Genomic DNA, 72089 nt, shown 5'->3' with positions numbered 1-72089 from the left:
ACAGGTAGTAAACACCTTGTGCTAAAATTTCAAGTACGTATATTACGAATCTTGCGAATACACTTAATGGAAAAATGATCATTTCTGTCAAGTACCAAAAGCATTCAGAAATATGTCACCGTTATAAATATTAAAGAATCGAAGTAGAACGATATAAAATTCAGTGACATGAGTTTTTTTAAATACAGTAAATCCTTAATTTGACAACATTTCGACGATGTCGTTGATAATGTTGAATGGACTGATGAAGAAAAAAAGATAAACGTCTGTTTTCCTAAGTTCGCAGAAACTAGTCTTTTAAATAAAGCGAGCTATCGTAGAGTAAAATCAAACTTGTGTTACCAGACTTTCATTTTATACAATTTCGGTATTATACATTTCGCAATAAAACAAATAAAAATGATGAAAAGGTTTGTTAAACCTGCTCAAATTGGCAGAGAAAAATGGCCGAGCATCTCACAACGACGGTTGTACAAAGTCAGTGTTACGGCTGGTCAAGGGATGGACGAAGCTCGATTACCGGGAGTCGTATGCCAGCATCGTGCCGACCCTTGGCTTGGTTCTGAGAATTGGCAAACTACCCTACTTGGGCAGACTTACATGTATTCCCGAGGATGCGAGACGCCTCAAACTCACTCTGACCAGCGACCGCAATTTTTTTCCGCAACGTATGTTCTCCGTTTATCGGGGCACGTTTTGCTGTTGGTGGGAAAAAAATGTACGTAGGTAAACTCGGGGCACTTCGTGTCAAATCCAAGGATCGATTTTTCTCACTTCAAGTTTTTCCCCAAATTTTTTCGCGTAATTCAATCAGGCCGAAAGGATCGACCGGAAATTATTCCGAAGAATAACCATTCGCAAGCTATGCGTATAAAAACATTTCATACAATTCTATAATTCAGGATTCAAGCTACATCAATTTTCAGAACTTGGTGAACACGGCCGAGGTTTTCGTATCGTAATTACGAAATTGTTTTTCCAATCGATTTTACGCGAGACGGTGAACTCCTTGCAACGATATTACAAATGACAAATCCGAAATCGGTTGAATAATATTCGTTTGGAACGAGTGAAAATTGGCTGCGATACTTGCTCGCGGCAAATAGTTTTATTCAAATCGATGCGGTGGAAGAGAGCTTTGGTCACGGATACTTCACCTAATCCTTGTGACCGCGTCACCTGCCGCCAGATTATGCAATAAATTTACATAATCTTGAACCTGCGTAAACGAGGTCGTATACAATCGATTCAAGGTTCCAGGCTGAGACTGTTTACTCTGCAAACTGATTTCAAGCTTGCGACGAGGATCGAAGGTATTTTCTAGTGAGAAAAATTCCTATGATATTATTTCACCGTGAAGTTCCAAAGATTTCTGATGAAATTCGAAACTCGATCGTAGTTTTCTAGGAGAATTTTTCTTACAACTTCGTTGTTTTCCTTACATAGTTGTAAAATGTCTTGCTTTTTCGTGATCGTTTTTCGTAGTATACATAATATATCACAAATCTCCTGATTTAAATGATTTTCTATTACGCAACCATGTTACATGTTTTAACTTTAGGAAATCCTTATTGCACTAATCGCAACATGCTAGTTTTCGTGAGAGGCATTGAACTTGCCTTGGGTAAGTTTTTCTTCTGAGAGAGATGCGACATCTAGCGGTGGATGAAGAATAGAATTTCATACTTGCTCGTAGATATTTGTTATCTTATATGAGAACGTACCTAAAAATTGATATTTGTTTGGGAAACTCTAGGATAAATAATTTCTTTAACCTTACTGTTGGCTACAATTTTTTTCCCCAGAAATCCTACAAGAACTGACAACATTTTGTTCTCACTTTTGGAGTGGATAGATTTTTTTACTTTTGTCTCGGAAAACTGTCGATTATTATAATTTGTTTGTAAGAGCTTACACTCTTTTACAAATACTCACGGAGTTCCGTTTCAATTTTCTGGGATAGTATAGATTATCCAATTTGCTGTAGATAATGGTGGATGTTTGGAATTTTTTCCAATAATTGTTTTTTGGAAAAAACCTGTAAAAAAAAACAAAACAATGATTTCCAGTTTTCCGTGTTTTGGAAGAATATCATAGAAACCCTTTTCATCAGGGTTTTCATGAATTTTTACCGATTAAAACGGTGCATTAAAAAATGCTGCAACTATGATTAAAAAAACTCCGTGGACGCATTCGAGCAATAAGCAATGAAAAAACAATTTGTCTCCGTTTTTGAAATTCTTGGTTACAGGCACTTGCAGCCTTTTCTAAGTTTCCTCTTAAATTCCCGCCGGCACTCGTTCGCGGAGAAATTGTCGATTTCATGAAAGGATAATACAAGAGTAGAAAAAAGATTTGTTAAAAGGGTAATTCAGGGATATAACAGAATTTCTATTTTCTTCACCGTCGGTTCAACTCGGCAGGGAAGCGGCTCTTGGTATAAACGTTAATAAAAACCTTTTCAACTCGGATTGACATCCGGATGTCGCCTGCGGGTGGCGCTATACATCATCCCAGAACTCCTTTTATCCTTCCGAGCTTCGATAGAAAAAAGTTTAATATCGTGGCTCCGTTCAATCGGCTATGACTTTGTTATCCAGCCACGTTTCAATCCTTCTCACAGACACCGAAAATTCAAAATTCGAGCGCACAATCGGCGCGGAAATCGCTGTTATTAAAGAGGCGAGCGTACATTTAATTTCGTTTTTTCCTTGCGTTCTTTACATTAAATATGAAAACGGTCTCGGAAAACGGAATTATAAACCTGATCTCATCTCGACGTAATAATTTCATAACTAATTCGATCACGTCTTTTAGAATTACAAGATGTAGGTACACCGAATTTCATTATTCACAACAATTGCTTCGTTAATTGTCACACTGATTTTTAGGATTATAGAAATTGCGTAACTATCTCGACAGGATTTAGATTATGGTGGTATGTGTACTGGAAAAAATTCAATCTTCTGTGATAAAAGTGTTGATGCTAGGAATTTGTTCGAAATTTTACCGAAATCTACTTCTAAGAATTTATAAATCACACATATTTTGAAGCTTCGAAGCCTGAATAGTACGATTTTTTGCACATCTGAGCTCTGGATGTCGATGCGATTCCTTTCAACGTTAATCCCAGCGATTCATTAACAGCAGTACTGCATGCTTGCACTGGATGGGCTGAAAATTCAAATTTGAACGGGAGAATAAAATAGTTAAATAAAAATTAAAAATAGGCCAGTATTTAGAAAGTATTAAGTGTAAGACAGAGACGAATTACGAGAGGAGCTGAAATAAGATCCCCAATATCTAATCTAAAATCATTACTATTAAAATTAACGAGTTTTCATCCTGTTATAGAAAATAAATTTTTTAGAAACTGTTTTACTGCATGCAGTTAGGCTGGTACTATTTTCTATGAAATATCTAGTAGAGTCACACCGATATTCGTCGGGACAATAAATTCTAAACCAGCGATGAAGAGTTGGTCAAAGCAATGCGCGATCAATTTTCAAATAGTGAAAAATGGATTCTTTGAGTTTCAGAGTTTTTCTCCTTCCTACAGAAATTCGCTCAAACAAAATTTGGAGTATCATACTGTTTCCATTTACCGTCTTCACCAGCGAGAAGCGCGAGTGAGTTTCGCGCGAGAAACATACACACAAACTCTGATCCAATAAGCGTCAAGTTTGATTTGAGTTCCTTATACACATTCACTGGCAGTTTGCACAAAAACTTGGTGGATTCTTCGAGCGAGATTGCCGGAAGTTGCGGTTTAAGAGGGGATTTAATTACGGAGGAATCGGTGACACCGAAATCGATCGACGGGTTGACAGGCAGAGCTTTGTAGCTTGAAACCAAACGCGAAGAGTCAAGAAAAATTTCGTTCGTTACGGTAACGAAAATATTTTACAATAGCAAAATGAGTACCGTTTCAGTAACGAAGTATTGTGTATGTTGTTGGGATTACAAGAAATTTTTATTCCAAGCAACTATTCATTCCAATTATAGTTGGCAATACTACAGCTTATGGTTACTGCTATCGTAATTGGGTCGGATAAAGCTTTAACATCGACTTATTGTAAAAAATCGATTTTCAAATCGTACTCAGAGTTGAATTTTTCGGCTGTCGTAAATATTGAGAATAGTAAGGTTACAGTATGACTAACCATTGCAGAATTAGAAACTTCTTCCAGCGAACATTCGACACTTGTAATCTGTTTAATAAGAGAGACGAAAGCTTAAGCGATTTATAAACTGTACCGCTTTCTCTACCCACGCACAGAGTATTTAGTAGCCGAAATTTGATGCACTCTACTAATTCATTGTGAATTATACTTCGAGTCTCCAATGATACACTTTGGTCCATCTGAACTGGCGCAAAGTGGCCGAAAGAATTCCGTCTCTTTGACAACCGAGCTCCGCGTCTTGATGACGATCGTCTTTAATTACGACTGATTTCAGGCTGACTGCGTGACGTACGTAAGATTTGCTTTATCGTCAGGAAAAGCTCGCGTAGAAATATAGAGATATTAAAATTAATATCCAGTTTCAGGAGAACAAGGACGAAGCATGTGAACGAAAAGTTACGATGACACAATTTTGAGATATGAAAATGAACAAACGCTTGAATGTTTTTCATAATACATAATCAGACAAAAAAAGGACAAAGTGTCATCATTTCGAATGTTCCAATTGTATAGAATCTTTTCTCAAATTCTAGATATCTTAGCTTGCTGTTGGTCATTAAAATTTCATCAGATTTATTTCCATTAGATAATAGGATTTTTTTTCCTATTCTCCGTGTTCTCCGTCATTGGCAGAAGTTGGTTAACTTTTCTTCAGTCGTTAACGATTTCTGACGTCTAGCATCGCCAGTGTAAGTTCAAAACTCGGAACGCTTATAATTGTTGAAAGTTCCTGGATTAAATAGTCAAAACGGCCGACGCAAATCCGTCGCAATTACCCAGAATCATTGAGAATTCATTCAATCCGGAGCCTTGATCCTTTCGACCGATGAAATTCGCCTCAGCGATCAACCTGAATTCGGAGTCTCGGGTATTTCGACCCACACCCTTCTCCGAATCGAGTGGAAGGATCAATTTAAACACATCCCACTCGTCGGAGTTGAACCATCCCAATTTTCTTCCGCTTCAATTTATCTTCTAGTTATTCAGGTTCGAAAAAAACGGCTCGATATCCAGCGTCTCCGTCCTAATATGCTGGCGCATGCAATTCTGCAGAATATACGTTTCGCGGTGAATTGAGCTGCAAAAAATGTATTCTTTCACCCGGCTCCCGAAGCATTATCGCGAACGATGAGTTTCCACCCCGGAATCCGGACGATATAACTTTTCATATTAACATACACTATTCCAAGAGAGAATAATTTATATTCCTCCGAAGTCTTCGGTATCCTTCGGTGTTGCTTCAGGGTAACCAGAAGCCTTCGTCCGATTCCCTGATTCAAATTTAACGCAAACAGTCAATTCCAGCCCCAATTGCGGACGTTTTATCACCCGTGAATACGGATCGCACGATTCGAAATAGCTTCGCAGATTCTTCGGGCCCGAGATAATGCCCTGTGACAAGGAATTACGTGTATGGACAATCGGGAGGATTAGCTTAGCGACACCCGCGAACAAAATACAAGTTTATGCGTAACGCGAGGGACGCGGCGCGGTGACAGAAATTAACCAAATATCAAAATATATCTCAGAGCGAGAGCTTAGCCTTGTCGGCAAGAATTTATCTCAAGTAAATGCTAATTCGTTGGCTTATATTATAACAGAACCGAGTCGTCGCAGCTATACTCCGTTTATATCATTACGACGAAAATTGCGGAGTAACAGAAATATTTTTCCATCCTTAATTACCAAAGTTTGTAAGATAACTCACCGTCACGGTTGTATAATATTAAAGCGCTCTGTTTGACTTTTCTACGGGGTTTTTTTTTTTATGACGGCAGCTTTGCATTAGTTTGTTCCAAAGTCTAGATAAGCAGTGGAAGTACACGTATATTAATTATTGAAAAGCATACCGTCTACCTCGGCGCGATGAAACGAAAGCATATAAAACAAAAAAAAAAAAAAAATAAAATTAAAATTCTGCCAAGTTTTTTATCGAATGAAATATTTCTATCATAACGAATACCTAGGAATTTCAAATCCTCGTGTATTTTCTGTGTAAATAAAGAATCTTGGAGAAAAACAACTTTTGTATACGCTCTTGAAAATCTTCAAGTACTCTCACTTACCATTTTAAATTAGTATAAATTTTATAAAAATCAAAATTTTCGACGTACGTTTTTATCGTATGCTTAAATTTTACCACGACAGTTTAGTGCAGTTTACATCAATCTCTCAATTTGTAGATATTTACCTTTCATTATTATTTCAACAATGTGATTCCAGTTTAACAGCTAAACACAGCCAAACAGTGAGTTAATATTTTACTGTACCAAACATCCGATAATCCGTTGATTATTCGAGTAGTTGCAATAAATTTTACTTCTACACGTCATGTACGAATTTTCGGTTTATCTCTTCATTATTAATGCGACCACAGGCTTGAACAGATTGCAGAATAATTTCGAACTAGTTACAGTTAGATAATATTTGATTAATCTGTAGGTGTCCTCTAAACCAGCTGTCATATATTGTTTGCAGATTACCATTTTGCCTCTACTTAATTCGGCAAACATATTTGTTCAGCTTATCAACGTAGTTAATATCAGTCCATGTTGGATTTAATGTTATAGAAATTGTGTGATGCATTATTAATGTGATATCACGATATCTCGAAATTGAGAAAACTCAGTTTCGGTCCAATATATTATTATACGAAACATCAAATTTCAAAAGTTTCATACAAACGCGAATAAAGTACAAAACCAGGTGTACGTGAAAATGAGAAGTGTTTAACCAATTCATAACTCAGTGCGATCGATAAAACTTATTAATAATAATCGACGTTGGCACGTACATAAAAAAAAAAAAAAAAAAAAACATTGCCAAAATTCGCAAATGGATGAAACTTTGATCCAAATCTTTTGTAGTCTGAATAGTTTTGAGAAAGTCGAACAAATGCTTGCATGCATCATGATTGAAGCCTCACGATGTAAGCTCAAAAGCTACTCAAGTTTTATACTTTCATACTGAAAAAAAATGTCGACGTGAACTTTATTTCGCATGCTCTGTTATTAAGCACTTGACACTGGTAATATTGTAAAAAATTCCGGTAAGAATACGTTATCGGGATACGTGATGATTTTTTTTTTTTACTGGTTTTTCAACTTTTGGTAATACTGTAAAGTCAAAAACGCGATTTTCGCTAAAAAAAATTGGCAAATTTGTTAATGTAAAATAAAAAATAACAACAAATTAAAGAAAAAAAAAACTTGACAGCGTTACGTGGGTAAACTCATAAGCTAATAAAATCAATTTGATTTTTTGATTTCCGATGACCCGGTGATGGGTTACAACCGTCACCGCAAAACAACTTTTTTTTTGAAACGACTCTGGAGATTTTCTGCCAACTGCGTCGTTTTCAATATTTTTCACTGAAATTCTCAGAAAAAAAATGTTTCAAAAAGTGTCTTTTTTTCACCCAATTAACGTCCCCCCCCCCCCCCCATTAAGAGACTACAGACTGTAATCGTTACGATAAAATTCTCCAAAATGATTACCTCAACAATTTCTGTTTCTTTCCTCAAATTTGAACCCCAATACAAGCAGTTATTCAATGAAACCCTAACTGACAGTAAGCCTGTGGGGATCCCATACCACCAATCATGTAACCTAATTACCGTTGCCTGGTAGCTTGCAACCAGTTTCTCACAGCTTCTTGTCTCGCTGGTGCGTATTTTGAAACACCATAGGAAAGCCTAGCTTCCCTCGGACCGCAGCTGACAAGTTGCATCGATAAGTCGTCGAACAGTTGACCTAAGATGTAAATGCAACGGTTGCTGGGTCACCGCATGATCACCCTAGTCCACGATCGTACTGAGGTACATTGAATAGGTTGCGAAACTCTGGTGGTGGGGATGGGTCTCTTACGTTCTGTCGGTCATGCTTCGCAAGTTGTCCACCGGACGTGTGGCGCTTCTATCTTGCCAGACAGTGATCGTGCGCATGCGTGTGAGCCCATTGAGCATATGCTTTATTTCGCCATGTCAAGGCCAAAGCACATTAAATTCCAGAAGCCACAAGCAGAATGCAGAAGCCATAGCGCATGCGCTGTTACAAAAGTCCAGTGAACAATGGTGAACAGCTATGGTCTTCGCATTCTGCTTATGGCGTTTGGATTTTCAACCCTCACAAAAATCCGTAAGCATATCACGTGGCATAACACCAGACGAACGCTGAGCTGGTAGAAATTAAGCAACAAGTAATGATAGAAATTTCGCCAGGAATTGGATTAATATCAATACAAAAGTAAGTACTTTTGATACGTATGAATAAATGTATTATAGATAAAAACTATTCGCTAATATACGATTCGATTTAATCACAAGCATTTCTTTGATTGCTTCACTTTCACGCAAAATCAGTTTAACCTCAAAATACTGTATAATTACAAAAGTGAATTAATCAAATACGTGCTTATAATTGCATCGAATCGTACATCAGCAAATAGTTTTTATCTGCAACACATTGATTTATATCTAGCAAAAATACTTAGTTTTGTATTGATATTAATTCATCTCCTGGCGAACTTACTATGATCACTTGTTGCTTAATTGATACCGGTTCAGCGGTGGTCTGGTGTTATATTATGGATTTTTTTGTCGGTTGAAAATTCAGACGCCATAAACAGAATGCAGAAACCATAGCGCATGGGCACTGTTCACTAGACTTTTGCAACAGCGCATGCGCTATGGTTTCTGGATTCTGTTTATGGCTTTTAGAGTTTTATGTACTTCGGCCCTTACATTGCTCTTAACCATGGAGCTAGGAATAGAGTGGAGGAAGCATAAGGTAAGGATATGGCTGGGGAACGTGACGGCTTAAGACGTAAGAGGAACTCGGTTCAGCGCCATATTGGAAGTCTCACCCGTGATGCCACCTGGTTAGCAAAATACAGAAGTTACACCAATTGTATACAATTTGTACAAGTTTATCAGTGGTCTGCTAGGTTAGGGACATTAACAGTTACCGCCAGGTGGCACCACAAGTCAGACTTCCATGATGGCGCAGCCAATAAGAGAGCGTTATACCGCCTCATACCTCTTACGTGATATGCTCCCTCCATTTCATTTCCAGCTCCATGTTCTCAACCAAGATCGCAGCGCTGTACGGCTTGCGGCTGATTGAAGAAGCATAGCTGTGGATTGTAAGGATCCACCTATACCACCAGTTTTGCGTGATCCATGATATTTCCTGACCAGCTGTACCGATTCGATGATTTCAGAAGCGATAATATCGATGCTCCGGTCGAAGCTTCTCAAGGCTCGATGATGCCAAGTTGCGGTCAGCTTGGAGCAATAATTGGGAGACGAAACCCAAGCTGTTTTATTTTCTCGGTGTGCGGTCAAGGCGTCACTTTAACGGGGGCGTCACGTCGGCCAATTATCGTCTAATCTCTGGGCCAATACGTCTCGCGTCAGGCGTGTAATGGCGCCCTGGAGGTGAAGCAGTAGGCGATAATGAGGTTATCTTGGCCGTCAGCAAGCCAAGCTTATTCCCATAAACGGATGCTCGCCGAAGCGAACAACAAAGGCTTGGAGATGCGGTGTAATATGTGCACGGATTATACATCGTCTTATGTGACTTACGCTGGGTGCTTTGACTAGGTTTTGCGGATGGGAGTTGATTGTCGTGACTACACAGGAGCAACTGAAGGAGCGAGCTCTTAAGGATTTATGGGATACACAGTCTGAGCAAAAACTTTAAAGAGAAAACAACCGTTCAAAAAATCGCCAACGGAATTGAAATGAATGTGTCCATATTTGAATGGCACAAAGTAAGATATCAATATTTTGAGATAAGGTTTTATCATTGGAACGTTAAAAATGATTAAACTTTGGTGTTTAGAACAGATTCTAATGTCTGTGGGCGCATCTTGCTCACTACAGAGATCTTCAAAAATACCTGGAAGTTTTTTTTATATACAGTCATCTCCAGGCTAGATGAGCATAGATTTATGCAAGTACGGTGCAGCAGACCTTGGCCCAAAACATCAACATCGGATCAAAAATTTCCACAGTTTAATTTTTTCGAATATTCTAGTCATAAGACCTTGTGTCATCCAAATTTGCTCAGATTCATTTCAATCAAAACCTTTCTCTACCTTTACTTAGCTTTTGGTTCAGACTGTGGGTACCACTCGTTCTTGAGCGCCAGCGCAAGGATGAATCCCTTGAAGTATGTATAAGGTATCCGCGAGTTAGGAACGCTGCTTTTCTACGCAAGGTAGAAGACGTATGATCGCGTCTGTAGAAGTCAGAATGCGGGATGTAGAGGACAAGAACTGCGCTCAGCAGCTCTTGGAGAAAATCACTTTAAATTTGCTTTGTTCCGTATCCATTACCGACACTGTTGTCAGATCTTTTCTCCCGGGAAATTTGATTTACCGCTTTCGGTCATAGAGGAATACAAAATCAACGGTAGGTACAGCGCCACTTCGCATTGACGGGCTAGTTGTTCGTCGACTTTGAAAAGGAAGTGTTGTAGTATCACTCACAGTATTCTTTCCAACTTATTGAGAATTTGTTACCAGCGTGTTGTTGGGAAATCTTCTTCTCTCCATTTCAGCTCCGGGAATCACTTGCTTCTACGCCAAGACGACTGGTTAAAAAATCATTCGAACGCGATTCTGCCAAGTTTTATATACGTGAAGGAAATATAGGTACAGTGAAAATTGAGCAACGGTACCAAGCCAGATAATCGGTGTACTTGTTAAACTGATCGGTTTTGGTTCATGCGACGTAGCTTTTTCAACAGAATTATAATCATCTTAGATCACAAAAATTGTAAACTAATTTTTATGCAGACATATTTCTGTAACCTTGAAAAATTCTTGATTATGCTTGCGAAGTAAGAATCATGACACAGCGATCGAAATATGCTGAAGAAGTCAGTTCGACTATATAAGTTGTTTCACCAATCTTGAATGATAGAAATATTTTTGTAAAACTAATATTATAATAACAATCTTATGTACTTCTACAACTCGAAAAAAAAAATTCTTATGATAGATCTTTGTTAAGTGTAATGAGAAAAGAGTATTCAATAATTTGTTTTTCACTGGAAGTTCGGTTAACCTTCTTTACAATATCTTTCACCTGAGAATTTGTGTACAATATTGGTACTCTGTAGTACACAGTTCTGAGAATGGAAATATAACGGTGATGGTCGGTACAATCCAAAATTTTTTCCTCTTAGAACAAAACCAGTAGCGTTGGATTTCTTTCATCTTTTGCACGACTAAACCCTCGAGTTACGATCAGTCCCCAAGTAACAAGTATTTTTCTTGTACCTCGAACCCGTCTGCAATCGATCGATCGCGAACTGCATACAAAATCCTAGAATCAACCGATATGTCGTCACGGGCGAAATCTTCGACAGAGGCGGAAGTTTAGCGTTTGACCATCCTGCAACAGGATGTTGTGAAGTCAAGGTTCAATTCGATATCGAACCTTACCTTAGAGTAGAGCAGAGACGAATAGTGAGCGGACAGCTAAAGGCGTGGTTGAGGCGTGAAGACTTTCACGGTATTTCACCTCCCGACTTGACGCCTCCACCCGCGGCATCTTTCATGCCTCTTTTAATCACGTTAAGCCCAAAGTTTGAGGATGGTTTAAAGCTGGATACGCGAGCCTAATGGAGCGCCAGAAATTGTTCCCTGGTAACCAAGGAGCCGGGCGAGGTTCTGCCGAGATTGGATCAAACGGATCATCCCCAGGAGGCCGAAGTCCGCAAGTCCTCCGCGGCACCGCGAAGTCCGAGGTCGTTCTCTGCAGGATGAAACGCTTTCTCCTGCAAAATTTGTGGGAACGGCATAAGTGTTTCTCGAAAGTTCGCGGTTCTCCGCTGCTGATTGGTTGGCTCACGCCCTCGAGTCGCACCTTAGTCACCGTTGGGCACAGCTGTCGCGACAGTTTTCACCCTCGGGACCACTGAGTCTCTTAATTGTCAAAGGATCGGCACCGCCTCGGGTCGTTACAGCAACTGGATGGACGGGATGCCAAGCAGCAGAAGTGCTCACCAATTACCCACCCAGACGAGTGAAAAAGCTCCAAGAACTCCCAGAATTGATCCAAGACTTCGTTTCGTTTGCTTTGATGTCGCCATGTTTTGCTTCCTTTTTATTATGGTAATAGCTTTGGAACGAAAAAGGGTTGAGGTCAAAGTTGCGTACAGGCGGAGCTCAGAGGTGGTTCACATTTACAGAGGGTCGAATTTTCTTGTAGGTTCAAAAAATTTAAATTATTTTTGTTTTTTTTTCACCGGTCCACATTGCTCAAGGGTTCAAATTCCAACTGGTTCCAATAATTGACAAGTGTAAAAACTTCTAATTACCGAAGAGGTTAAATTAACATGTGGTGGGAAAATGTTGTTTCTCGAATTTCTATCTTCCATTTTATTTTATTACGGCTATTTATTTATTTGGTTCGTTACGACAAGTCTCATCAATTCATCTTAAGATAAATTGGTGATTTGTTTAAGATGTTTTCTTTTAAGTTTTGTACATTTTTGAAATCCTTAGCCGTTTAAATCCTGGTCTTTAGTTTTCTGGAAGACTTCTCCTTTCAGATAAACTAAGGTTGCCATAATCTCTCTGATGAACTTTTACAACAGAGGTGGAACGACTCAAATTGAATAACTAATTCAAATAAAATTTTCCAGTGCACTTGATGATACCAGCGATATGAAATTCGTAAATAACTTTATTTACACTATTCACAAAACGTCTCAATTTCTACGACATATTTTACCGAATGTCTTCTCCTTCGGTCTTACAACAATTCCGTGAAAAGATTGTTGTTTATCAAACTTGAAGCTATTTTATATTAATCAAACATTGACAAATAACTCTAAATTAACATAGAACTAATTTACAAACTATAAACCAATGAACAAGCCTCTCCTACACAACCAATGGCTTGAATTTCCGAACGGTCAGATCCCGAAAAGCTTACGTAGCTTACATTGGAATGGTAAAACTTCATTGTGGTTTAAATTGCCGCAGGTTCAAAATTCCGAATTGTCCCAATTTTCAAATGCTCGCCGCTATTCTTTTGTAACGAATTCATTACAGACAATAAAAATTTTTATTTTTTCAAATTTTGTTGAATTCTTTCAAATTGTATTGAGAATCGCCATAACCGTTGATTTGAGTTTTGAGTGATTGAAATTCCGAGGTACATGCGACGAAAATTCTCAAAATAAAATGTCGACGCGTCAAAGACGGATCAGGAGTCACGTTACACCTTGCAAGCTGTTGGCATCCCGCCTCGGCGAGGGCCTGTTTTGCAAGCAACAATTACCGAGCGGAGCACTTTGACCAATCAAGCGACCACAGAAGCAGATTGCGATACGGGGACAAGCTATAAACGCTGACCCGCCGAGTAACACTCCACAGACGCCATTCTGTTGCCAGGAACTGGCCACTGTAGCACGGTTCAATTTACGACAGCCAATAGTTCTCCCTCTCACGTATTAATTGTGCTTGGTTACTTGTTAGACGCAGAAACATTCCGGCATTTGGTCACCGATGCGATTCACACGTCGTGATTTACCGCGCAAACGAACCGCAGGCTTCTTCGAATCACTTCATCAGAGCACAACAGCAGCTGCCGGTACAGAGTGAGGTTACAAATTGACTTGAATTTGGTGTCGGTAATTTCAGAGTAGCACGGAACAAACTATCTAGTCCAGTTGTGTTGTCCGTTAGGAATTGCATTAATTCCGTACATTTTTCTTCATCAATCGTTGGGAAGGGAGGCTTATGAGAAGTCTAAATCCAGGTGTTTGGGAATCCATTCTTCATCTTTCAGTCACCATATTGAATTTAAGAGTGAATATTGTTTTAAAATAAATTTTCTTTTTTATTATTCAACTTTATCTACCAAATAACTAGTTTATTTTAAACTTTACACTAAAAATGGTAGTCACAAATTTTAAGAAACTTTTATTTGCTACAACTTTGGGTGTTACCATTATTTCCTACCATCGTTATTTTTCGATTTGTACCCGAGAATGGAGGGTTAAATTTAAATATTGCATTATCTCGTTTGTTGTTGGCTTTGAAGTATAAGCGGGCAGGATTGAACTAAAAGCAAATTTTATACGTAAGAGTCAACACCAAACGAGGTAATACGATAATTAAATTCAACCCCCCGTTTCGGGTTGAAATCGAAAAATAACGATCTCAGAGAAAAAATGGTAAGAACCAAAGCTGTCAAAAATAAAATTTTGTTTGAGTTTAGTTATTAGTATTTTCAGTGTAAAGTTGAAAATAAGCGAGTTATTTAATAAACATAAAAAATTCACGCTGAAATTCAATATGGTGACTGAAGGATGAGTGGATTCCCGAAAATCTGGATTTAGACTACCAGTGACCCCCTTTCTCAACGATTCGTAAAGGAAAACTAGTGTTTGGAATTGACGCCATGATTTCTTATAAAATCATTACGTTGTAAAATTTGTAATAGACTTGAATAACGACAATTAGTATAGTGCTTTAGACAGAGTGAAATAAAATCTCGCACGTTCGATACAAACGTATTGCAATATTTCTGAACCACTATACAAAAAATCGGAGTAAAAAAGTGCTGTGAGTAACGTTGGTTTACAACACCATGATGTACTACGCGTACGCAAATGTAATCGACGAACTTTGCGACCTACACGTTGAAACTGAAAGGCTTTGTAACGATGCTTACCTGGACCTCCGATTCTACGTCCATCGCTACCAAGTAATAAAACTTTTTCTACGTGTAAAGCGTCGATGTTACACTGTACTTCAACATTTAAAAACCATCTGATCCAATATGTTGGAATTTAAAAAAGGAATGCTTTGTAATAAAAATGGCGGGTATTTGATATGACGTTCTTGATCTCAATTTAGGTTATTACTTTGATATTCGGTCAATACTTACACCTTCTTCTTCTACTAGTCTGGAACTAAAATTCGGTATGCACACTGCTTGTCTTTCAAATCGTTAAACCTTCTTATTCAGAATATTCAAGTTTTATTAATCTGTCAAAATTTGTGTTATTCAAAAGACTTACCTTCGAAATTAGTTTTGGAAAACTCATTATTTATCTCGATCACTTTTTCACGTTCCCAACCTTCGAGTATTTAATAATCATGTTTCTAAACGCACAGAAGTTACTCTTGTTTGTCATGATTATGATAATTCACACATCGTAGAAATTACAGCGCATCGATATCTAGATTCGTACATTTTATTGTAATTATGGAAAAACAATAAAGCAAGTATTGACCCCAAAAGTCTCTTCGTCTGTAAACACAAGTTGTATAGGTGTATCTTAGCCCGGATTTATTGGGTGACATGTGTCCAATATTCTACTGAATCCAATTCTGCGGTGGCTTACTGTAGTATAATAGTAACAATAATAATCAATGATCATGATTACCTACAAAATTTTATAATTTTCATGGCGAGAGTGTAATTAGACGTCTTAATTTTGCACCATCCGTGACCCTTGTAACGCAAAATATGTTTCCGAATGAACCAAACTCCATGTGGATCCTGGTTATATAATACGTCAGATACTTTTTTGGCTGCTAGATAATTTGTAAACATGATCTCTGGATAACATTGATTTTTCTTACATATTCTTATCGTCGTACGGAAGGACATGAAAAAAATGGAAACATTCATTTACGGCTACTTCCGTTCTATAGTGAATTGGCTAGTTGCAAAGTACGATACCTCTTTCTTATCAGAAAATAAGTTGAACGAGCGGAACACATTCGAATCATTGATTGCTTGAATATTCTTTGGACGGACCTTCTAGTACCACAGATGAGGTATAGATTTTTCATGTAATCATTACGATATTCGTGTAAATGAGTTCAAACAGCGTTTCCAAGACCTTGGAAAAAGTTTCCAAATAAGTATATAAGAAGAAATACATTTTGTGCTTAGAAAACTGTTTTGATCACAGTCACATGGGGAATAAAATATGTATCTCGTTACTGTAGATTTTTAGTAAATGTCAATACCCCATTGTGAAGCCTTGACGAAAGGTTTTTTTTTTTATCACGCCATGCTAAGATCCCTTCCATTAAATATTCGGTCCAACACTACTCGCCGTCTTGCTTCACGTCACGTCGAATGTAATTTGACGATCCAATTACACACATGGTGGTGATGTTATAGCACCGTAAAATAACACGACGCGGTTGTGTCTCAGAGGCACTGTACGAGGATGGAAAGGGGCACGCACAAGAAGACACCGGATATCACAAAGCAGAGACAATCTTCGTAATGGAAGGGTAGAAAAAAATTGCATGAATGGACGGTCGGCCGGTTCCGCGACGTATCCCGCCGTTCTGGCGTCCGTGAAGCGATTCTAGGGTGTAATTAAAAAGCCCGGGTAAGGAAGTGGAAATGTAAGCCGGCGACGCCGTCTCCTATGCCCATCATAACTCGTTCCACGCGGCGGCCATTTCGACTTCGCGTGCATGCCCCTGCACGCTCCATTGCAGCAGCCGGCTCATCCTTTGTGCTTAATGAACGAAACCTTACCGCTATATAGAACTTCCGTTGAATTGATGCGCATTCTCTCCGACCTCCCACTCGACGACAGAAGTCAATTTGGACCAGACTTCGGCAGCTATTGGGTCACTAATCGTCCCACAAAGAGCCCCTTTGCTTCTTCAATCGGTTCACCGTTTGCGTGTTTCCCCTTCGAATCGTTGAATCAGATTTGCCACGGTGTTGGTGGATTCTTTTACTTGTCGCAGGATAAACCATTACTTCGATTCAACATGTCCGCGATCGAATATTGTTCACTTTTGTCGACAAATGGTCAGCCCTTGCGATTATTAGAAGCAATTTTTACCACGGTCAATGAAGACCCTCATTTTTGGAGATTTATAGCACGAACAATTACACTGTGAGAAAAATTTCAATGCTGACTTCTGTAAACTATAATTTGTTCTCATAAACATTTTGACAATATCTTATGTCGATATAACAATATCCATCGTCAATCTAACGCCGTGTGATGTCAATATAATATCATACGATGTCAAACCAATGATATATGATGGCAACGTAACACAGTCCAATATCAAAACAAAACTAGTTGACGTCACTCCAACAATATAAGACATAACAATATATAACAGTCTGATATCAAAACAATGCCAATTGCTGTCACTCCAACAATTTCTGATTGCGGCAAAAACATCTGAAATGTAAAGAAATCCGAAAACTTACCAAAACGATGCCATAATAAAAATACAAAAACAATTTAGGTATCGTCAGTCCCTGTTGTGAAATTAGGAAGAAACCCCAAGCTCTAAGTTCCTCAGCTCTTGGAATGATATTTCGATATAATTACGCGAAACAGCGAGGTCCGATTTCACGACGTATATCTACGTACTTATCGAGAAATCCTAGGGCTTGGGGTTTTGCCTGAATTTACGACTGAGATTAGCAATACCTAAGTTGTTATTATATTTTTATTGTGATGTAGTTTTATTAACTTGGCGGATTCGTTTACATTTCAGATGTTTCTGCGTGGATTTCACTACTTCTTGTAAGCATGTGGCAATGATATTGCTGTACCGTAGTAACAAATGAACTACTTAAAAGTGAATCACATCCTTTTTACATGTTGAGATCCGTAACATTCATAGTTGATATCGTTGTTATGACTTGTGACCGCCAAGATGAGAACGCGAAATAGCAATACTGCTGATCCAATTGGCGTACCTGTACGTACATATGGCTATCTCAATTTTCGAACAAATAATCAATACATTGCTAGGTGAAAATGATATAGGAAACTTCTTTTTTTTCAACAGAATTTGTCAGACTAAATATATTACTCTATTTTACACAGTCGGAAACTCTTGACACCAAATTACCAATTAATAACACATGCCGCACGCTCAGACCTACGTTACCAGGTCTCAATAGTATATTGTGTGACAAAGAGGCAAAGTTGGTCTTTTCGGATCGAACGCAAGCTTGCAGTACAAGCTGAAAAAGAATATTACAAATACGAGAAGCTAAGAGACCGTTGTCTTTTACAGTATTTTATTGCCTGCAAAGCATTGCCTGTAAAGCATTTCACAGTAGATTTATTTGGTTTACTCTTGCGGTGAAAGCCACTACTTCTAATTGGCTTGTGTAGCATAGTCGAGTGGTTTATTTTGCAATGCGACTCTCGTGCCTCGACAGTCAGAGCGGATAGACGAACTTAAGACATTTGATCGCACAAAAGTTCACGAGCTCGCGAAAGAAGTTACAAGTTTTAAGCGCGGTATTCACCAGATCTCATAAGTGAATAATCTCTAAGTTCAAAGCATCCATCACGCTCACATCCTCATTTTGACTGTCATTCTAAAAGTGAGTATAATTTCTGCCAATGGATTGTTAATGAGAACAATTTAAGTTTCTCTAAAAAAACATACAAAAAACAACTAGTCACTATAAATTTATACTATAATTGAATGGTTATAATGTTTTTAATCAGTTTTATATGCTTACAAATGATTTAGTAATGGTATTTTGCTCAGCGCATACCGTTTAAAGATAGATATTGGGACTATATCAGACATTTCGCTGGAAAGTCAGTGGAGCTGATGGACGGACAGATGAAGTTAGTGGTTGGCAGTCCAGTGGAAGTTGAATCAGGACAATGAGAGAGACGCAGCTGTGGATCGTCTTTTGTGTCGGGACGTTGTCATGTTTGTCTGTTCCAACGGATTGATAATCGAATAGGTATAGTCCAGGTGACTGTGAAACATTGAAATACAAAACAATCGTGGTGTCATTATGTATGTAGTTGAATTAAACAAACAAGCGATGACGACTTCTCACTGCGCTTGTACGTATCGTATGAGCTAAGGTTATTTATTGAATATGGAAATGTATAGCATACCGTTTGATTACATGTATTGACATTTATATCAGTCTTTCCAGTAGGCAGTTAGTGATGCCCAAGTACCGATGGGTTGAGGTAGTGGTTGGTAGGCTCGTGGAAGTCGGTTCATTTTGATGAGATACGTAGACTGCTAATTTTTGGAACACTTGCGGGTCATCTCTTGTTGTACCACATCGTCTTGCCAAAGTGTAACATGTCTCTGTTCTAACGGATTGATAATAGGATAAAAATGACTGTGACTGTCAAGTGACTGTGAAACATGCAAAGTAATGAGCAATCAAAGAAAAGGTTCCAGTTTATCGCCTTTCATTTTTCTACCATGTATCATGTGAATCAAGGTAATGTAGCAGACATGAAAAATGATATTGTATCAATGTCAACTGTGAACTTCCGAACAGTAAGCAGACTTCGTTTTTGATTGCGTTGTTAATTTTGAAGCTTCTGTTCGTCTAGTCTGTCGATTTGGTAATTGGAACATATTTGAGGTGATGGTAGAAAACATACAAATGAGTCATGCAGTTGGTGGTAATGAAAAGGTTCAGGCCGAACTATTCATCTTTTACATGTTACATGAATAAATGTAATCCAATGAGAATCAACGTACGTAACATACCGTCTGATTTAAAGCATCATGGCTATTCTTCTACTAGTAGTGATTGGCATTGTTTCATCAGATTTATCACGAGTAAACAATCGTCTTCCGGTCTTATTCTTGCTATTTACATTTAATATGTTTCTGATCGTTATTCAGGCTGTTTTTCAAGTGTGTATCCGATTGTAGAATATCGTACCTTCGTTAGTTCGATTTTCTAGCAACAGTCAGCTCAGAGTATCTGTTTCATGCAAAAGATCTCGTAAAGTAGATGTCAGTAATAATTAACAATCGGCACTTCGCACTATTTAACTCTCACGACATTGGATCACTGTTTCACTTATCCACTTACGTAAGACCATGGACATGACCTATTTTCATCAAATTTACAAATTTATTCTAAGAATAAGTATAATTTATTAGGAATATTTTTATCATCAACAGCACTGAAATATAATAATACTAGAACCCTCACCTAAGCCAAAATATAATATCACTGATTCACAAAAGAAAACTCGTGCGAAAGGAGCACTGATTTATAGTCTGCAGGCCACTGAAAAGACTGTACCGGCGCAAGAGAGACAGCAGTTCACCTCCAAGCTATCACTCTCTGGATAGTCAGCCGTATACCGAACCATGCAGTGACCGTTCCAATATTATTTAATTTTAGTGGTCAACAGTGCGACAGCGCCACTGGGCGACCATCACGGTCAACAGCGCCACCGTGCGGTTATTATTAAGAGCTCGATCTAGCGGCCATTTTGTTTGTCGACTCACTTCGCGACTTTATAATCACATACTGAGTGAATCCGGATTTAAATTTACGCCAAAATCAATGAGCGGCGAGATTTTGATGGCAAATATCCGTGCTACAAATTTCAAATCGATTCGTATACGCGTTCGATCAGAATCATGCAGAAAAGAATCGTGCGGCGCTCTGGCACGGAGAAGAAAAATGTTTTTTTCATCCACCTTGACAGGTAATAAATACGGAACCATTTGACTGATTCTGATTAGGCTTTGACACTGAGGTCATATGGGCCGGGAGTACGAGTCATGGAAGTCTTATTTATAAATATTCACGCGTTCCTGAGATATAACGCCATGCTTATACACAGTAAGCTAGGAAAGTAGTTGGGCTGGGTAAATGATTCTCGGTTGGCTCTCGCCTTTAAGGTAACTTGGCGGCGATTTACTGCCGCGAATCTTGGTGTCAATATAACAAAGTTTGATATCAAAATAATACCAATTAATGTCACTCCGATAACATCTGTCCATACATTACCACGTGATGTCAATATAACAATTCTATCTGACGTAAACTAAAATGACCGTAAAAATTGCTCAATAATGGTCCACGCTAACTAATTGAATCAGCACATATTTTATAATGTGATTTCGTATCAATGGTCGTCATTGTGTCAAATTGATGCGAGTCTTTTGTGTCTCAAATGGCAGATGTTGCTTCACACAATCTATACATACACTTGCGATTTTTAGTCCTGATGGTGCAAACTCGTTCCGTGAATCAGTTCTAGTGATGCAAGGTAGTCAAAATGTTCTGTCAGGGTCAATTTGTAAGTCTTTCTGTCCTTGGGGCTCGGTCGCGCGTGATTTGCAGGCTGCAGGACCATCACGTTTTATGGGCGATTAATCTTTACAGTCTTCTGGTATGCGGGTGGCCCTTCAGCGTTCAGTTTTCCGGTACGCCTTAGTTTAACCGGGAAATTAAACGTGGTGGTTAATTGCGGGACTCTGCTAGCCTTCTTTTTCAACGGGAATTCTCGGCTTTGAAGTTTCTCAGCCCAGACGGCGGCCTCGAAATTAATTTTCCCCTTCAATATCTGCGTCAAAGTTTTTTCCCGGCAATTTTTCTGCTCCGATAAATTCCTCAATAATAAATAATCCGGCTCAATCCGAAAGTAGATCAGCGGGCCGTTTCCGGAGTCGAGAAGTTCCAAAAAAGACTTGGTGGGACCGAATGGTAACGCACTTCCATGCAGCCGAATAACGACTTGGTGCAATTTGACGCTGCACGGTCTTTGGCATTTGACCCGAGTGATACTCCGTCAGATTCCCCTTGAGCATTGTATTCAATTATATGGTATCGAAATTGGACACTCGGCAGGGAAATGTCCTAGTTTCATCCCCTCGTCCTTCGCCTAGCACCGCACCGTTGTCAGTCGACTGCAATAATGTGGCGACAGGAATTTCACCCCCGTCACCCGACACTCGACAAAGGCCAGCACGTTTCGTCCATACGCGGAACAGTCACCTGTGAAATATACTTCAATTCGAATCGTTGAATCGGGATACTGCAGTATCTAATTCATGGTGTCACAGCTACAAAGCCGCAGTTCATTCCAACTCTGACTTATAGAGAAAGGAAAGGGGAGGAAAAACGAACCCTGAATTTGGAGCATTGATTTTTTCCTTTTTATTCTCTACTCACTGTCTTCTATTTACGGATTTTCGGCAGTCCATCATTTATCTTACGTTGAGGGACGGAAAGGAGAAAGGGTGCGTATCAATCTCATATATACCCGACCTGCAAACTCTCATGGTCGATCCAATCCATCTCGTCGTGATATTCGACGTTCTTGATGCTCGTTTGGTTATATTAATGGAGCATTAACCCTTATGATAAGATGTACCCTCCGCGAGGGCTGAGCTAAAGAACTCTAACGCAATCTTGATGCCGTGCCTTTACCATTCGTCATTCTTCGATAATGTATTAGATGGTACCACAAAATCCTTTTCATATTATCGGGATGTTTTCACGTGACGTCTACAGAGTTCTACAAGTCATACGGCGTATCGCTGCTGAAATCTTGTTTGTTTTCATTAGTTTCACTCGGCTTAAGTAGATTTTCGAATTAGAGTAAGCGCGTTAGATAAAAGCAGCGTATTCTCGCCGTCGCAACGATACTATGAAACTTACGTGACGATTGAACAGCTTCTTCCACAACATCATTTACATCGAGTTATCAGACAGACACGAAATAAGACCCACATAAGCAAAACTTTTATCGTATTTGTTGTTCATTTTCTTCTTCTTCTTGTTTTGCCTGTCTGTCTGGGACAAGGATTGAAGTGCTTTTTTTTGCAAGAAGCCAAAAGTAAACTCGGTAAATCACGTTTTCGTTTGACTTTGAACGCAATTGGGACACGCAACGTATCAGGCATGTCTCGGTATTCCGTGAAAAGAATCGCAACTTTTATTTGGCTCCGCAAGCGGCATCAAAAGGCTCATAAAAAATTTTCTACGACCTCATGATCTCATCATTATGTTTCGTTACCCAATTCTGACGAGCACTTTGATTTTTCCCTGAATTTACGTTCGTAAATACCGTCTACGTGAGTTCGAATACGTGCTAAATGAGAAAATGACGGTCGTGGAAAATAGCGAGTGATTTTTTAATTCGGAGCTAATCACATTCAAAGTGATCGAACTAAAGTTTTGTAAACTGGTTGTAGGTATTAATCTGCGAAGCGATACTAGCTGGATTTTGACTATTATATTGCATTCATATTTACGCGCAAGAGTTTCACGTGTGTTTTTATCCAAGTATTGTAGTAAAGAATAGACGCACGGTGTACAAACTGCGTATCGGAAAAGTGAGGAAATTTGTTATGAATCGATTCCTCCATAGAGATAGGTGTATCGTGAGGTGAAATATTGTACGTGTATCGTATTTCAAAAAGATCGCAAGAGGGGGGAGTTGAAATATTTCCGTTCGGTACGTGTATCAAAGTATATGGAGAAATTTATGAAGTAGTTTGATAAATCTGTAACCGCGCGACGATATAAGAATGTATCGCGTAGGTATATCAAATATACAAAAGTTAGGTGAATATTTATGCATTCGTAACCGAAACACATCGATGAACAGGGTAAAGCAGAATACGATTTACTTATGGAAAATTTATCGTTAGCTTTATGCGGTGTATTACAGATTGTGTATGCAGAGAGTTTTAGGCGAGGTGAAAACATCGCTGTTCGTCTTCCGAAAAAGTTCGCATTGTCGAAGGGTTGTTAAAATCTCTCCTCTCCTCTCCTCGTCTCGCCTCGCATGCAGCGATCTCTGCAGAGCCACACCGTCATTTATCAGTCGGCGAGACAAGTGTGAATTTATCATCGATTTCGTACGTGACTGAGCCGAACACGGTGGCTGAAGTAACGTCGAACGGTGGGAACTGAGCGACGAAAAATAGGGCTGTCTGGTTTCAGTCCAAACATGTCTGGTCCATAACCAAATTCAGCGAAAATGAAACTGTCACATATTATTTACGTATAAAATATTCGGTTAAAGCTAAATTCCGGGGACAAGCAGGACACGCGAGGTATTGTAAGCATTGCATATATTTCGAAAAGATAAGGGATAAGGTAAGGAAGAGAAGAAATAGAAACAAACATGTCCAAGAATGAATCAAGCCTGTCAATCAAGCGATCTCAATCCAAGATCAAACCAGAGACCGAAATTAAGCCCTCACCTGTCACTAAAGTCGACGAGACCGTTTCGCCGGGTGAAGAACCGACGTCTCGTTCGGAGAAATCATTATCGGAGGACCGGAGGAAGTCGATCAAGGAAGCATCAAGGAAGACAATCCGCGAGGGCGAATTTTCCGAACGGGAGTATTCCGAGAACGAAAGCGTTAAAGGAAGGCCCGATAGGCGATCAACCTCAGCTTCCGTAAAACGGAAGAAAAGCTCGAAACTGGATGTGGATCCGAAGCGTGCCTCTCAGACTTCCGGCAGCTCGAATAGGAGACGAAGTTCCTCCAGTAAAACCTCCTCGACTTCGGACGCTGCGCGGTTTACCGATCCGAAGAAGAAGGAGGAACGAGTCGCTGATAAATTGGAAGGGAAATCGGAAAAGACGATTACCGAGACACCGGAAAGCAGCGTTCGGTCCGCGATGTCGACTCGCGAATCTGGAAGCGGAAAGGTGTCTGCATTCCTCGAGTGCAATTCCGGAAAGTGTTTCGAGAGGCCGACTAGTCCACCGAATCCTTACAACAGATTCAAGTACCCTAAGATGATCGCGCAGTGGCCTCTTCCTGACCACGAAGAACCCAGAGTCGGGGTTGTTAACAGCGTCGCTTCATTGGAGTGCGGCTTTTTCCCTAAATCCCCGCTCGACCATTGTTCTTGCTGTCCGAACGACAAGGACCCTCATGATTGCTGTGCCAAGATGATACGCACCGAGAAAGGATGCTGCGTTACCGAGTGGATGAGGAAGGAATTTTACTACAAGATCAAGTCGAAGGTCGAAAAGGCGATTATGGTGAGTCCGTTTATTCTCGATGAACGAAACTACTTCGTCATTGTAACGTAACTGGTAAAATACCAGGAACCAGACGATCCTTGCATTGTCACTTATCTTTTGGTATGTATAAAGTTCAGTGTATCTAGTTTGGAATTTCTTGACGGGAATTCTAAAAATGTATTCTCAATTCTCATTTTCACGTCAATTTTTTTCACGCGAATTGCGGTGTTCAACATTTTTCAAACATCATTGCATGTATCTAAAATTCCGACGTATCTTTGTGGAAATTCTTTGTTTTCAATCTAAGTACAGAAATCTAGCACCGTTATGGAGTATTTTTACTTGCCAATACGCATGTTCCTTCTTAACTGCAGGAATAAATTCATTGCAATTTTTATACGATGATAGTTTTTTAACGGTACTTTATCGTGCATTCGATAAAATTCACTTTCGCGTGTGAATGTAATATACGAGCAATAAATGTGTCTTCAAACTTATCGTTAGAATTCATAAACTTTTACATATAAAACCTCAGTCCAGTTATAGCCCACGTTCTAGAAATTGATGTACAAGAGATTTCAAAGAATTTTTACAACTCATCAATTTTTTTAGATACACTTTTACTTCGGATTTACATTTACTTATATAGATAATAGAAACAAATTTTGAGGTTACATTTTATATCTGGGTGAATTGCACATTTGTACTGCGAGGAAAGAAGCAAAGTGAAAAGATTTTTGTAACAGATATGTCTATTACAAGCGAATGTCTAGTTAAGCATATTGTCTTAATTTTGATCGTAGTCTGAAGTTGGTCGAAACGTTCTCACTTGGTGAAACATTTTTTACCGACACTCGACGAATCTTTCTTTATCCTACATACAACCAATACTTGATAGATGAGCAATAAACCCCACATATCGTGTGAGATGTATTGTATCACGTAGATTTTGCACACGCCTTTGATTCACTGTTTTGACTTGCACGAACCAATTTCACCGCAGAGGCATAAAATATTTCTACTCCGAGGAGAGCTCCCAAAACTCCAGGAAGCGTTGGAGGAGAGAGGCTGGGTGCAAAAATACGAAGCTACCAAAACCAGGACAGTTCCCTACGGTTAGTAAAAGCATCGCGTGTCTTTCTAGCGCCAATTTCTACATCGTTTATGTTCAAGTTAAAACTCTTGTGCAGAATTGTTTTCCAAGCTTACGCGAAACTGAAAATGCAAAAACACATGAACGTATCCTGCCAATTTACCGGACGCAAGTTTTTGTAAAAACTCTTTCCCTTTAAGTTTTATTTTTCAGCCAGGACAAATGGTAAGAAAGTGAAACACTATTCCTGACATTAGTTAATAATAATTCAGAAAAATGAATAATTTTTGAAAACATAGTAATTTAACTGCTTCGAATACTTGACCATTAGATTTAGTAGTCAATGTGGTAGAAATTCGCGCGAAATATTCAGAAGAATTTTTTCCGTAGTGAAGACCAGTAATTTTGTTCTTTCGATAATGAAAATTTTGCACCCTTGTGTAGAATTAGTGCACGATAAATCTTTAACTTTTTTCAGAATTATTGCAAGAAATATCAAGTCCGAATAGAAACACTTATAATTTTGCACCATTTTTTTTCAACGATGCGACTTTTTCGTCTCGTAATCGGTACAAATTACTGAACTGATGATCAATTTTTGTTTTTTCTCCTTCTTTCTGTAAATGAAACGGAACGGTTCTTGTTTTTTTTTTTTTTATTGTTTTCTCTTTCTTTTGCCAGTTGCCTCGACGAACTTCTTTTATTTGCAACGGTATAAATAACATTGTTTTTCATTCGTAGACTGTAACCCAGTTTCACGAGGACTGGACAATTCCATTTCGTTTTATATCCCGGTGTGGCGAAAGTCGCACTTACAATGCGCGAATTGTGCGCGCGTTTACAAGCCTTATGCGAATATACATGTTTGTGTGTGTGTGTGTGTGTGTGTGTATTTACCGTGAGAATCGTTACGACGCGACTAGAAAATGATTTTAACGTCTATCTAGGAAGCGTCGCAAGCTTAGATACGAATTCCTTGGGCAATCTCAGAGAAGCGGACGGCACTGTGAACGAGAAAGCGCTGATTTTCCGTCTGCTGCGCCACCGGGCGCCAGATTTCATTTGGGATTGTAGGAACAACTTCGTCGACTGGGATTGCACTTTACGAAATGACACGCTTCTCAACAGATTTCAAAAATCCTTTATCTACACGTCCAAGGTGATAAAAAATTACGTCTCTCCAGCTTTCTTCCTCTATCTCTATTTTTTATACGCGTGTAATTGATTTTTATCCCACAGATATGATCACTTTCCGAGTTATTGTCAAGGTATTCGAAACGTGTGATCGGCACGTGACTATTCAAGAATAATTGATAGCAACAATATCGTTCTGAAAACTGTGTAAAATAACAAAAAATGTAGAATTTTTGTAGAGGTGAGCAGAAGTTTGAGTTCAGAGCTTGAATTTTGAAGCCGGGATTTCGTCGAACGATTTCACGGAACCCCAAGTTACGATAGTTGGAAAAAGCGTGCCGATCGAAGATTCGGTTTTACATTTAACAATAGCTCAAAGTACAGGCGATCAATCTTTCGCAACATCTCAGACAACATTGAGGTGAAAAGTCGTACGGAAGACGGTGAAAAGACGCAAAGAAAGACTCAGGCGAAACGGTCGTGTGGAGTAGAGTGATTTTTCTGAGCATGGAATCTAAGCAGCAGCAGCTCGATAAAATAAAATAGATACACGGTGATTTTTCGTGAATACATTCCGTGAAGCTGATTGATTTCCCTCGCATGATTATTTTGCTTCGATCTTTTCTAACATTGCAACAAGATTTTGGGTACGGATAGAAATTACGGAAAATTTTTAAAATCCGAGCGACTGTCTGCCTGGGACTTGGAAACATTTGAAAGCTTGAACTAGATCGGACAAAGTTTTAACGATTCGGAAATTCTAACCATTCGAAGTTTTCACGATTCGGGCTTATTATTTGCACGAACGGAAAAGTTTTCCTGCTCAAATTGAAAGTTCACTCCTCGTTTTCGCCGTGATCAAAAGATGTCTTTTGAATACAATTTCAAATGGTCGCTCTTGGAATTCAAAGCTTTCACATTTAAATAGTATGGCAAAGGCGTCAGTTTTTTGTTTCATTATTACCACTCAGCTGTATTTAACAGTACGGACTTGATGCGGAAAGAATTTTTTGAAAAATTTGACTCTGTAAATGGAAAAGTGTCACTTGAATTTTTATCACAGTGTCAATAGTTCAGCCAGTAAAGATATTCCAAGTTTAATCTGTACAAATAATTGGTTTTTAAGACTGATAATTTTTCACTTGATTCTAAAGATACAATCTAAAGATTCAACCTGTAGTTATTTTTGACAGAAAATCAAATTGCCTGCAGGAGTGTCCATTGAATTCTTTTGCAGAGTCAATAGTTTGGCCAATAAAGTCGAAGTCTTATATAGAATTGACTTTTGAGCAAAGGTTTATGACTTTTTAACCGTTCGAGTTACGGGTTTTACTAACCTCACAATTTTACGGAGAACTCAATCACGATGCTTCCAAGATCAAGCCAGTGTCATCAAATACGTTGGTGTAGTAAAAGTTCTTGAAAAAAAAAACAAACTTTTTCTCCCCGTTATTCAAATCTGAAAACTTCTAATTCCAAGAGTGGCCTTTTAAAATCAGATTGATGAAGAAATAAATTGGATTAGCAAGGGTTTCTTGTTTGCTGTGTACAGCATGTTTTTCATGAGGGAAGGAAAAAAAATAAAATAAAAATAATGATGATGCTTCCCAACGGAAAACCCTAATGCAAATAATACCGATGCGTCAGCGATTGTTGGGGTGAAAAATAAACGCCCCTCAGCTGTTGATACCGCGAGTTTCAAATCACACTCGGTATAAATCAAGGTCCAACGTATGGTCACACGATTTGCTAGGCCGATGGGTATCTCGGCGCGAATCCCCGGGGGACCCAATTCCAATCAGGGGTGAATGATAAAGCAAACGAAGTGTCAAGCCGCGCGAAAGCTTCAATAATTCGTTGGTAATTGTGGCCGAAAGTGCGGACTCGCGGTCGCTCAAAGCGCGGAGCGAGGGTCCATTCGTTCAATTAAGAAGTCATGATTTTGAAAGTTGGAAATCGAATTGTTCCTGTATCAAAGAAACTGATACGTATTTGAAATAACGAGAAATCGATTGGGGTTAGTGAAATAATCAAAAATCATCGCACGTCACTCGATATTACAAATGGACTTGATTCGTCAACGTTCTGTTGGCTTCGATCTTATCACCTTATACTTTCATTGATTTCTAGTTGACCGAATTATTTCCATTGGTTTTCGATCATTACCCAGTGATCAGGGTGATTTTTACTGAATTCCAGTTATCCGTTGTCATTTTCCGTCATTCTGTTCGCTCCGGTAATCACTGAAGATTTTTCAGGACTCTAGGACATTGTTGAAAATCAGGCGTGACACTGAAAATTCAGGGTTTACATATACCAGGGACGACTAAAACTAGGATTATGTGTTACAATTTTTTTAGTAAATAAAACACAATTTTATTGAACAACCATTATACATCTTTCAAAGTGTGACATTTTGTATACATGCTGTAAAAAATTGGTTGAAAAATTTCGAACGATGAAAAAGTTACAGTCGTTTTTCTGGATCGTGTTTTTGTTGATAGCGTTTTGCGGTATCAGGCATGCCTCCGCCATTTTATGCCTGGAAAAAATAAAAAAAAAAGAAACAAAAATTTCCTCAAGTAGATAAATAAAACAAGTACTTGTCGAGTGGGAATTTAAAAATTCAATTTCGTGCGAAAAAACAGGCAATTTTTGTGCCTCAAAATTGATCACTACTTACGATGAGAGAAAAAAAAAAAAAAAAGAAAAATATTATAGCAAGTATCGAAAAAACGGCTCGACAAGTACTAGATTATTCTGTGAAACATAACTGTGCAAAACTAGATCCCGATCGGTCCAGTAATGGCGGAGATATTTCTAGTACCGATTTTGAAAACACCATTTAGAGAAAAACGCATTTAAAATTTTGAGTACAGCTTACACTGACAATGAAATAACTGGTTTATTTTAAACTTACAGTAAATCGTCGATTCCGGGGCCATATGACGGATCTTCCTGAGACGTCGACGCTTCCGTTAGATCTTTTTTCTGCTGTGTCGACCTTATTCTTCCTTCTTTTGATGCCTTTGTCGCTGCTCACCCGGCCGGCTACAAAACGCTATAACTTCGTCATTACTGCGAATATCTTCATGAAATTTCCAGGGTAGACACTCAAAGGATAGTACTTTCGAATGAGCGTCTTTTTTAAAAGTCGATTTTTTTACCTACCCAGGTGTATGTACAACCCCTTAATGGAAATCGCTTGGTACAATGGAAATCAATGAACCGGACATATAATAAATTAGTGGAAATCACTTAAAATCAATATTAAGGGTTATATTATACTAATATAAGATGGCTGAAAAAATTGGTGACTTTCGGGAATTTTAGATTGAGAATTATTTTATTCAAAAATAGGCAGATCCAGCTTCATTAACACATTTTTTCGTCGTTATAAATCGATAGTAAGCTTTTTTATTGACAGTAACATCAATTATTCCACCCAGTAACATAAGTTTTGCGGCTCTCATGATATTTTAAAAAGTGTTCAACCGATTTACTTGAAATTTGGAGACAGCATCTTCGGATAGTTGACCATCTTTGCCATAATTTTTTCGTCAAATTAGGTCAACGGGAAGTACCCTACAGGTTTGGATTTGATCAAAATATGTGACATAAATGGCCGTATCTTTTGATGGCGTTAGCCTAGAAGCTTGAATTTTTTACACTCCCAAGGGACCGTATATCCTAGTATGTGATATTAATTTCAACTCGATACTTCTAAATGTTCCTGAGAAAAAGGATCTTGACAGACAGACGGACAATGAAGTCACCCTACGAGGGTTCCGTTTTTACCTTCTGAGGCACAGAACCTTAAAAAGTGTGTAAATAAAGTTCCATCAACGTAATTTTGAATAAGACAAACCCCAATCAAACTGAATATTCGGATGCCGAGTGACAAATTTCCAAAATACATCGGTTTTTTCTGCCGTGTATAGGTATAACTCGTAATGAATTGGAATCATTCATTTGTATTCCAAATCCTACTTCGTTGGTTCCTCAAGCGCAAAGCTTGCGCTTTTCTGCCGACAGCTCGGAATGGCTCACCTTCTGCAAAGTGCGCACTGGTTTTGCGAGGACGGAGTGGCAACCGTCAACTATCCGAGAAGCTACAACTTGACCCGCGATGCGAACGCTTTCGTCGAGGACTTTAGGAGAACAGCGGCTGCGGGACTTCTGAAATGGTTGGTCAGCGAGATTCAGAACGGCCGGGAGGTCATTGACCAGGGAAAGACGCCGGTCGCCGTAACGAGTCTCGACTTCGCGCTGAAAAAGTGCGAGGACTTCTTGGCCGTTGAGAGGAACGAGAAACTCGACGTCGGAGACGCAGTTAATCCCAGTGGTGTTGAGTGGGAACAGTTTTTGAGCGATTACGACAAGGTGTTGCACGGAAAAAATGGCCTACGTATCACAGCATCGGATCCTCAACGAGTACTCGAGGTAATTCTAATTATCGGAATGTCTGTGGTTTTTTTTTTTTTTTTTTTTTCACGAAGAGATCATTGTCAGAGACTTGATTTATTGCGATACCGCATGACAGGAGTACTATGTGAAAGCACTCGCTGTTCTGAAGAATCTGAAGGAAGTCGATCCGCAGTACGAACTCAGCGGAGCGAGGAATATTTGGATCGTTAAACCCAGCGACCTCTGCTGTGGCACCGGTATAAGCATATCGCACAAGCTCGAAGACATCCTTCACAAGGTCAACAACAGGCCGAAGGATTATTACATAGTGCAAAAGTACATAGGTCGGTACTTTAGAATTATACCTACGATAGGCTGATGATGGATTTGCGAAATGGGGTATGCTAATCAGTCTTTGTCCATCTTTCTGGTCATGGAACCATGCCAAGATGTTCAATGACCAGCGGAAATTTCAAGGCTTTCGATGTTGATGGTGGTAAGTATTATACAGTTAGATAGAAACTGGTCGTGAGAAGTTTCTTTTCTTGTTCGATTTGGAAGAGAGAGTTTCGTTACTCGGTTCAAATCTATTTTTTCCATACTAATAATTCGATCGCAATCTAAGATTTAAAGTTGCGAAATACAACCGTGATGAGAATATGATGATTAATATGAGTTACAAGCATTCTCTCATTATTTTATACCGTAACGACGATTTTGCAGTATTCAAACCAAAGGCCATCATTGATTTCGATAGCATTGGCGGAAAGTAGGAATTGGATTCTGGGACATCTGTTTGGCAAGTCATGTGCAAGTCCATCAGTAACTCTTCGTCGTACAAAGTTTGAGATTTTTGAATGGGCGAGACAAAAAAAACATGTTTACACCGTTCTTTCAACTGTTTTCAGAGCATCCGTTGCTGGTTAATCAAACAAAGTTTGACATTCGGCAGTGGTACCTTGTGACCAACACCTTTCCACTGACGATATGGATGTTCGAGTAATTCCAATTCCCATACTAAAAAGACTACATTCAGGACTTTAACGTGTTAAAAGTAGAACCAGGTGTATTTATACATTGTTCTAAACGTTGATTTTCATTTTCTGTAAAATGATGATCCCAGCGAAGCGTTGCTGCGGTTCAGTTCGAAGCCATTTACATTCGAGAACTACCACGAGGCGATTCACATCTGTAACACGGCCGTCCAAGAGAAATACATCGACAGGCGAAAGAAGAGATGTAAAATTGATAAGACGGATGATTTAGAGGAGTCTTTTCCCGATGAGAATTGGAATTGCGAGAGGCTGAACGATTACTTAAAGTAATACATCGTATCGGGAATTTATACCATTTTTTTTTTTTTTGTGTCGTACAATCCGGTGTTCTTCACCTTTTCGATTACTCGTCGTAACTTCAGCTGAAGATATCGCGAATCCTATTTCTTATACTAATCAACAAATGAAATAAGCTAACGGATTTCGGGTCGTGGACATTTTTACAGGAACGTTGGCCACAATGGGGAGCCTTACTTCGACACGATATATCCCAAAATGACCGAGGCTATTGTCTTGACGATGCTCGCTTCGCAGGAATACATGGACAAACGAAGGTGCAGCTTTGAGCTTTATGGGGCTGATTTTATGGTCACGGAAGATCTGGTCGTTTGGCTTATTGAGATAAATACCAACCCTCGAATGCATCCGCCTGGCCTCAAGATAACCGAGCGTCTATATCCGGCTGTGCTGGAAAGCTTGGTCAAAGGTTTGATGATTCGATTCCCGATACTTAAGCTTCAGCTCACACGCATCGGTAGTTCTTCGAACGACAGGTTACAGGTAAAATCCGTGATATTGAAATTCGTAACGTGATTGTAACGACGGATTTTTGGAAAAAGTCAGTTGCTTCGCAGCGTTGGAATTGTCTGAGATCCTGCAAACGTGTAATGCAACATTGAAATACTGATATTTTACGGATTTTATCCGCTCAAAGTTAATCTAAGGTTGAAAAATAGTGATTCTTCTTTCAATCTTTTCTTTACGTTACTATTACTGTCAACTTGAACCTCGTTCGAATTTACCATTCGAGTTATTATAACGTTATACCATAACAGTATTCACTCGTTGGAAAATTAATGGCAAATCGACGACTCGGTATTTATTCGTTATTTGATACATGCAAAAATGATTGAATGGTGAAATTACTTTTGTGGAAAATTTCTGCACGTGGTTCTGGGATTTTTGTAAACGGATTCGAGACAGAATTTTTTCGATTACGATTCTTGTCTGTTGATATCAAAATAATCTCCATATGCAGTTGAGAACATCAACCAATTAAAAAACAAAAAGAAAAGATGACTGCATTGTTCTGATGAAAAACAAGTTTTTGATGTAATTCTCACTGAATAATTTGTAGTCACCAGTTAGCTGCAGTATTTTGTCATATTTAACGGAAAAAACAAGAAGGAAAGTAATTCAATTGTTTTCGAAACTGAGACGGTGCGTGTACAAAAAATTGACAGTTTACTGACCATCGAATTCTACTCGAATCCGATACTTCCGATTCGTTGACGACTCACGTCGCACATCAAAGTCGATTCCATTTTCACCTATGCTACATCGAAAATGAGTACCGGAAGCTCTTCCATAATTATGTAATGTGCAAAAGCAGCGGTGAATTATGATTGCATATTGTTTGCTGACGAGGATTGTTTTAACGACAATTTTTAATCAGTCTCGATATTCATAAATTTTTGATCCTATGAATGAACATCATGATCGTTATTAGAATTCTCGTGCAGTTTCAATTTTGTTTTCCAACCGACGATGAAAAGAATGATTGAAATGATAAATAATTATAGGGCAAATAATTGCAGTATGTCATTCGTGCAATCCCAAAGTTCACCAACATAATTATTGTTTCAACTTGCAAATTTCGCGATACTTCGAACGCGAAAACCTGTAGTATTGTAAAATTGCGTCCAATATTGAGTTGACATGTCCGTTGAAAACAAAACTAAAAACTGAAAACCAAATAAGGACCACTTTACTCCGAAGAATGTGCAAGTTGATGTCCCATTGGTTCTCGGCTTGCCAAGGTGATGTTTCAGCTATCAGAATCGCATTTAACAATCAGTAGGATTCCATGTATTGCCGTTGCGGTTGATAATCTAAAGCTCTATTTCTGTTATATGGTCCTGAAGTACCACGGAGTTTGTGTTCTGTAACGTTGTATTCCCTCCTGGGATTCCTGGCATAGCATTGAATAAGCGCGTCGTAACGTTTTATTGTTGTGTCTACTGAACCGGGTAATAACGACGAGTGCAAGTCATAAAGCACGCATCGGAACCGCCCCCGCATCCACTTGTGAAAATTCTCATGCTTCAAGCCTTCGTTCAATTTCATATTCACACTCTTTCTTTCTCGCACACATTGCAAAATTAAAATTTAGTTCGAACTTCCTTCATGCAGAATGTAAGTAAAATGTGGAGGAATCGGAGGATAGGAAAGTCGCAATATCGAAATTTACGAAAATGTCCAAAGCTGTTTTGTACGATTTTTGAATGTAGAAATTCGAAATATAGAAATGTTAAAATTTAGAATAGCAAGGTATAGGCGAGAGGTTAATCGCTGTTGTAATCTGGTGTACTGTAATCTAATATGTTCTTTGTAATCTTGTGTGGTCCGTGTTATCTTCTTGCAATCTCTGTCTAATCTCAGGTGATGTCTGTAATCCCCGGGAAATCGTTGTAATCTTCCCATAATACCTGTCATCTTTTGCAATCCATACAATTTTTGTAAATTTTTATAATCCTTGCGATCTCTGTAGGTAGTCGTATGTAATCTTGCGCAGTCTTGTTATAATCTTTGTAACCTTTATTTAATTCCTGTAATATTTCGTAATCCTTGCACTTTTTTTTTTAATTCCTACAATGTCTGTAATCGTTTGTAATCTTTTGCTATCTTAACTGTAATCCTTTTAATCCGTCTGTAATCTCTTTAATCTTTTGCGATCTCTGCAATTTTTGTAATCCTTGTAATCTCTATAATCGGTTGTAATATTTGGAAATTCTGTTACAATCTTGGTAATCATCCTGTAATCCCTTTAATAATTTGCAATATTTGCAATTTTTCGTGATCCATGCAATCTCTAATCGTTTGTAATCTTTTGTATTCCTGGCATAATCTTCGTAATTAATCTTGCTGCAATCTATGTAATCTTTCTGTAATCTTTCATGTCATTGTAATCAATTTGTAATCTTTGTAATTTTAATCAGTGTACGCCATTTTTGTATAATGATTAACCTCTCAGGTACAGATATATGTTTCAGCTTTTTCTATAATTTACGTAAAAATCGCTGTTATTTAAATTTTATTGACGGGATATTCATTTAGACAGATCATAATCACAAGGCTTGTAATATTTATTTTGATTCTGCAAACCATAATCGGAATCTCGTTCACCTGGTAATAGAGAAAAGTCTTGCAACATGTATTTACATAAGAGATTAATGTGACAGTGAAACTGTTAAATTCAACCAAAAACTTGAACACATTCCGCTCCCGTTCATTGAAGTCTGTACCTGAGGGAATGAAAAATGATCAGTGTATTATTGATTTTTGATGTGAAGTAACGGAAAAAATGTGCGCTGATGACATGCTGAAAGTTAGGATTAGAATAATCTACAAAGTGGAAACTCAGTTCAGAACGTAAATTTTCATCCGCAAGCTATATCATGAGTCTTTTGGATAAATTTTGGTTGACCGTCTTTTTTTGTCTTTGCCAGCAAAAAGGATACGTTGCAGCTGAATTTGAAATTTGCCTGCAAAAATCTAGGCAGTCGAGTAACTCGTAAGGCAATGGGCCAAATGACTTCAGCAAAGTTCGATTAGATTTCTTAAAATAATTTCCCACGGATGATGCCAATGATTTTAATTCTATTCGTCATTCGTGATATTGTTACAAATAGTAGGAAATCGATTTTTGATAGAAAAATGCCGCTGTTCTTGGGACCAGCCCATAAAAAAATTCAAAAATCCAAAAACTGGTGTGTCCTCGTTTTTGTTACGGATGATGTTTTCTTTCCTCAGTAGTAGAAAATTAAAAAAAAAAACAATAAAAACAATATCATTACCACTTTTCTGAAGATCAATTCGACCCCGAATTCGAATTCTTTTTTCGGCAAACCTTCGCACCGCAATCTCTTCTAATGCTGGGTATAAGGATAAGGTGGCTAATCGAGTAACCGAGATGTATAAATTTTCAGTGGTGTTCGATTTGCCGCTGAATCCCAGCGCGGATACGGGCGGCTTCACCCTCGCTTACAAGCAGAACATATCGGAGTTCCAGCCGTACCTCGGCTCGTGTATGTTCGTCTTTGGGAAAGCGATGAATCTGCAGGACACGCCCTTCTCGAAGGAGGAAGAGAAAAAGTCCCGAGGGAAGAAGTCCTGTAACCCCTGGGGAAAACAGCATCGAGCCTGGACCGCGCCTCCGTCGATGCCGCGTGCCCGCGACCCTGGTGTCGTGGATTTAATCGACTTTTTGAAATCCACCCGTGGAACTATACGCTGATGCCTCGCGATTTCCATCCGCGATCACGTTCTGCGGCCTGACGTCTCTTCCTGACTACGTACCCAAGCGGGGTTTCGATACACCCCGATTGCCTGGACGTGACAACGGCTGATGAAAGCAGTCGACAAATGATGTGGCCGTCGTGTCTTCCTCTTTTTTTTCTCATCTTCCCCTCCAACCTGACATTATTTTAACGCTGCTCTGACATCGGTTGTCCTTTAGTAGACCGTAACCCTGTGAGTTAATGAACTAATCGAATAAAGATACAACGACAATTTATATTTAAACAATTATTTATCACTGCAAAATGTGCTGAAAAAAAAACATGTTACGCCTAGTTTCGTATCGAATCGTGTATCGAAGAAGTCCGTTGACCAAAGATCAACTGTTTTTAACAATCTGATCATAAAATAGTTGCGCATTGGGTATTTATCAAATTATTGTACTTCGAGGGAACGAAGATCGCTTGTTCAAAGTATTTAGTCTAAAAGAAAGCTTTATTACGGGAAACTATTTTGATACTTCCCTTCAAATTGTTGGAAAATGGTTAAAAAAATCTGATAGATTCTTTCGATTTCACTCTTTGGTGCTTTGTTGTTTTCAGAAGACCTTTCTACAGATACACTGAATCAATTTTTTTATCATGTCAGCATCGTTAGACATTTAATCTTTACAATGTTGCACCGATATTGATCAAGACTAACGAATGGCAATATCGAATTGACTATGCTGAAAAACAACTGTTTCAGTGATTTTGTAGAAGATAGTTTCGGGAATGAAATTAATTATCGTAGTGCAAAATTGAACGGGTTGTTATGATTGTTAACGATTTTAAAGCGTTTTGAAACAGAGCATTGATATCTAAGCTTTTCACGATAATCCCAGTATTTTCTATTTTCGTTTTTTTCTTTTTCAAGAGATATTCGTAGCTAATCGATATAATAATTTGATAAATCAATCAATAAGAATGTATTGATTTTCGGTATTTTGCGTCCTTCATTTCATAATTGAACTTTCATTTCGTATCACAATGCAAAAAACCTGCGAAGCCATGAGATGACTGAACAATGGAATGAAAGATATTTTCTTTGTCGTGGTTGGAGTTTTTTTTTTACCTCCATCTTGATTAGACTCAGTTTGATTAAAAACTGGGAAAAATTGTTATCCCTGGTAATAACTGTGAACTCGTTTTCGTTGCATTCACAATGTGATCCCATGATAGTTATCGTATTCCGCGAAACACCCAGGACCTTATACTTAACTATCGTTCCTTTCGCCGTGGTCTGACAAACTTTTACGGCTTAGAATTACCTATTGTCTCACTTAATAGGTCTTTACTCAAGGGTTATCTACAATCCTTTAACGAAGGCGAGCCAGACTAGCTTTTGTGTTTGTTTGGGGAAATTCTAACCTTCTCAATGGGAATACGCAAATAAATATTACATTGTCGCGTACAATCAAACAATTAGATTTCCAACACCAGGGAAAATTGAAAACTGAAGGCATTACTGCGATATCAGCTTAAATAACTCGGACTTATTTTGAATCTTTGAAAAGAGGATAAATTTTTTCAAGTATTAAATGCTACATTACAGTTCAGACACTTTGTTATTATGACTTTTTTTAAACCCATTGAAAATCGGTTGGATTACCAATGATTGGTTTTATTTACTCGATGGCATGTACGTAGTATTTAGATATTACAAAAAGGCTTAATTCTAGAAAAATGGGCCTCACAACGATTGGAAAGTAGTTACAAACATGCATTGAACCTCACTTTGGTTCCTTCTTCTAATTGAGTAATAACGACACTCGAGCCGGGCAATTCGGGTCATGTAACGAACCACTCAAAGCCAGCGGAGCCAAAAGAGCCAAGTTTGTCCGCCCCTGCCTTACGTATTACGAGATTAGGCTGTTCAGGGTTCCGTCGGGGTGAATCGCGCTAAATAAGGCGAGGTTTGTATACTCGGGGATGAATGCTCCAAGATTACCTGCCTTCCCGGAGAACCTGGAAACGTTTTACGACGACTGGGTGACGATTACCCCGATAAGGCTTCTTTCGGGTTTCACCTAGCCTTCTGTGTCCGTTTAAACTACATCGCCAATTTCTCGCGGTTTACAGTTGAGACAACGAGAGCCGACGGCTGTAAACCGGCTTCCATAACCGAAGCGGATATGGGCAAATTATCGAGTATTGCTACTTTCTTTCCGATCGCAGGATAACAAGCTGGCGAAGATTGTTCAAAGTCAATTCTTTTATTGATATGTACATACATAAATTTATTTACAAGATTCGCTTCATTTCGTCGATCTGAATTTATCGTTAATTAAAAGTAAATCTTTTTCTTCCTTCCACACATACAATCCGTCTAATTATCGCAATTAGCAGCAGTCCGTAACAACACGTGGTCAGAAGAAGAATTCCGATTGCTGCACGTTGCTGTTGAATTCGGAACAAAAACACTGTTCATCACAGAGACACGTGTGTACCATCAACAGCCCTGTTAGTTACAGTATCCCTGCTTCAATGTTTCCGAAGTAATTCACGCGATGGACACTTGAGGGGCTTGATCGATTCAAGCAAAGGTCACCTTGGTCGAAATCGAGATCGATAAACAGACAGCGATTAGTCCAGGAAAGTTTCGGCTGACTCCTCCGTGATGCATCGCCGCCGGATGTTCCTCTGCAACAAAACGTTGGAAACATTTCTAGAAAGGTGAAAAGTCCGAAAGCTACGCCAAAGGTGTCAGGATGGATTGTGCGACCGATCCGGTTCACCGACCGAACACAAGACGTATAAATTTGGAAGGAAGGATTGTCGACAATCGTACCGTTGACAACGTGGACTCGTATGCTGTTGGGATTCGCGTTGCTCGGACCACAAGTGTAAGTCCCGGAGTCCGTGGCTACCGCCTTCTGGATCATTAATCGGCTAGAGGTGACGGGTCCCTTTTCGGTCACGAGGCTGACACCGCCGCGCGGAGAGTCGAAATTAATCTCCTGCACATAAAGAACAGGAGTGACTTAAGGAATCGGGAACCACGAGGAGAGAACGAGGCGGTAAAAAACGTCTCGACGAGACGGACGGTTCGCGCAACTTGCGAATATTTTTTCGCTTGACTCGGAAAGCGCGTTGTTTGTAGATAGATATATAGGAGAAGGTGCACACCTTCCCTCGCGAAAAATCTCGGATACGGCAAGAGCCTAACCGTGAATTATTAGGCACTTCTGGCACTTCCCAGAACCTTGGAAGCCCGGGTGAAACACTAGGCCATTACACTCTACAGCGATAAAGATATTCGGGTTGAATTTTCTCCTCCTTTTTCATTCGAGAGAAAGGCTCTTCATTGATTGAATTTTCGCGGTGCCTCTTTCATCTCCCTCGTCGCTATGAATCGGGACGCGGTTATGGTCAAGTTTCGGGTCACGTAGTGCTTGAATTTGGCAGTGGATGAAGGACCTTTGTCAGCAACGGTGCTGCAGGGACTCGAGTTTCTCGCCACCGAAACGCACCCTTTAAAGGCTCAACTCACCACTGTGTTGTGACTCCAAGTCATCATCGGTGGTGGTTCCGGGGCAAATCGGACAAGGCAAGTCAGGTTGATGGTGCTACCTTTGTTGACGAATAGATCCGGAGCGCCGACGATTTCCGTTATAGGTTCTGCAACAGCAATTATTATCAAGGGTATCCGCGCAGCAACACATGACACCCTGCAACTTCACATGGTCGAACCCCAATTTTGGACCCATCACACAGAGTGATTGATTCACCCCAATAACCAGCTGCACGAAAGTTCCAAGATTACTTTACTTCGCAAGACTGAAGAGCCAGGCCTATCGAAATGCTGCAAGGAGCTTGGCCTGACGGCCAATCTCCGAAAAATACTGCAATTTTCACTCAAGTTTAACACTACACTGTCCGATGAAGTTGAAGCTTAATTTTTTTACTCTTTGCTTCGGTAAGACGACACTAATCGATTCGTTTCATTCAAGGACACGCATGGACGAATTTGTGGAGAACTCAAGTCCAACTAAAAACAAAAAATACTAGTTCCATCAAACGGTTATTTTCATGCAATTTTCCATTCTTCGTGACTAGAAACTTCTGACAAAGTAATGTATCAGAAATGGGCTCCGAATCAGCCTGTGATTAAAATGCATGTTCCAAAAGAGGATGCATGTACACGCATTGTTTTTCTCGATGTCAAATAAAGCTCTGCGAAGATTCAATCAAGAGTCTCGTCATTCCATTTTGATTTTCAAGTTTCTCATTTATCATACATTTGGACAATTGGATCTCTCCGCACGATATATCGGACTTTGACTTCTAGACTAGCTTCTAATTGACTATGACTAGTTCTATCCTGTGTGCAAATGCAAGCATAAGCCTTGCGAAGCATCATTGAAATTTCGACGAATGGATAAAGAATGGTGAGCACCGAGTTAACTGACGGTAACTCAGTAAAACGGAAGTAAATTCTTCAATTCAACCGTAATTTCATTCATGTTTAATTCATGAGCCTGTCTCTCAAACTCTAAGTGGCGGAACTTTTTCAATGTAGAAGTTCGATCATAAGATTACAGGTCGATCTTATGTCGTAAGGTACGCAAATTGGAGTCAGATGTCACGTCATTGTCCACCCACAGTCTGTCACCTCTCTCAATATTTCCGTCCGAATGGTCGCCACAGAGAAGATATCGGTGCCCTGCTCATCCGTTGTTGCAAAAGTCTGGCGTGCAGAAGAATGTCAAGGAAACTTGAAAGCTTGGGGCTTGGAAGAACAGAGCAAGACAGCCATTTGGCAAAAAAGGAGGTTTTTGCCCATACAGTGAGTGAATGACGTGGAAAAGCTGGACTTCCAACTCACCAACGATGGTTAGATGGACCGGATGACCAATGGGCGGCGTAGTCGATATCTGGCACTCATAAACCCCGGAATCCTTTCGCTGAGGATACCGGATTCTGAGGGTCCACTCCTCCGAGTGGGGTGAGTGGAGGGCCTCGAATCGCTGGTCGCTTGTGTAGGTGTACCGACCGACGGTTAGAAGGTGGATGTCTCTGTGCCGCACCCAGGACACCTGGAAGACGAGAGTGATTGAGTGACGATCGGTCCCGATTCCTCGGCCCGCGTTGGTTGTTATGGTTGGCTAATTGCGCCGCGTTCCAAATTAATGAGCGGTTAGTCTTTCCGCGCGGAAAGCTGGCGTGCAATTAAATAACGCGTACATGCAATCGTTGAAAAAAGCTCTGTAACTCGACGCTTGTGTGTGATTAAAACATGAGCATAAAGTAGCGTCGATGTCATCCGGGAACACGGAAAGCCGAGTCACAGAGAGTTTAAGGGTACTGTAATTTCGCATTTTAATTTGCCTTCGTCCCACTCGCAATTTTTTAGCATAATGCGTGGTTGAAGGTCCTCCTGAAAAAAAAAATTTACACTCCGCTGGTACCTCATCTCTCGTGTTAGGAACGAAATATTTTGCATAACCCGTGTAAAAAAGTATCATCCAAATGTATCTCGAAGTCGATTTTCACGATGAACGGACTTGACTCGCATTGTGATCATCCTGATGAGACCTTTAATTATCTTGCTATTGTTATATCGAGGATCTTACGGTGATTATGTTTACGCATGAGTATAATTACGGTTTCATAGTCTGTACATTTGCGATGATGAGGTGGCGATTCGCCGAAGTAGTTCAAGGATGTTGACACCCGGCTCGATAAGCAAGCTTTGATCAACATGCGCGCAATAAGGGCAGCATGCTAAACAACTGAATAATAGCGGCGCCGTGTAATTAGGAAAGTAAACCTCCGGTGATATAATTAAGCTCCATCAATAACGCGACGTAACGCGTTGCAGTCATTCGTCTGTCATTGGCGACAATCGCGAACACGAGCCATGATACAGGACGCAGGGAAGGTTACGGGAAAATTTATCACCTCGAAAACCATTATCAAATTAGACACTCGAACTTGGGTCTTAGGGTTGCTGCGGGAAGACCTATGTAAGGCTTATCCAGAATCCGTTGCAATTCCGGCCTTAGACAGTGAGAAATTATCAGGCACCTTCGGTAATTCAACGAGGTTCCCACGTTATCGCACTTTATGGAATTATCGGAGGGGCCGCGTTCTCCGAAAACGGGTCACCCGAACCTTAACGAGTTTCGAAGATTTTCCACCGCTGTATCCTACGCTTACCCTACCAAAAAGAAACTCGGTCTCGTTACGACGTCGCCACTGATTCACAACGGAAATTCGGTTAAGGATCGATTCGAGGTACGGCCAGGGCAAAAATACGTCGAAACAAAAACATGACAAAACCAGAGAGTTCAAAATATACAACCGAAGCTCGTGTAGTTGGATATAATTGAAAAGTTGTCCGTCATTAACCGAATTTGAAAACACTCGTGTTCAACAACTTCAGCAGAGTCACCATTATTCTACTATTTTTTCACGTATAAAAATCGATATGGTTGGTTTGATTTTTATGAAAAATAGCACATTCGATTAACAGTTGAATTTTCTGCAAATCGTTCGAGGCAGATTTTTTTTTTTCTTTGTACAATTGATATAGTTTGTAGATGATAAAGTTACGATTCAACAAGAAACACATCGTAATATTATCATTTAAAATCTAACCATGACATTTTGTGAGAAATTTATAAAATCGAACCACGAGAGTCATTTTTATCGAAATCAAACACGCAATGTCGGTTCTGCCGGTAAAGAAATTACTTGAAAAATGTGATTACTTTGTCGATGTTCGTACAATTACAGATTTCTGCATTGAAAATTAAATCTTTTCAAAATTCACGAGGACTGTTTTAATTATCGACGTAACTATATCGGTTTCGTTGACGCGTTTGAAATTTTTCATCGTTATTTTTTATCGGACTGTACGTCCCGTTCATTAATTAAAATAACATAGCGATTTGAATTTAACGGTGTATTTTCAAGGAGCGTGAATATATACACGCGTATCAGTTTATCGGTTTCACGACTCATCAAGCCTCGCGAGTTTTCTTCTTTCCCGTACATTCCTTATCCTGGTATGAAGATTTCCTCGCTTGTGCCAACTAAGCCAGCCAAGTTCAGCTGTTATCTTTGGCATTAGCATTCGACGCAGAATAAATTAGTGTCATGGAGATCGAACTGATCCTCCTTGAATATTCTCAGCTTTCACGCAGTCCTTTTGTCAGAGACTCGACAAAGCTCCGCTGCCAGGATCCTCTCTCGATGCATGGACCATCTATACATATACATGTATACGCATTGCGTTGGTGAGTTTAGATGCCTACTCCACTTCGCTCGAGAAACCCATCAATCTTCTTGTGATATTATTTGGCCTAGTTGATGAGCACATTTATACCAAGCCTGCTATGAAGTCTGGTGAATAGAGTCTGATTCGCAGCCTAGTTCAAGATCAAAGGTCTTGCGAAATTTCGCGAAACGTAATATCGGTCAGCAATGAAACCTACATTTTTTCACCTCTAAGAAAAGAAGATAATCACTCGAAAACAAATGATATTTTTCGCAAGACTTCTTAATACTCGGTTCTCTTAGTTATTCAATGTAAAGAGGTATACTATGCTTATAACTTTCCGTAAGAATTCAGCATGTTCAGGGGTTCTGTAGCTAATTTAGATGAATCATTATGCTACATTACTTGCAATATTTTATATCAGACGCCATAAGTAACTGATCTAAGTAAATGCAACAAAGGTTAAACGATTGTTATAAAACGGGAATACGCAGGAACAGAAGTGATTTAGTTATGGTTTGAATTCGAATGGAATATATATCGAGAGGGATTTTATATTCACGAAGTATTTTTCACCAGGTTTTATTGTCCTCGGACCCCGGATGAATTATTGATCTGTGGATAAATACTTAACAGCTCGCGGAGGGTGAATATACATTATGTATGTAATACCGGCTTCAGGCCTGGACCATTATACATGCCAAAATATGACGACAGTAATTTTTTAAATCCATGCAGATACCGACAAGCGTCTTTGGCCGATAAATATACCTCACTTGGTACGAAATCCGATAGAGTTGAGAGAGTTGAGTGGAACTATTCGGTAAATTGTATGTTATAAGAATCTAAAAGTCTTTAGGTACGCGCTACTTGCTTGAGGCACTTTAGAACCTTGTTAAGCTAGCGAAAATTCAGAACTCCGTACAAAATTCAACGAAAATTGCCTGATTCTCAACGACTTCAAAGAAGTATCGTTATTGAATCATTTCTTGAACAGAAAAAGCGTATCGTTTGACCAATTTCAATGACCTTAAGTTTATTTTGTTCGTAAATGAATTCCGTACAAATTTTCCGTCAAATTTACTATCAACGGAATTTCATCTGAACAGACGTACATGTGATTAGTGAATTTCTCACAAACAGCGGACGGTGGACAAGTTAACTGAATATTAATTACAGAATACTTTGAGGTGTCTAATGATTTTGAGATCAAGTATTTTTTGAGGATTCACTCCCGAAGAAAATAGTAATTAGTACCGGTTCATCAAAATTGGTCAAACGAAGCACTGACCGTATTTGAGAAATGATGTAACATTCAGGTGATCTTGCTTTACGTGCATCAATTATACAGATGTAATTGAAATTCACGACGGCTTTCATTTAAAAAGTTTTTTTTTCATTTTTGGTGGTTTCGGTTTGAGTGGATATTGTTCTAATCAGACTCAACTCGATTAACTTCAGTTGTATCGTTAAATTTTTTGGCCCATCAGCTGTTTAACACATCCCTGAAGGATGAATTCGAAATGTTCAGGGTCTCAAACAGGCCAACTTTAAATCGAACACCCCGTATGGATAGCTGCATAAAGTATTCGAAGCTCTGCTGCAGCTAAACGGCCAATAACTTGCTCTGCAGGAATAAGTCCAACTTATCGGCGAATGGAAAATTGTCGAGATTCGAATAGTGCAATACACATCAGAGTAAATTGCATAGTGACTAGTAAAGTGGGTCCGCAATCGCTCGCTAATTCTCCCCGCAAATAATACCTGACAATTTTTTCTATCTCGCAATATTTCAGACGAAGCTTTCCAATTAGTGCGTAAACATAAATTCGAACATGATTGTCTCTGTGCCCGAAACTATCGTAATATCGTACACTGACAATGAGAGAAAATGGTGAAACTTGGAAGATTGAGTGCCGACTGCGCATGCGCGAGCTTCGATGGATTTTTACGCACGCTGGCCACTACAAGATTCAACTGTCAAACGCGGCTTACAGAAGTTAGGTTAGGTGGTGCAAATTCTTTCGGTTTGAGTATACTGAGAGAAATTTTTAGCTCCGGTTACCGCTAAGTCCTTGACTATTTTCACTTTTTACTAGAATCGAAAAATATAGTTGTAGGTACAAAATGAAAATTAGTTTTCTAGCTGTTACCAGAAAGTCTGGTATCCGTTACTATTCTTTCTCATTACGCTCACTGTTACTATATTTTCTTGCAACTGTTGCGAAAATTTAATGATCGTGCAACAATAAATTCACGTTAAAGCTTTATTTAACTAAAAAATTACAGTAAACCTCACAAAATGATTTTGCGTTGCAATTACTAAAAAAGGATCGACAACAGCGCAAAATGGTTACGCGTACCTCGTTTTTCGTAATTCCAACAATATTCAAACAATTTTTTTAACGATACCTGTTTTACTGAATTTTTCTAGTTACTATAACAAATGAAATTTTTCTCAGTGTAGATCTTAAACAGTCGACGTAGTGATTCGGAAAGTCTTAGCAAGCCTTTTTTGATAACTAACTGATGGTTCATTACTGCCACGCGTCGTCATAAGGATATAATTTCAATCGAACAGTTGACGCACGCAGTTAAATTTCACATTTTACACCCGATTTCTAATAATTTGGCACTCCTGCTTTGCAGATGAAATATTACGGCTCCACGAATATCTTGCCGACCAACAGAGTTCAATCTTTTTTTTTTTGCACATGGCGTCGGTCCCTCAGCCCGATATATTTTGCCGTTCACTCCCGGTATACGTGGGTGAAAATTCACGGTGGCGAAACGGCGCCGAGCACTTGTGCTGTGTCTGAAAAGTGGGGGAAGAGCCGCAGGTGTTTAAATGTTGCAGAAACACGTAACGGCAAGGCTTCCTCGCATATTTTACTGCAGAGACTTGTCGCCACGTGTTGTTTTTTTTTTTTTTTATATTTTTTTTTTACCTCTTCTATTTTTTTTTGCACCCTATTTTTCCATACTTCTTTTTCATCGCGACAAATTTATGTGCTGACTTTTTCTCGCGACGAAATTCCTTACGTTTGACTGCTGAGAAAACGGTGGGTAGGTGATTTTTTTCTCATTGGTTTGTTTTTCTTTTTTTTTTTTTACACGTATGTGTTCGCTGTAGTTTAATCCTTGATTCTGCATAGTAAATCGATATTTCAGAATTCTCGTTAACACAATTTATATATGTATGTATGTATAACGGTAGGGTAGGTCTTTATTCAGGGCTCTGATGAATTTTTTATCATCCGCCCTCCAAATCGGCTCGAAATAATTCAAAAACGATTTCCTAATTTTTTCAGATTTTTATCCCAATTCTAACCCCTGTCTGTAAGAGGGTGGATTTCCTCATTAAAAATAAACGTGTTTCGGTTATATTCTCAGTATAAATTTTAATGTAAGATTAACAGCTTTCAAACAATCTGTAACTACGAGATTTTCATGGATATTGATGCTACTATGTGATAAAAAATTGACATCATCATACCGAATTTACCTTCACGTGTGCGTTAGTATCGGATGTCACGTGAACTCCTATAACGCTAATCGAAGATTTACAGGTTATTAGGTTTGAATAATATCGATTGTGATAAAAAAGAATAACGAATATATTTAACAAGTATAAAGTGCGACGGGTAGATTTTTTATATAAAGTTTGGACTGTTGAATTGTTACATGAGCGGACTGATATGCTTGAAACAATTCGTGGAATCCACGCGCTTGCTCGATTGGAGGTGGACAACCGAATTTTGAAATTGAAGAAAAGCTTGGGAGAGGCAAAATTGTGGGAAAAGGTAAAGAAAAGCCAGAACAAGGGTCGTAAATTTTCAGGACCTGGACGCAGTGGGAAAAAATGCAGCTAGTTACTTGGAAGGTTGAGAATGGTGGGAAAGATGAGAAACTGAAGCACCTAGCGAAAGTTGGAAAAAACCAGCAGATGCGTGGCTATAAATTATCCTTTTAACCTAGCGAGGGTTTTGCGACGCAACAATCCAGACGAATTGCACAAGCGCTAAGTGGAAAAAAATTCAAATTCAAGGGATGTGTAATTTCTCTAGATTGCCTGGCATGGTGATGTGAAGTTTTTGACAGATGGAAACACCAATGCCCAACAAAATCTCAGATTTATAGATTTTTCGGAAATTATTATTCTTACAATAAAATAGGCACTTAGAATATAACCGAGACAAGTTTATTCTAAATGGAGAAATCCCCCTTCTGACAGGCAGGAATTAGAGTTGAGATAAAAATCTGAAAAAATTAGAGAAACGATTTTAAATTATTTGCGATCGATTTGGGGGGTGAATGATAAAAAATTCGTCCATGCCCTGAACAAAGACTACCATAGTGTACAGTGTTTCTTTCGGAGAAACTGGAAAATTCTCTCTGAATATATTCTTCAGAATGGAGGTGTCACCTTACCGTTCGATTGCCCAAATTCTTGACCTTGCAGATCAAGTGAACAGTCTTTCCCACCAGTCCGGTGAAGTTAGAATTCATCGATGTGTCAAAGTAAGGACCCGTCCCAGGCGTCGGCCATTCCTCGAGAAAATCCGTCCGAAAGTTTCGTAATCCGATCACGGTTCCACCTGGAAAGAGAAGTAAGGTTACATTCTTATTTGAGAAATAAATCAGTTGTCTTTTGTCTGGCTTCCGGTTCTTGTGATGTGCGCATTGTAAATAAATTCAAATCTAATTTCGCTCTGTTCGATTCGAGTTCTAGTTTGAAGGATACGCGTGTATAATGGGTTCGATTAAACGAAGAGATTCTCATGGGCTGCACTGAAAACTCATGTCTACTTCTAAATACGTGTTAAGAATTGCCACCGTTCCTATGACATTGTGAAAATGTGTAGATTCATGATATTCTTCACCATTGATTTATCGATTTGTTCGTTCCCCAACCGAAATTATGACATGGTTATAGTTATATTGGACTGATGTTTTATCTAGCGAATTTCTTCACGGTATCAAATTTCCTTGGAGGTTTTTAATGTTTTCCTGCGATCCCCGATTGGAACAGTAAATTGCATTGGCGTCCCGCTCTGTTCATCATCACCACAAAAGCAATCGGAAAGAAGTAAAATGAAATAGCTGGTATAATGGTCCGACATTCAAAACTCACAACAGAAGAGCGTCCATCTTTTATAACAAACTTCTGAATTCTCCGTTGACATCGACTGAAACGTAATGGAAATCAATTTCTATGGTATTGCTACAGCTTCTGATGTAGCATACCTCCCGTTGTTCGCAAATTCTTATTGCAGCAACGTTCGTAAATAATATTTCCATATTTTGTCAGAGATGTGCGTTTTTGGTGGTCATCAACTAAAAGGTTCTCACTATAATTCAGTTGCTAAAATGAAAAAAAATGTTCAATACCATAATTGACTTTGATCAATACTCAGAAGCCAGTTTTAGCACAAAGAAAAGAAATATTACTAAATCATTCCAAAAAAAAATTATTCGGTACTTGTGATGATGCTTAAACGACTCTTCCTCGAGTGATAATAAAACTCACAATCGATGCATTCTAATCTAGGGTGATTCAACAGTGTAACGTATGTACACTTGGGGACAATGAATCTAAGACGGCTAATTTTTTACACCAGACAGTTATGTTGGCAACACAGCGAAACCTGCAGCGCTATAGTCGGCAGAGCGCGAAACTAACTCAATCTCAATAAACACAACATAACCCATGACCGTCGAATCTAACCTTAGAATACGTGTCAATCGAACAAGTAATTATTCACGCGGTATTTTAAGGTTAGATTCTACGGTCACGGGTTATGTTATGTTTATTGAGATTCATTTAGTTTCGCTTTCGGCCGACTATGGCGCTGCAGGTTTCTCTGTGTTGCCAACACAACTATCTGTTGTAAAAAATTAACCGTCTCAGATTCATTCTCCCCAAGTGTACACGCGAGTAAAGTCGGTTCTGAACTCCCTAGTTTTAGCGGATCAGAAATGAGGTTGGCTACTGCAGCATCTAACCAATCGCAGCAGCGCATCGATCAGATGCGGCGTGTGTTATTCGATATGCGTTAGTTAGCCACCAGTGCTGCCAACTTTACTTCTGACCCGCTAAAATCAGGGGGGTTCGAATCGAGTTCACTCAGATATACAGACTGCACCTCGTTACATTAGTCTTACACAAATCGATGAGATATTGTAGAATATTACGTTCACCTGTGAATAAACCCAACAAAGAATATATTGCGTAAAATTGTCGCTGCAAAGTTTTGCGATATCTGATTTAGCAATGACGCGAGTCCAGAGTTTCTGAAAAAATGTTCAAATTTGTAATCGTAATATTTGGCGAAGTCAAGGAATATCCTTTCTTTGCTCACGCGAAGCGTATGACGTTAAGATTGATTCGAAATCAGTCTATTAGTCAGGAACGCGAGGAAATCACCGCGATCCATATGTGTGACAAGAATTATTTCAGTCCTGTCGACAATGCCGCCGGCGTTTTGGAACCCTTGTGCAGGGTCATTGGCGAGGGATGGCTACGCGGTATATATATATGATATAAAATACGTTTATACTGCATAGCGGCGACTCACCGCAGTTTTGAAAGCGACAGGAAGGCGGTGTTTGGATGTCAACGATTTTGTTAAAGCGATAGACCTGAAACTCGTTCCATTTCCGTCGGGATTACAATCGAACCCATCGCCCTCTGAGGGTATTATACCGAGTAATCCGTAACCTGATACCTTAACTATTTTCTCGCGCAAAAAAGTACATATTTTGATCGAAGTGAATTCCTAACGACTGCACGGCCCGTCGTCTGATAAAATTTAATGCGCACGCGCTGAATTCCGATGGCGAATGAACGTAACCTCAAAAATTTTTACAATTGTCGCTGGCAGTTGTGTTCAATTCATAACTGTCAAAATGTTTCAGTTTCAGGTGTGTATTTAATTTTAGCAGAAGACGGGTCGTGCAGTCGTTAGGAAATCACTCTGTTTGTCTATGTATGTATACGTATATAGATGTATGTATTATACGTTCAGATCGTCAATATCTCGTGATTAAAACAAGAGACGAAGTTTGATTGGGGTCATTGGATAAAATATCGGCCGCAGAACACACACGAGACTTACTCGTGATCGAAAAAGTCACAGAACCTCCATAAGGAAAAAAATAGTATACCAGACTGGGAGATTCAGAAAAATTGGGTCAGTTTTTTTCCTCGAATAATGCTAATAATAGCGGATTGGAAGACAAACTATTTTTCACAGTTTTAACACGAAACTGCGATCAAATGTTTCGTCATATTCGTAACTCAGATACTTTTCATCTTTCACAGAACGCGTTATTGTATTTTAAAGACAGTTTCGCATCGTTGAAGCGCACTTTTTGTAACTGTTACACTCAACGTGCATTAAATCGATATTTCTTTATATCGCGTTACATTTTATACTACCGAGTGCATACACGTGTGGGTATAAATGTTTTAAGATGGAACCGCGAACACATGGAAAGCATAATGCCCGATGTTTGCGCAGTATGTTCGCCTTATGTCGTTTCCTTGGCATCATATTTGCTCGCAGCCCCATGTCGGGTTTTATAACGCGAAACAACCGTATCATACACGAAATAAAACTAACAGTAAAATGCTCTCGTGTTATACGGCAATTGTGTTTGGAATAATATTTCCCGTTTTTTTCTTCTTCAAGTTTTCAAGATAACTTCGTTCCTCTATTACCGGATAGAACGAATAAATCAACATTCAATGTACACTGAGAGAAATTTTTAGTTCCGGTTACCGCTCAGTCCTTGACTATTTCCACTTTTTACTAGAATCGAAAAATATAGTTCTAGGTACAAAATGAAAATTGGTTTTGTAGCTGTTAACAGAAAGTCTAGTATCCGTTACTATTCTTTCTCATTACGATCACTGTTGCTATATTTTCTTGCAACTGTTGCGAAAATTTAATGCTTGTCCAACAATAAATTGACGTTAAAGCCTTGTTTAGCTAAAAAAGTACAGTAGATCGAACTGATTTTGCGTTGCAATTACCAAAAAAAAGATCGACAGTAGCGCAAAATGGTTACGCGTACCTCGTTTTTCGTAATTCCATCAATATTCCAACAGTTTTTTTTTGATAATGTGGTCGACATATTTTAGAAATCAAATAAATCAAGCGAAATTTATTTCCTGAGTCAGAAACAGTGTCTTTTTTGTCGCTTTGGCTTTCTATAATTTTTCTCGGTATCTAATTTCGTACGCGATTAATTTATCATCACATATTCTCTCGCTTCAGGATTCTCTTCGAAATTCCCTTCTTTACTACCTATTATATTTTTATTGGCATTTCTGTAACTGCAGTCGGTATGCTCAAGATTATATTTTTCTTCGATGTCAATGATTGGCGGGATTTCACTTGATTCTCGTAAATATTTTCACTTTTTATTTAAAATCCTCGCGTGAGCTTGGCTATACCGATTTTTTATCCAAGCTTTTTTTGACGAGTCTTATGCCTCTTTGATAGTGCGCGAATCAGGAGTCTGTATAGGTATACCTGCTATATTATTGTGTGCTTTGACGAAGGTAATTTTGTGCTCGCCAAACCTCATCACTGCATCTCTGCCTCTCATAGAGTAAACCGAACCGCTATCACCTGAGCTTGCAGACTTCATGACGTATAATCATAGCGATAGTACAATCATGCAGGTTTTAAAAATCGCCAAAGCCATACATATACTTTGAATTTATTTGATACATTCCTGAGCTTTCTGGCGAACAGTAATAATATTACACACAATGAAGAGTGAAAAATATTTTTAAAATTGTCCAATTCACTCGGTCCCAATTTAGATCAAAAAAGATTGCTTTTCCTAGGAGATGGACTTCTTATGGGGTTTTAGAAAATATCATAGAATTTTGAGAATTGCGATGACTAACTTTTACGGAAATTACATCGGTGTGCAGACATTTTTTACGTGGTTCCCGGAATATTTATGGGATTTTAGCAATTTTTTACGGGGTTCAAAAAATTACCGTAGAAGTGAATCAGGAATTTTTAGCTGAGATACAAGAATTCTATGTGCTTCGACAAATTTTCTGTGGATACGATTCTTGGCGAACGAGTTTTATGGGGATTTTTTATGAACAGAGTTTTATAAAAGGTAAAAACAACAAACTGTATCTGATATTAATTGAAAAAATAGTGAACAAAGATTTGAAAGTTACTTTTAAAAACCACTAAAAATATAAAAACTAAAGTATAAAAGAACAATGTCAGCTTTTTTATTCACTCTGTGTTGAAAAAAGGGGTGATTTGAAGTTGATGTCAAGATTATACGTTGATTAGGCTTAATGCTACGCAATTTAAGTATTCTGCATCAAGCAAATTTCAAAGTTTGCTATCAACGACGAGAGAGCGTCCATTTAATACAATCGCTTCGCTCTAACTACACCAAGCTGTGAGAGGTCAGTGCTCAAAAATCCTGACTCTGATCTGATTATGCTTCAAAAGTTTAATAAACTGCTGCAATAGCGCCATGTTATCAGAAAATTGACTCAAAGAAACTCAGCATTTCGAAAGTCTTTGTCCTGAATATAAAAAAAAATTGACAAAATCGATTCTTTTAAACAAACGTTTGAAATAAAATGATAAATGTCCTTATTTGATTTGTAGAAGCGAGATTCAAATCTGGTTGTAGAGTGCCTAAGGCTTTTTATTTTTTGTATTTTCCGTACCAGCGTGGCCTCACATTCATTGAGTAGAAGAATTAATTATTAGCAATTTCTTAGAGTCGTGAATCGAGGCCGCAGGAAAAATTAAAATCGTTGTTCCAGGTTGAAAATGACTTCAGAAATCTATTAACCTGTTTACTTTAAAATGAAAACGTTGACTCGGAATGCTTTTATTAAAAGGAACAATTTTTGAACGATTTTCAGATGTTTTGGAAATATTTCAGAAATCGAATTTTTCTCGCAATGTGAGAATAATCCCGTAAAATAAATATCAGCAATTGATTTCTCAGAAAAATTTTACCCCTATTTCAGATACTTCAAAATTATTCAATATGGCGTATATCTCGAGATAATCGTAAAAAACGAAAATCAAGATTGTAAACTATAGCGTGCAAGAAAAGGCGAATGGCTTAAAAGACATTTGTAATATCAATTCTCTGTGAAAAAGGAAAACTTAAACTTCGGCAAAATGAGGGGATGTTTCGGTTTTCTTTTAAAGTTACTGCAATAATACTGAGAATTGATAGCGACAGTCCAATTTATTATAGAAAAAAGTTTCCGTTTCAAAAATTGTGGTAACATCATTGTAAAGAGCAAAAAAAAAGCGTTAATTTATCTTCCGTTAACCTTTGAATGAATAAAGAGTTTTCTGAAATGGAAGAGCCGGTAACCTCGAATTAATACACTTTCCTAGATGGTTATCTTTTACATTTAGCATTTCAACTTTTCTCGTAAGATTACTCATATTCCGGTACTTTTCACTGCATAGCTGTTTGCTGTAAGCAAAGTTTATACAATAGTATAAACCACACGACGAACAATAGTTACGATCGTATATATTTTGCCTGAGCAAATATGTCGACCATATTACAATATATATGTACAGTAGAGTGTTTCGGATAAAAATAATTTACGATTTTCCACCGTGGCACCGCCTAGAAAGTTTTTTAGGATTAAAACAAAGATTCTGTAACAAGATAACGTTCTATGTATTGTGGAAGATCACGTCTGTTTTTTTTTTTTCAATTTGTCAAGAAACACGTTGTAGCATTTCAGTTATTATTCCTTACCTGACGTTTACATTCAACCCAAAGATCACAATCCATAACACAACAAAACATCATCCGGGAGTCTTATTCTCGTAAATTCAAACTTCACATGAAATAATATATTTTATGAGATTAAATTAATAATACCAATCTTGATATATTACAAGCAAGGCTTTTCATTGCTACGTAAATTGATATTACGATCGATGTAAGCAATAAAAGAAAAAGAAAAAAAAAAAGAATTTTCATCATATCTTGTAAGTTTTCAAAAAAATGTACGAATGTGAAAAATAAACTGAGCGCGATCTTCCACGTAAGGTAAAAAGCTCATCTTTTGACAAAACCTTTCTTTCAACCTAAACAAACTTTCTAAGGGTTGCCGTGGTGGAAAATCGCGGATTATTTTTTTCTAAAACACCGTAATGTGCAATCAACCGTGAAATGTACGCACATGCAGTTGGAAACGGAAGTTGTGATCGTTCCTTAAAAACGTCCTACCCCGAATTATAATTTTACACAACCACCCATCCCTCTTCACGGGGTAAAAAATCTATATGCAAGCTCCTCGCAAGCACGCGATCCGGTTTACGTATACGTATATCGATATACGTGTAAAAGCATCGGCTATACTCATGCTAGAAATGCATCTATAACGATCAGCCAGTGGCGGAAGTTTTCCCGGTTTAGCCGTCAGCCCTGGGCTGTTTAAACCCCAAGTTTTGAAAGCTGAGAAGCGAGAATAGCTAAGGATACATAACGCTCTGCATGTGCATCGATAACGTTTCTTTTCAGTTACCTTTCGATCAGCTTCGATGATGAAATATTCACGATAGTTGCGGGCATTTGACTTATTTCTGGTTATCGTGATGAAAAATGTCGTTTTCTTGTCGGTAATATTTTTAAAAAAATTTAAATTTCTTGGATGGAGTGAAGCTTTATCGAGGAGATTGGTTGACCAAAATTTATACCGTTTATTCATTTTACTACCGGATAGGTGTTCGGTAAGTATTTATCAAGATCTCTTTGATAATGAAAAAAAGGAAATAGGAAGATAACAGAATTATAAATGAAAACTTTGCCGAGATCGATGTTTTATACAGAAATGCATTGAAATTGTTTGAAATTCAGAAAATTCGTTTTTCACTTTCACTCAACTGGTTCATTTTTTGTTCAGAACACTAAATCCGACAAAGTCGCCGAAACAGATTTTCTATTTCTCAGTAGTCAGGTTAATATTACCGTTTGTTGATAATAATCAATATCCGTACGATCCTGTAAAATTTGTTAATATTCATAGATGTCAATACGACGAGAAAAAAATGAAAACACATATTCAGTGAATTCGTGTCACGAAAAAATGTTATTCGAAAGAAATCAACCCATCATAGAGTACAATGGAACAAATTTATTAAATTTCCGACCATTTAGAAACAATTTTACATAAAGAATCGATTTCTAAGCTTTTAATTATAATTCCACTACTTCGTATTTTTTTAAAGAGATTTTCGTATTTTAAAAATACAATGTAATTTACCTGTCAAATTTAGTGTCGACAAAAGCGTTTGCAAAAAGTTTTTCGAGTTTCAGTAATTAAAATTTCATTGCATGAAAATTCATTCTTAGAACTCGATCGATTGTCCATATAATCTGTAAACTGTACAGTCATTACCGCATTACTGAATGATTGATTATCTATATGGTTAAAAAAAAAAAAATACAAAGTCGATTCTTTCCCAAATTTGATCTGACAATTAAGTAGTTTTCAATCCGAGGTTGAATGTAACATATTTGAGTAATTGTGTTTCAATAAGGTAAAACTCAAATCGAAGTTTAGAAAATGAAAGAAGGATAATTAGAAAAAATATTCATCATCCGGGCGTAAGTGTGAATTGTTCGGTAAAATTTTACGAAAATCGCATCTTCACGGTCAAAAGCTTCAAATATTTTCCGTGTGTAAATAGACAACGATATCTCGTTCATAATCGTACCGTTGACATTCTAATTGCAACAGTGGAATTTACCTTCTCGCGTGCAGGTTGTCAGGGACATTTATTTTAATTGAGAATGGGTCAGGCAAACGAGAATTAAACCTACAATTAAACAATATACTTAAACGTGCAAAGCGTCGGAATACAGACAGCGGTAAAAACCAAAGCCTGCAATTTGGCGGTTGTCAGAGATTTTGGTATTGGTATAAATGAATTAAAATTTCGGTTAATTCCTCGTCACAGACATTCGGATGAAACGTCGTGCAGGCGTAAGAGGAAAAACCATTCAGCATTACTTTGTATATAATAATTGTTGAAAGCCTTCGGTAAACCAATTAGGGATAAGATCTGACTGTGATTTACTCAGCGAATGACATACGCTTCTATAAATCGGAAACCAGTCCACCGAATGACGAGAATCACCGCAAACTGTATTTGGTGAAAATTCTGAACACCACCTACTCGCTTATAAATCGATAAAATTTAACGAGCTGTCCAACAGGCACGATTAAAAAAATACTGTAATTAGAAAAGCGGTGAACATATTTCACGCTCGTATTTCCACGCTGCAGAGAGCAAACTTTCCTCGTAATTTCACGTGTAACCGATGTGTACGCGTACACGTGTAAAACACCTCAGCGAATGTTAACGATACCGTTCCCTTAATTAACCCGTTATTGCATGGGGTAAAACAATATCACGGAAAACTGTGCGAGGAATATGATTTCGCGTGGTGAGAAATATTTTATTTACATTCTAATGCGACGTGAATTTTCTTTTGAAAGTCAAACCTACGTAGTTGAAACTGTTTTAATGAATAATAATAACCAATATTTTTGACAATCGTGCACGGAAAGAAAAAAACGGCTCGAAGTTGATTAATATCGTGATTAAATGTTTCTTCAATTTGAAAATATGTCGTTTGAGTTGAGGAAAACGTAGCACGGAACGATGATTCGTGTTGCAAAGTGAAAGCAGATTTATTCGAATTAATAAGAAAGTCTTGTTGCAATATTTGGTGACAATATTTAGTAAATTCGGTCATTGTTTTATTTTGTGTGTAATCAAACTGTTAATAGTCCTCATAGAATCCAGCATATCTAAGAACGAGAATGAAAAAATCGTCTCCCAAAACAATTGCCTCGAAGATGAGTAAGAATGTGCGATTTATTGCAATTATTGTATCGAATTATCGCGAATTCTTTAAAATTTTTTTTGCAATTTTACAAATCCCACCACATTCTAAAGTAGAAATTTGTAGGATTGCATAATACTAACTAGTGTAAAAATCGGCTAATATTTTTTAATAATCATCGGATGCTCGGAGTTTATCAGCTGTGTAACGGAAGCTCAGCTTTCTTGTTAATCCCACCGTGTCCGCGTTATCGATCGCCGGACATTTTAATCCTTTAAGTTGTACAACCGCTGTGGCATCGGAGTTTTCACCCGTAAATAAAACAACGTCGACGTCCTCGAAAAGGTTATGAAATTTTTCAGAAATCTCACAACGAGTTATCAACGGGGAATCCGACTCGACGAGATGTTGAGAACACGGGTCATCTTCAACTGCTTTTGAGCTTCTTTGTTCCGTGAAATGAAGCTTATGTACGCGTCAACGGTTCCAGTCGAGGTTCGCGTTTTTCCCCTTTCTCTCCGTGTTCGGAGTACAACAAAAAGCGAAAAGAAAAAGTTGTGCGATAAAGTTTGGCTCTTCGTACCGTGAGAAGAGCGTCTCATTGTTCTTCGCTAATTGATACTTTCCCTTAAAGATTAATTGAACTTTAAATTAATCCGCGAACATCAAAACCCAAGAACCCGGGTTCACGTTCGTTATATCGAATTCGACTCGGGTGAAAATGTTATTTTATCAAATCATTAGATAACTTATTTTTTTAACAAACAATTTACACTCCGCTAATTCGATTATTGTCTCTGTTTAAGCTCAGGCTGGAACGATTTAAAATTCACCTTTGCAACGGACGACGTGTCAAAATGAACACCCCCTGACCTCGCGCACCGTTACGTTGAACCTAATCGAGCATTTTAAAGAGGGCGAGCGAGTTCGCACACGAGGAAAGGTCGCCAAAAGCCCTGCCGACTACACCTGAATCTCATTATCACAATTTTATGAACAACTGCCGCCTGAAACTCACGTTTGCTGGCTTTTTCATCAGGCAGGCAACGTTTTCGAGGCGTTCATTTCGTCTTGTATATAAATTATATCTACAATTATTAGACTGGTACAAAAATATTGACTAATTTTTTTTTTTTTTTTTCAAACTTGACTCCGATATACTTTCGAGGGGGTGGAAAAAGATGCCTGTCAAAAGCGGAGCTTTTTGATATTAATATTTAGAGGTCACTCATCGCGGATTTCTATTTTCCATTTAAATGACATGGGAATTTTTTTTTTTTTTTTTTGGAATATTGTAACTCACAAACCAATAAACAGATCCAAGCGAATCATACATATTTTTATAGGAAATTGTAATTTTTTGATAAATTGACTCCCTCCAAAGTTATTCAAGCTCAAACTTCAATTTATAGTAAAGTCAACTATTTCTTTTCAGTTTAGGCAAAATATTAAAACTTATTACTACTAAATATCATCAAATTTTTCTTAAAGATTCTATAGCTTGTGAGTTTCTATGGGGATTGAAGTCGGTTAACAAGTTTTAACTCGTAAAGCTCTACTTTAAATGATAAATAACTTCACTGAAATCAATCCTACTTTTAATGGTAAATTTCTTTTCAAACGTAGTTTAAAATTTTCCGTTTCATATCTCGAAAAAAAAAAAAAAATTATCAAAAATTGCATTAAAATTGGTTTGTGAGCTAAAAAATTCTAGAAAAAAAAAAAAAAAATCCTTTGCTACTGAAATGGAAAATAGAAATCCGTGATGAGTGCCTTCTGAATATTAATATTAAAAGCTTCGCTTTTGACAGGCATCTTTTTTCACCCCCTCTAAAGTATTTCAGAGAGGATTTTGAAAAAAAAAAGAAACGGTCGATTTTTTTGAACCAGTTTACCAATTACGTAATATTAATATAAGCTTATAAATTTCGCCAATTTTTCCCGCAGTTTCTTTTTTTTGCTTTTTCGTCGAAAACATTATTAGGGCATCTTCATTCCTCTCACAGATGCACGCATACAACGTATTTTACCTGCAGTACAACATTGAGAGTTTAATATTACGTTCAGTTTTTGCCGTGTCCAATTTTCTCTTAATCGTCGTTATAGATATAAACATAATGATACAGCATCGGCACAATGTGCTTCTTTGTCAAGTGTTGCAAATGGCCGCGTGGAGCAGGTGGAAGATATTGCGAAAAATATACTGTTATATTTGTTGAAGGGGAAATTTGCTGACGGTTTTCTCATCCCTTAGTAATTCCAACAGTTATGCTCATCTTCATGATTGCGTCTATCTGCTTGAATAAGAATATTTAATTACTGCCCGTAAAAAGTGCTACGATTAAAACTAATTCGCTATTCACAAAACCAATGGTAGAATTTAAATCATTTATTTATTGGATATAACCAACGCGATCAAAATTATCACAGAATGAGTGACAACCGAAAGATCGATTTGCCGAATATTCCGGAATCTTCTAAATAAATGTAAGTCAATTTAAATCTCCTCGTAGTTTTACTGTACGCGTTCCGATAGTTGAGCACACCATTCGACTGCAGGTGTATTATTATTGTCTTACTTAAATATTTGCCGAAAGTTATTCTCATACATTCCGAGATGAAATGTTCAACAAAAATTTTCCTTTAAAACAGAAACTTTTGATGCGGGGGGAACTCCTGTTCGCTGAGTTTCCCCTAAATTAGTTCTACAGTTGTTGAGCTTCGCGGATAAGAAATAGCAAACTACTCCAGTTTCCTTCATTTTTTATTCGCATTTTTTCTACCTCTTTGAAATCGTCAATTTATTCGCCACTCCCTCGACCCATTCCATATTTAAACATAAACGGCAGGCAGCAGAAAAACGTAGAAGCATTAAAATTTCACGCAGAACCGGCGAGTACTTACAGAGCTTTGTACTGTCAGTGAAAAGGAGACTTTTTATTTTTATTTTTTTTTTGAAGACTCAGATTTTTCGTTTTTTCACGTCGATTCTCCTCGACTACCTTCCATAAAATTCAATACCGAATGCACGATGCATATTTACAACCAGGATTTATGAGAAATACGATGCGACGGTTGGATGAAAGTGCGGCGTACAATATATAAGAATTTGAAATACATCTTCTGATAAGCTTGCCGAGACACAAGAAACCGGCTCCGTAACTGCTTGTCATAGAAATGAAAGTATTCACCCCTATTTCATAGCACGCGTGTGAATATTCGACGAAACGTGAGAACCGATAAGGATGCATATTGAAATAGCAGTGGAGACTGAAAGCTCATTTCGTTGAAATGAAACTGGCGTATGTAATTCGATAACTCTCGAATGCTTGAAGAGAAGAAATTCATACGTGTGACAATTTTCAGGGTTATTTATCGTCCCTCATTTATTGCCGAGTCCGGGACGTCAAGCGTTGTAACGTTTTTAATGAAAAAAAGTTTACTGCCGATGAGGGTCAAGGCCGTAAAGGAAGAGATGAGAAAAGTTGTCGCTGGTTGAAATAATTTTTCAATCCATTTTGATGGCAAGGGACAGACATCCTCCCCTACCTGTAGTGGTACAGAATGTAATCTTTTTCGATTTTCTCTCCCTTTCCTGTCCTTCCGTCCCTCTTCTTTTACTTCTTTCATTTTTCCCCCTTTCATTGGCAAAACATGTATATAGCGAAGGACCGAAAGTGTAAGCTTTACGACTCACCAAAAGAAAACATAAAAAAGATGAGCGTAGGAAGAGAAGTTGACATCGCTACCGAAGGGGGGCGAAATTTCTTCACATATTGTCACTATCTTGTACACATGATTTCAATCCCCGTTTATCCTCTCGGCTAATCATCACCCTAGCATCGATAATCCTTCACGACACATCGTGCTTACCGCACCCACACACGCGAGATTTTTCTCACCCTCGATTTTGTGCCCGGAGAAATTTTCAACACCTTCTCAAGTTTCCCCACTCCATCGACACTGCGAATTACACATTTCGGCGATCCGAGATACCCGAGATCGTGCTGTTTGGCTTAGAATTTCGATAAAGCTCTGAGCTTTTCAGGAAATTTCCACCAAACGTAAATCACCGACGATGAGTTCACGTGTTCGGGGAACTCAAAATCATGGCTAAACACTTCTCGTCACAATCCATCGAATACACCTGGTAACAAAACATCGTGTCAAACGGTGTCAATGTAAAGCTCGCGGTACGATTTCGGAGCCTTCGATAAGAGAAAGCACTCGCCGGTAAGGGATGACGGGGGTTAAAAAGAAAAAAAAAACAAAAAAATCGGTCCGACCAAGAAAAAGATGTAATATTTCACTGAGTATCACTAGATTTTCATGATACGCAAAAGCTTTGCCGATTAACAAATTGACCGAGTAACCGTTTGCTGCATCCGCCGCACTGACGTCGGATCGTTATCGGCCTGCTTTCGGAGCTGCGGCCGGCGAGCTTCTTAGGCGGGTTCGGAAAAGTGAATTCGGGGGGACGATTCGAGCCGGGGGATGAAAATATCGCGGGCATCCGCCGAGGCGGCGGAGTGTTTCGAACGAAGATCCTCCCGCGTCAAAGATAGCCGAGGGACTACATTGCGCGAGCGCCACTCCCTCGCCGAGCACGCAGCCGCTCCGAGAGCCACGCCACGTTTCTGTGAGGGTGAGGGTGAGGGTGTGGATGTGTAAACATTTGTGCGGAGTCGCCGTAGGCGGAGGTTCCGCACCCCTTCGGCCGCCCGGCCGCGAAAGCTCAAATTCGAGTTTGGGCAGCAACGATTTTACACGGTCTCCGACCTTGATGTCCCATCTGAAAAAACTCGAACAAAAAATAACCTATGATCAAAATTCGACAAAATATTCGGCTACGTTTCATTGAATATGATAAATTGATTTTTTTTTTTTTATAAACTCAATTCAATTTCAAATGTGTAATTTTTATGCGGGTTATTCTAGAGAGGTTTACTTTTGCCATGGGTTATTTTCGAGTGGCTTATTTTCGTCATGCGTTATTTTTTTTCATGGGTTATTTCTGTCCTGAGTTATTTTTGAGTAGGTTATTTTTGCTATGGGTAAATTCTGTCATGAATTATTTTTGAGCGGGTTATTTTTGTGTGGATTAATTCCGTCATGGGTTACTTTTGAGTGGGATATTTCTGTCATGAATTATTTTTGAGCGGGTTACAAATTACTTTTGTCATGGGTTACTTTGAAGTAGGTTATTTTTGAGTTAGTTGTTTTTTTCGTGCGTTACTTTTGTTTGGGTTATCATTTCTGGGGCTTTTGGTCCTAGTACTGATTCACCGATTGAGTGTCGCGACTTTACATCGACATGCGGATGTAAAGGGATCGAGCCTCGTAATATTCGCCCGAAGGATATCGGATTCGAAAGAATTGCTGGGTGATGAGACGGCTATCGGTCGGGGTGGATCGATTCGACTGATAACGTTCGGGAGGACCGTCAAATTCGGGGCTGAACGCTGTTGCGAAAAGCGCAAAATTTATCGAACGTTTCATAACACGCGAGTTGTGAAACTTACAGGAGTTCCAAGACGCTCGTAAATGTAACTCAGCACAAAAATAAAAAAAAAAAAAAACCGACAAAATGAGACAATGTTACATAGTTTCGAGACTGGAAACTGATGTTAACAGGAACTTGGCAAAAAAAAGGTACTTGAAAAAATTCAAGATTACATCCGACACAGAAGATATCAAATTTAATTAGCTATGCAAACCTCAGAGAAAGCTTAGGCCTTGCAGAGTAATTTTCATAGTTGAAATCTAATTACGCGAGAAGATGCCAGTTTTGTAACACCGATTAGACAGGTTTCAGTCAGCAAAATCAATTCAGCTCTAATAACGTCGTGCAAATGACGAATAATTGATTACCAAAAACTTTAAAAAGCTTGTTCAAAGTTCTGAGAATTTGAAAATATATCCGCTTTGATTTTTTGGAGAAACTGACAGCTTTGATTCTTAGCGACTATTGAAATACAAAGTGCAGAACGATTTACTCATGAAGATTTCATTTGTTGTAGTTAATAGATAAATGAAGTCAGATTAGCAGCGTTACAGTGAAGGTATAAATTCTGTTGGCATAACATGAAAATTTGATACAGCCAACCATCCAGTGTAACATTAGTTCTCAAATATCCGAAATTTTCCGGTTGTTTTAACATTCGATTTACTTGTTCAGTTGACTATACTTTGCACTGATATCAAATTATCGAAATTATATTACGAGTGATCGTAATAAAAAAAAAAAAAAGAATCGTAGCACATATAAAACTAGTTCTCATTCTGTATCTGCGTAAAAAATAATTCTGTAACAGTAGGAATAAAAATAGTTGGATAAAAATTTCTCTTCGTGTATCAATTCAAACTTTTGTATTCTGCAGCGATATTTACGTGAATAATGATTTTCCAGATAATGGATATCTTGAGAAGACCCCATTTCCCAGCAAAACAAACCCGAAACTCCAAGATGTTATCTTCCCAAAAATATGCCGCGTCAAAGATAACGAAAATATTTAAGCATCGGCTATGGATTCATAAATATTGTTTAACGGAGCCGAAATGGAGGTTTCGTTCCCATCAAAATTAAGTATCACTATCTGCGGCCAATCAATACGGTTATATGGATTGGAACCATTTCAGGCATAACAGCGAACCTTGTGTTATTGTGTACATGCATGCGACGGACACCCGAGTTATGCCTTCGAATCACGCAAAGGTGGCGCTGATGGGTCTGTAAGTGCAACGGTCACACGCAAACCGATAACACGCTTCCATTGTGCGCGACCAGACAGCGTTTTTAATCAATCCTGCAGTTCAATGAGCCATAAGGAGTGAAATTGATGATGATTAGTTCGCAGAATTGAAAACTCGACTTCAATGAATATCATCGGAATCGTGTCGGAAGATATGGATAATTATAGCACTGTTATGGAGCTTTTCAGTTCACCCGAAACCACGTTTAGAGCGCAACAGACGAGAATCCGTATCGAATTTTTTCTTATGACCCGAATGAAAGGAATATGCGGGAAAAAGTTGGTATTCAATTCACAACGTAAGTGCATTCCAATGTGTGTATCGAAATTCCGATACTACTCATTAATACTGTCGTCATGTTTTTCATCAAATTGAGAATGCGAAAATTATAAACCGGTCCGATTACTCTTTGAGTAATTGAAACGCGTAAAAGTTCAAGTCGGCAGCAGAAACTATGCACCGAGCTTTGCTTTAATGAACCGCTATTTTTTTTTTTAACATTGTAGCCGGCTCAACGAACACCATCGACAAGCTTTTCTATAATTTCACTGGCTTTGACAAGCAATCGGGTTCCACTGAACTATGCTCCACGAAACTTGAACTTTATTTCAACGCTTTGAACAACTTTGACACAACTTTTGCTCTGCACGGACTGATTAACACCACGCAAATGTGTTTACAGGTCTTTTAACAATCAACTACTTCAAAAATTGTGAATTTTTATTTTTCTCGAATCGACGAGCTTGCTGACAACAAATAATTATTAATAATCAATAACAATTTGTACACGAAGCATGAATCACCAAAATTTCTGTCGGGTACACCGAATCGAATTGCGATCGAAACTTTCTCGAAAATGGATCGTTACATCTTTCGCAAAAAATTCTTTACCAAATCGTCAATAATTTTTTAGAACAAACGTGAATTTCTCAAACACTTGATGGTTTCAACACGGGTGATTAGTTGAACTGCGAAAAATTTGTAGCCTTTGTTCGGTCTTTAAATCGACGTGCATCGTGAGCCAGTCGCAGCGACGAATGTGAACTCGATAATTTTGTAACGATGCAAAACGTTGCAGCACGGAATGAGAGTGAATTCAACGGTGGATGCGGCGAACTTGCGGATCTAGTTTAATTAACTACTTTACCGGTGGAAGGGTCGCATGCATGCCACTCAGTCGGTGCACAAAGACTCGAGGTTTTGTTTTTGAAATGAGTCTCTGATTTCTCGTCGCAGTTACGTTCCTCGGATAATTGCGCCGCAGGCATCGATTATCGAATTGCAATATCGTATTGCTGCCGAAGTTGCAGACTATTTCTGTGACACCTTTGTATATTACAGAATATCGATAAATACTGGTCATTTTTTTTTTCTACGAAACTTTGGAAAATTTCTCGTGGTTGTATGAACTGACCGATATGAGGGCTAGAATAGTAAAATAATAGAAGATCCACGATGCCGATTTACAAATACGGGTGAAAGAAATTTATGAAATTTCCGTTACTCAAAAATTCACGATTAACAAAAAATTGATCAGATCTGGACTTTCACAAAGTTCAGTCATTCTAATTTATAAACCTACTTACCTGGTTACCGATTCACTGGTATCAAAAGTAGATATACAAGGAAAGTTCTGGATATAGATTCCCATACCAACATTTACCAGCACGTAGCCAAGACGCAAACCTTTTTCTTGAATGTTCGAGCGAGGAGCTTATCCCCACTCTGATTGATTTTACCGTACATCCTAGAAACAGGTTTGTGTCCTGGCTAAGTATCGGTAAGTGTCGGTATGAGAATCTTGCATACCTATTATCAAAATGATAGTAATAATAATAATAATAATATACAACTTCAATTCGCAAACTTTCATGAAATTTATTTTACGACAAATGCCTTCGCAACTTTCCTCAGATCGCAAATTTTTGCTGTTTTGCGCAGCGCAGATTATTAATTTCTCTTTTTCTTAGCTGCTTAAATGACAGGTATCAATTTCAGAATAATTTCAGATACAGTTACGTATATTCATGAATAATTTTCAAGCATTAAAGTTTTCTTAAGAAGCAGGTATCATATTATTATATTTCCCGATACTTATTACCAGGACTAAAGTGCTCTAGACGGGCGGCAAAGGGTGTTTCGTTCAATTTGTAGGGGCGAAATAAATGGATTCGCACCAGGATATTTAATCTTATACTGGGAAAAAAACATCTCTCAGCGTATATATATGTATATATACACCCACGCACCGGCTAATCAATCAGCCAAGAAAAACACGTCGAAGGAGTAAAGGCGGTGTGTGTTGGCCTTCAGGGCGAGGTCGAAGGCGATTAGGAAACAAGAAGGTGAATACCCTGCTGCAGAAAGCGATTCGCCAGGAATTTTGTACAGTTGAAAATCTTGCCTGGTTCATAAACAATTGCTAGAAAAATTTCGCAACTTATTTCCGAGTGGAGGTAAAAATCTGGAAAGATCAAAGCATACAGAAGAGCCACAATATCGATTTTTCACAGTGGTGAAAATTTAACACTTGGAATTTTTAGATTTAGCAAGTCGAAGTATAGAAAAATCAAGATTTAGATCAACGTTACAAAATATAGAAAATCAGAACCTGGACAATTCCATATTTCGATTTGCGGTATTTTTATTCATTCCGACGATTTCAGAATTTGATGTTCGGTATATTGAACTTTTAACGTCTTGACTTTACTTTTACTCGAGTCATTACGTTTAAAATTCTATGAGATTTCCGCTTATTAGATATCTTTGATATGGTCACCTTTCTGTTGTTTACCAGTTACTGAAACTATTTACGATCCTTCCCCGTTTCTCACCCAATGTAACAAACGCTTGTCGAGACTCGAGCGACACAGCCGAGTCATCTTTCAACCACGACACTGGTCAACAATACCTTCAACTCGGCAAGGTGTGTCGGTGATAAAGCTCTCCTTCAGCTTTGCTTCGTGATCCTCTGAAGCGAGGGACTGCCATTCACCCGCGTTTAGGCTTTAGAACAGGGTGAGAAAAATTGAGTGCTTGGATGCTTTCGTCTTGAATGCGGTTTCGATTCCTCTTTCCTTATTTTGACCGATTTTCGACAATTTCAATGAAAATTCAGACGTTTGGCATTCCTTTTAAGCAAGTTTCTTACAATCTAGAGCTGTATGAATAATCTATTAATCCTAGATTTCAGCTGACCCATTTTTTTAATCATTCAACTAATAGCGTATATAAACGAATCGTTTTTTTAATAAATCGATAGATTCACTCTTTCAATTGATCATTTTTTTGATCAAATGGTCAACTGTCTCTTTGCATTAATTATTTTTCCAAACTTCTAACGAATCGTCCCTTTTGAGAGGTGTTTTTTTTTTTGTTGATCGATTTATTGCGTGATTAATAAATCAGTTAATCAAAGTCTACGATTAATCGCATCGTTTAAACTTTTTTTTTTATTCTTGTATGAAATATCTCAATCGATATTTCAAGTTTATTGCAACTCTGAGCGCACTGCAGTGATTTCAGCAACTAATGGCGCCTCGGTTCAAATACCATTGATATTGAGAAGTAAAATTTCTGTGTTGTAGAACTTAACGATTTAATTTACGACTTTATTGGAAACTTTACCTCTGATACAAGTTTATCACTCGCGCAGAAATGCAGCTAAAGTGCAATGCGCGGGTGTGCAGTTTATTTTATGCTATTCCAAAGTTATGCATTGTTAAACTTTTACGGCTGTCCATCATTTTCATAGTTTGAAAGTATCGCAAGATTTAACAATGACGCGATAGAATTTACACGGGAATTATTACTTCGTTCGTATTTGTTTTTCACGCAACCCTATGATTTTGAAAACAAGTTTTGAAACATTGTATAATTGTAACAGCTCTTCCAACTTCCGTATCAAATACTCGATTTATATAACGTATTTATCTTCCATCGGTTGAAATTTTTATTCATAATAGACAAAATCTGAATCGTCGATAAAAATTTAAGAAATACTGCTAAGACATTGTGTTTTTATTTACCACATATTTCGTATTTGAAAACTGAACTGTGAATATTTACGGGCAGCTGAAAGTCGTTTGAAGATTAATTTCTCTGAGCTAGGCATGTTTTTAAAGCCGGTTCGTCTGAGTTTTATCCCTCAAGTTGTACAACCAAAAAACCAGTACGGAATAATTACAAATTTAGGGGTCTTTCTACCGGCGCTGCCGAAAAGGTCAAGCGTGATTAGCCATATACGGTTGGATTACCACGTAAATTTCACAGTTTACACAGGGTCTGCAAAGCTTCAGTCCCGTTTGAACAAACTTTTTACCCATTCGCGTAACTCATGTGAATAGTCTTTGAATATTGTTCAAGATAAGATTCGTTCATACACTTTATTGCGAGTCGATTTTGAACAATGGATTATTGTTCACAGTTGCAATAAGCATATGCAACGAGATTTATTTACGCCCGAGCTAAAAATTTAAAAGGTAAAATAACGAAGGACCAGTGATGTGAATTAAAAAATTGCAAACATCTGGTATGTCATAGAGATTGTAATATGATTACAATTCAGCTGTTATCAGTAGAGAAGACAAAGTGTAAATGTGGATGTTTTGAAATTCATAAAATAATATACAAGTTGTCGTAGTGAAAATTTCAAAAATCAAAATACAGACGAAAATACGTTATGAATAGTATAACAATAATTTTAAAAAACTCAATTAATGTATCAGATTTCTTGCTGGAATTTTCTAAGTTCTGATCATTTTACAATTTTTCCTTACAATCTGTCTGGTAATTTAATTGTAATTTTTGTACCAAAGTCTTACGAAGATTGATTAATTCACAAAGAGTGGCCGCTGTATTTCAGCAATCATTTCGAGCGTCAGTCACTTTGGTGAATTTTACAGCGTTCAGCCTCCAACGTTTCTAACCCCTTCGTACACTTAAAACGTGATTACAGTGTCATAATAAATCAGAAGTGAAGTCAGACGTAAAAAATATTGCGGAACAATTAGTGTAGAACCGTTTTAAAAAGAAATCTTTCTTGTTCCTGCAGTGACTAACTACTTTATTTTATGTTGAAAGGAAATGAAAATTTTCAAGGGATGCATGTACAAATTCAAAGAAATTATTTACATTTATTGTGAACTAAACGAGAAAAGATATTCAAACTTCTATCGTTAAATATTATTCAGTAAAAACATCCGCCGACAGCAAAATTGTCACCATGTACTGGAATATGTTGTAATTTACATACTCATAAATTTCATTCGATTTTGTGTTTCAGATTTCCTTTCATTTGTTATTATACACAGTGATATTTTATCACTTCAAATTCGAATCCCATGTGTGGAATTATTATTCACACGACCTCTGTAATTATTCAAATGATTTTTAAAACAAAAATACTGCCTGAAAATTTTCAGGGTTTATTCGTAGTAATGTGTCATGGCATAGTTTTCATAAAAATCAGCAGTCAAGCTTTTCGTACCGCAATTAACGATATAAGGATAACTAATCGATGTATTACGCAACAAGTTATTTTTTACCAACATATTTACTTTATAACATTTCATTTTTCACTCGCGTACCTATAACATTATACGCTGCGACTTGCCGCCAAGATTTGCAACATATCATTTCTAGCAATATGACGTGAAGAAGGAAATTCTTTACTACAGTACCGCCAACAAAGCTGATCACAAGTTGCCGACGTCTCGTTGGAACATTTAGAGAAATATATTGCTCCTTAGGTAGACCCTAGATGTAAAAGGAAGACCAAAATTCATGTCACATGTAATTTGAAGCTTTCATTCAATTCAAACGTTCCCGTGCACGCGGTAAAATATTTTCACTGCACCCGAAGGTCGTGAATGTCGTAACATTTCAACGTTTGACAAATTGATAAACCGCTCTTGTAACCTTTTTCTGCAACTTCTACAACTGTCAGCTACCGGTCTATAATGCTTCGAAATTAGGTACAGTTTACGAATGAGGATAAACTCACAATCATTTGTCATCCACCCTAGAATATAATGCATAACCAGTTCCAAAGAGCTTATCGCACAGGCAGTAATAATCGTCACAAAAATCGTAGGTATTTTTTTCCTGTAATTTCCATTCGTACGATTTAAAGCTACTTCAACACGTTTCAAAAATTGGCATCGCCTCGTCCAATCACTCTGGTATAAGTTTGTATTTCACTTATCGTCGAAAGCTGAACTGGGAATTGAAAGTTTCACCTTCGTGATTTCCAGAAAGTCTCAGAGCAAGTTTCCCGAGTTCATTGCAACGATTAAAATTAATTCAATCCGTGTTATTCTTCCAATTTACATCGAAACAATAACGATTGGACTTGTCCAAGTATAGTGGTTTTGACCATTTGCATGGTCACGATGAAATTTTCAATGGCTTATCCTTCGTGTAAGTCGCAATTCATCTTCGAAGTAACCAGATCTGATCGTTGACCGTATAACTTGTGACAGACGCACTGTGATCAGCATTTTAAAAACCAAAGATTCAAATTCGTATCGAAGATACCAAAATCCAGAGAACTCGTTTTCGGTATCATAAAGTTATTCAGGTTGCCGAACATCTCGCGAACGTCTTCGTCCCTTGAAGCCAGACTCCCCGGAGAGCTTTTGTAAGCATAACACGTCACGAGCTTACAGTCACGCACAGCGAGAGTCTGCGTCCCGCTTGGAGTTAAGCACTGAAACATCATCAGCATGGATGGTTCGCCTAACTTCTACCTCGGTAATCCTTCGGCAAAGAACAATCGATGACGGATGAAAATAATCTATTTCGTGTCGTTGGATCTGCAATGACTTTGGCTGAATTGATATGATGAGCCGGCGGATAACATACGAATTTGCATTGCAAATTCACGGTGCTTGATACCTGCTCTCGGAGTCTAACTACAGTGAAATTAACATTCCGGTTCACTCGCAATCATCCTTCGAATAGAGAGATACCATTGCATTTAAAGAATTTTTGTACATGTTTTTGGAAGAGTTATCGATCCGCCAC

General features: G+C 38.3%; 2 protein-coding genes across 2 annotated transcripts; one reads left to right on the top strand and one right to left on the bottom strand.

The window, feature by feature from the left end:
- Positions 1-24095: 24095 nt before the first annotated feature.
- On the top strand, positions 24096-37155 carry LOC107226278 (tubulin glycylase 3A-like). Its single transcript, XM_046735988.1, has 9 exons — positions 24096-24968; positions 25954-26065; positions 26991-27202; positions 31213-31620; positions 31724-31928; positions 32493-32583; positions 32708-32905; positions 33086-33345; positions 36848-37155. The coding sequence occupies exons 1-9, from the start codon at positions 24096-24098 to the stop codon at positions 37153-37155; spliced, it is 2667 nt and encodes an 888-aa protein (XP_046591944.1).
- A 2240-nt stretch (positions 37156-39395) lies between these two features.
- Positions 39396-62872, bottom strand: LOC107226277 (zwei Ig domain protein zig-8). The gene is made up of 6 exons (XM_046734582.1): positions 62008-62872; positions 48852-49018; positions 42024-42234; positions 40689-40816; positions 39987-40155; positions 39396-39838 (listed from the first exon to the last, which is right to left on the bottom strand). The coding sequence occupies exons 1-6, from the start codon at positions 62051-62053 to the stop codon at positions 39732-39734; spliced, it is 828 nt and encodes a 275-aa protein (XP_046590538.1). The 5' UTR covers positions 62054-62872; the 3' UTR covers positions 39396-39731.
- Between the last annotated feature and the right edge of the window lie 9217 nt (positions 62873-72089).

The sequence above is a fragment of the Neodiprion lecontei genome, chromosome 3 (assembly GCF_021901455.1).
Source record: "Neodiprion lecontei isolate iyNeoLeco1 chromosome 3, iyNeoLeco1.1, whole genome shotgun sequence".
Taxonomy (NCBI): domain Eukaryota; kingdom Metazoa; phylum Arthropoda; class Insecta; order Hymenoptera; family Diprionidae; genus Neodiprion; species Neodiprion lecontei.
This window is presented reverse-complemented; position numbering and strand designations above follow the sequence as displayed.

Excerpts from the sequence above, each read along its gene's own strand:
- LOC107226277 (XM_046734582.1), bottom strand. The coding sequence starts at position 62,053 with ATGTCAACTTCTCTTCCTACGCTCATCTTTTTTATGTTTTCTTTTG. Across the intron at positions 49,019-62,007 it reads CTTTTTTATGTTTTCTTTTG|GTGGAACCGTGATCGGATTA; the intron begins GTGAGTCGTAAA and ends TTCTCTTTCCAG. Across the intron at positions 40,156-40,688 it reads CTTGGAGTCACAACACAGTG|GAGATTAATTTCGACTCTCC; the intron begins GTGAGTTGAGCC and ends CTTTATGTGCAG.
- LOC107226278 (XM_046735988.1), top strand. The coding sequence starts at position 24,096 with ATGTCCAAGAATGAATCAAGCCTGTCAATCAAGCGATCTCAATCCAAG. Across the intron at positions 26,066-26,990 it reads AACCAGGACAGTTCCCTACG|GAAGCGTCGCAAGCTTAGAT; the intron begins GTTAGTAAAAGC and ends ACGTCTATCTAG. Across the intron at positions 32,906-33,085 it reads AGGCTGAACGATTACTTAAA|GAACGTTGGCCACAATGGGG; the intron begins GTAATACATCGT and ends ACATTTTTACAG.